The 71,274-nt window shown below is 47.1% G+C and overlaps 6 protein-coding genes across 7 annotated transcripts in view; all 6 read right to left on the reverse strand.

Moving 5' to 3' along the window:
- Nucleotides 1-4,544: 4,544 nt before the first annotated feature.
- On the reverse strand, nt 4,545-7,286 carry LOC311307207 (polyadenylate-binding protein 1-like 2; the record flags this gene model as incomplete). The annotated part of the gene is made up of 2 exons (XM_084436006.1): nt 4,545-4,675; nt 6,821-7,286. The coding sequence occupies 2 exons, from the start codon at nt 7,284-7,286 to the stop codon at nt 4,545-4,547; spliced, it is 597 nt and encodes a 198-aa protein (XP_084292132.1).
- A 2,447-nt stretch (nt 7,287-9,733) lies between these two features.
- Nucleotides 9,734-12,672, reverse strand: LOC311307208 (polyadenylate-binding protein 1-like 2; the record flags this gene model as incomplete). Its single annotated transcript, XM_084436007.1, has 3 exons — nt 9,734-9,739; nt 9,951-10,060; nt 12,207-12,672. The coding sequence occupies 3 exons, from the start codon at nt 12,670-12,672 to the stop codon at nt 9,734-9,736; spliced, it is 582 nt and encodes a 193-aa protein (XP_084292133.1).
- A 2,449-nt stretch (nt 12,673-15,121) lies between these two features.
- Nucleotides 15,122-18,483, reverse strand: LOC311307209 (polyadenylate-binding protein 1-like 2; the record flags this gene model as incomplete). The annotated part of the gene is made up of 3 exons (XM_084436008.1): nt 15,122-15,127; nt 15,339-15,448; nt 18,018-18,483. The coding sequence occupies 3 exons, from the start codon at nt 18,481-18,483 to the stop codon at nt 15,122-15,124; spliced, it is 582 nt and encodes a 193-aa protein (XP_084292134.1).
- Nucleotides 18,484-20,926: 2,443 nt separating this feature from the next.
- On the reverse strand, nt 20,927-24,248 carry LOC311307210 (polyadenylate-binding protein 1-like 2; the record flags this gene model as incomplete). The annotated part of the gene is made up of 4 exons (XM_084436009.1): nt 20,927-20,932; nt 21,104-21,213; nt 21,299-21,436; nt 23,783-24,248. The coding sequence occupies 4 exons, from the start codon at nt 24,246-24,248 to the stop codon at nt 20,927-20,929; spliced, it is 720 nt and encodes a 239-aa protein (XP_084292135.1).
- Nucleotides 24,249-39,764: 15,516 nt separating this feature from the next.
- LOC311307211 (polyadenylate-binding protein 1-like) lies at nt 39,765-48,609 on the reverse strand (the record flags this gene model as incomplete). Its single annotated transcript, XM_084436010.1, has 3 exons — nt 39,765-39,770; nt 41,932-42,426; nt 48,064-48,609. 3 exons carry the CDS (start codon nt 48,607-48,609, stop codon nt 39,765-39,767), a joined length of 1,047 nt encoding a protein of 348 aa, XP_084292136.1.
- An 11,967-nt stretch (nt 48,610-60,576) lies between these two features.
- The window catches only part of LOC311307143 (cyclin-dependent kinase 17-like), a 49,597-nt gene continuing 38,899 nt past the window's right edge, over nt 60,577-71,274 (reverse strand). The window contains exons 13-17 of one of the 2 annotated variants that reach the window (XM_084435932.1): nt 69,932-69,974; nt 69,272-69,362; nt 68,517-68,594; nt 66,626-66,729; nt 60,577-65,377 (exon numbers count right to left, since the gene is read on the reverse strand). In XM_084435932.1, coding sequence (XP_084292058.1) covers nt 66,644-66,729; nt 68,517-68,594; nt 69,272-69,362; nt 69,932-69,974 — 298 coding nt within the window. In that variant the 3' untranslated portion in view covers nt 60,577-65,377; nt 66,626-66,643. The remainder of the gene's footprint in view (nt 65,378-66,625; nt 66,730-68,516; nt 68,595-69,271; nt 69,363-69,931; nt 69,975-71,274) is intronic. The other variant, XM_084435933.1, reaches the window with a different exon arrangement.

Consider the following 71,274-nt stretch of genomic DNA (forward strand, 5'->3'; position numbering starts at 1 on the left):
TGAACATAGCACTAGATCTGAACATAGCACTAGATCCTGAACATAGCACTAGATCCTGAACATAGCTCTAGATCTGAACATAGCACTAGATCCTGAACATAGCTCTAGATCCTGAACATAGCTCTAGATCTGAACATAGCACTAGATCTGAACATAGCACTAGATCCTGAACATAGCTCTAGATCTGAACATAGCACTAGATCCTGAACATAGCTCTAGATCTGAACAGAGCACTAGATCCTGAACATAGCTCTAGATCCTGAACATAGCACTAGATCTGAACAGAGCACTAGATCTGAACATAGCTCTAGATCCTGAACATAGCACTAGATCCTGAACAGACCTCTAGATCCTGAACATAGCTCTAGATCTGAACATAGCTCTAGATCCTGAACATAGCACTAGATCTGAACATAGCACTAGATGCTGAACATAGCACTAGATCTGAACATAGCACTAGATCCTGAACATAGCTCTAGATCTGAACATAGCACTAGATCTGAACATAGCACTAGATCCTGAACATAGCTCTAGATCTGAACATAGCACTAGATCCTGAACATAGCTCTAGATCTGAACAGAGCACTAGATCCTGAACATAGCTCTAGATCCTGAACATAGCACTAGATCTGAACAGAGCACTAGATCTGAACATAGCTCTAGATCCTGAACATAGCACTAGATCCTGAACAGACCTCTAGATCCTGAACATAGCTCTAGATCTGAACATAGCTCTAGATCCTGAACATAGCACTAGATCTGAACATAGCACTAGATCCTGAACATAGCTCTAGATCTGAACATAGCTCTAGATCTGAACATAGCACTAGATCTGAACATAGCACTAGATCCTGAACATAGCTCTAGATCTGAACATAGCACTAGATCCTGAACATAGCTCTAGATCCTGAACATAGCTCTAGATCTGAACATAGCTCTAGATCTGAACATAGCACTAGATCTGAACATAGCACTAGATCCTGAACATAGCACTAGATCCTGAACATAGCTCTAGATCTGAACATAGCACTAGATCCTGAACATAGCTCTAGATCCTGAACATAGCTCTAGATCTGAACATAGCACTAGATCTGAACATAGCACTAGATCCTGAACATAGCTCTAGATCTGAACATAGCACTAGATCCTGAACATAGCTCTAGATCTGAACAGAGCACGAGATCCTGAACATAGCTCTAGATCCTGAACATAGCACTAGATCTGAACAGAGCACTAGATCTGAACATAGCTCTAGATCCTGAACATAGCACTAGATCCTGAACATAGCTCTAGATCTGAACATAGCTCTAGATCTGAACATAGCACTAGATCTGAACATAGCACTAGATCCTGAACATAGCTCTAGATCTGAACATAGCACTAGATCCTGAACATAGCTCTAGATCCTGAACATAGCTCTAGATCTGAACATAGCACTAGATCCTGAACATAGCACTAGATCCTGAACATAGCTCTAGATCCTGAACATAGCTCTAGATCCGGAACATAGCTCTAGATCTGAACAGAGCACTAGATCTGAACAGAGCACTAGATCCTGAACATAGCACTGAACATAGCATAGCGCCTTTGTATTTCCCCAGGATTCGAAATCTAAAGTGAAGGCCTATTGAACCGCGCCATCTTGGCTAGATTTGTAGTCATTTTGCTATTTCCGGTGACTATTGTACTGGCGCAGTTGTGCTTTTCTGTCCTACGCGCGTCCACGCACGTTCCCGGCTCTCCCCGCTTTGATTTAGCAATGAAAACCGGCTTGCATATTAACCTGTTTTTGTAAAATATATCCATTGGAGAAATTATTTTTTCATCCAGGCATCTTAGTTTTAACAGGTTAATTATAGCTGAAGATGTTTTGTTTGCTAGTAGATGGTATTCATTCCGTTCGCGATAACGTTATTGCAGCCAGGCTAAATTCCTCGATGGAGCCAGTGACAAGCGAGTTGAAAAGCTTCACTCCCCGCCAGCAGGAGCTTTGGCCGCTGCTACCGCATCTCGGATAACCCGCTGAGTTCGTGGCTGCTATTTCACATTCACCCTTGATCAATCCCAATACCGATCCATGGTAATAATGAATCAATCGTTCAGATCGGCAGTGCTGCATGCATGTTACAACATCATTGTTAGCTTTATTAACATAACCATAGACTACATTTATCTCTCTAACGTTAGGCTATCCATCTTACACCAGTCGGCCATTCGATAGCTAGAAGCGGTCAACGCCAACGTTGACCGTGGACGTGGACGCGCGTAGGACAGAAAAGCACAACTGCGCAAGTACAAAAGTCACCGGAAGGCCAGAAAAGCACAACTGCGCAAGTACAAAAGTCACCGGAAATGGTCAAAAGACTACAAATTTGCCAAGATGGCACGGTTCAATAGGGCTTCATTGTTAATAGCGGTCAGTGAATGGAGTGGCTGTATCCAGTTCTATTAATACATCCATGGAGAGACCACAAAATCTCAAATTTGACCAGGGCGTTGAAAAACGATGTTTTCACCTACCGTGTCTCCCCTTAAGCCCTGCAGACCACTACTCTACTTGTGCAGTGGAGATCAGTGAATTGGTTTTGGTGTTGTTCTTCCAGTCCCTAGTGTGGGTTGGGGTTAGAATAAGGGTTGGGGTTGGGACAGAATCTGACCTATAAGGCAAGGGGTAAAGGTTGGAGTGAAAGGATGAACATGTTTGGAGGGCATAGTCCCATAAAGTCATCCCCACCGGGGCTTGAACCCCAGTCTCCCAGGTGGGAGTCCAATACTCTCACCACTACTCTATTTGTGCAGTGGAGATTGGCGGGGGTTTTGGTGTCCTTCTTGATTTTGGTGTGCTGGGACTACTGCCTCTTGTGGTGCCAACAGAGAACTGCAGGCCAACATTGTCCAGAGTGACGGAGGGAGGGAGTGATAACCGGACAAATGCTAAACTATACTTACGCTGGCTTACAGCCACACACAAAAACACATAGACAAATGTAGGATATATTGTTGAAAATATTTATTTCAGTACAACAAATGCAGTATGTAGTAATGTAACGGAATGTATGAGAAAAGCCTAGCACATTTAGATCAAGGTCCAGGTCAAATTGCTTTAAAACCTGAGGTCATTCTTTTGCTAGTACGTTGTGCTAGCAAGTGTGCTTCATGTTCTGCTGGAGTGTTACCCAGGATGGTGGGATGTTTTCCAGAGCTCTAATCTCTCCAGCAGTAACAGTGACCCTCTACTGACCTCACTGGACATGCTGAGAAGATCAATTAAAACAGCGTTGACCTCTGAGAAACACGTCCACATTCCCCAGGTGTCCTGTTTCCTCTGTCAGACAGTGCAGACGTGTCCCAGCCTGTGAAAGGACTGGGAGACTCAGAAAACATTTGTTGAACAGCTCTGTACCAAAAGTTTGAGCCGATACCAGAGGCCGACGCCTACATCAGGAGCCGTATGCTGAATGAAGCCATAATAAAAAGACATACACCCGCGGTACATAGCTATTCACCAAATGTTTTACCACAATGAATGCCACCCAGTGTCTGAGCCACCCAGGCCTTTCACAGGCTGGGACACATCTACACTGTCTGACAGGACGCCTGGACAACGTGGACATGTTCCTCAGAGGTCAACACTGCTTTCTGTGGACTCTTCTACATGCCCAGTGGACAGTGGAGGGTCAATGTTACTGCTGGAGAGATTAGTGGTGCTGATGTACGACCCAACCAGAGAGTAGGACGGACGTGAACGATGCCAGGAGAACAGCTCTCCACACAGTAGTCTAGAACCCTGGAGAACCTACCTTCAAACAGGAACCAGAAGAAGAGCCCTTCACACAGAAGTCTAGAACCCTTGAGAACCTTCTTTCAACCAGGAAGCAGAAGGACAGCTCTCCACACAGAAGTCTGGAGCTCTGGAAAACATTCCACCAACTCGGGTAACATTCCAGCAGAACATGAAGCACACTTGGTAGCGCAGTGGACTAGCAAAATAATGACCTCAGGTTTTAAAGTAATTTGACTTGAACCTTGATCTAAATGTGCTATGTTAGAAATGTCTAGTGTCAAAGCTAACATGAGAATACAAATGTTTGTATGTGTGTGTGTGTGTGTGTGCATGTGTATGTTGTTGTTCTGTGTGTGTGTGTGTGTGTGTGTGTGTGTGTCTGTGTGGGGGGGGGGGGGCTGCAGTTGTTCTGTGTGTGTGTGTGTGTGTGTGTGTGTGTGTGTGTAGTTCTGTGTGTGTGTGCACTGTCCGCACAGGCAGGTGAACATCCGAAACTGGATCTGTCAAATCTGTCAAAACAGACAATAGTAAGATTTTCAGTGCATTATCCTCACTGACAGTGTAATTCAGCTCAGAACATTATATCAGATAGATAAATTGATAGATCGATAGAACGACAGACAGACAGACAGACAGACAGACAGACAGACAGACAGACAGACAGACAGACAGACAGACAGACAGACAGACAGATAGATAGATAGATAGATAGATAGATAGACTTTACCAGCTTTTTCTCGTCTGAAAACGCAACACCCAGCTAAATAGTGAGGCTCGAGCTCACTAATGTAGGGTTCAGATGGACGTTAATGTCCTTCAGACCTGAAATCACAATAGTGAAGCTCGAGCTCACTGATGCAGGGTTCAGCTGGACGTTAATGTCCGTCAGATCTGAAATCACAAAATTAATATTGTTTAACCTGCAAAATGGAGAGCATCAAAAAACAAATGGCTGTCCGGGCTGTTTTGACCTCACCCCATTCCTGTCTACGAGTAGGTCGTCCCGAGCCTTTCAGAGCACGGGTGGAGGAGCAGGAGTGTCGTGTCTGTCTCTCCGTCCTCAGAGGCTTGTCCTCCTCCTTCAGCGCCAGGCCCAACGGTGGAGTTGAGGCAGCTGGGGCGACACTCTCCCTGAGGTGAGGGAGGCTCAGCTTGGCCTCCAGCTGCAGCGCTAGGTCGTTGACCTCCTCCTCGATTGTTGGGGAGGCCATCAGAGGTGGAGTGGGTTTACCGGCACCAACGGTGTGAAGCGTTGTGCTGGCAGGTCCACTGGCAGGAGGAGGGTTAGCCCCAGCCTGCTCCCTAACCAGAGGGTTAGCCCCAGCTTGCTCCCTGACAAGAGGGCGGCTCAACACAAGCTTGGCCTCCAGCTGATGTGTCAAGTCGACTTCAGCCTCGAGTGTTGGAGAGGCCATCACAGGTGGAGCGGGCTTAAGGGCACTCACAGGAGCATGGATGTAGGAGCAGGAGTGCCCTGTCTGTCTGTCCTTCCTCAGAGGCCTGCCCTCTGCCTCTAGTGCCAGGCCAATTGTTGCAGTGGATGTAGGGGCAACACAAGGCCAAAAACCTGCCTTCCCACTCTCCCTGAGGCGAGGGGGGCTCAGCTTGGCCTCCAGCTGAAGTGCCAAGTCGTTGACCTCCTCCTCGAGTGTTGGAGAGGCCATCACAGGGGTAGCAGGCTTAAGGGCACTCACAGGAGCACGGATGTAGGAGCAGGAGTGCCCTGTCTCTCTGTCCTTCCTCAGAGGCCTGCCCTCTGCCTCTAGTGCCAGGCCAGTAGGTGGAGTTGGTGTAGGGGCAACACAAGGCCAAAATCCCATCTTCCCACTCTCCCTTGGGCGAGGGGGGCTCAGCTTGGCCTCCAGCTGCAGCGCTAGGTCGTTGACCTCATCCTCAATTGTTGTAGAGATCATCTGAGGTGGAGTTTTCTGTTTTAATGAAAGAAAGTCACTGAAGCTAATCCAATAATTTCTTTGCTCATTGCTCATGGTATGTAAGTAAATCCTGAGCTTGAGGTTCTCCCTCTTAAGCTCAGCTATAGAAATTGAGTATGGATATTGAGAAATGACAAGATCCTGAGAACCTTTATAGTGGCCTGGCATTAAACAGTTGTCTGGTCTCAATAGAGAGTGGGTCTAGGTCCAGGACTGTACAAAACCAGATAAAGTTGACTGACCATGCTTACATGGTATATGAAATATAAACCTTTAGGGGGGTTACTTACCTTTTGGTAACCCGACATGGTCCCGTGTGGGCTGGACCAAGGCTCCATGTTGTGTTCTTGAGGGGAAAATTGGACGGTTAATTTAAATTAACTGGGGGCACAGGCTTTACAAGGGTTTTAAGTGTGGGTCAGGCAATTGGCAGTGAACCAGACAATTAACAGTGAACAGTCAACCAGACCACTACACTCACCCAGCATCTGCTTCCGCTGCTGTGGTGGAGTGGCAGCCAGAATGGAGGTCGTCCGAGACCTCCATTCTCTCGCACGCTCCCGAATGCCCAGCGGGTAGACAGCAGGACGCGCAGGAGCTGTAGGAGCCGAGGTTGGACGAGGGCCCATGGTCTGGGCGGAGACACACTGGATGGACGTGTGAGGGATGGCAGCCATGGAGGATCCAGAGGGCTGTGCAGGCAGTTTGATCTCCATGCTGGGCATGGCACGCCTGACGGCCATTCGCTGCCTGTATCTGTTGGTTAGATACACCCGTGGCTGTTTCTTGGGCCGGGCCAGGGCCACATACAGGGGCTTGGTGGCCAGGATGCGTCCGTTCAGCGCTGCAATGGCCCGGGAGGCCTCCTCAGGGGAGGACAGACACACAAACCCAAAGCCCTTGCTGCGGCCGCGCTCCATCACGACTTTGGCACTAATGATGGTACCAAAGGGAGAGAACTCCTTCCTCAGTCGCATCTCATCAATCTCTTCCTTCAAGTTCTTTATGTAGAGACTGATGCCGGTACACTGTTGGATTTGGTCGCCCAGCTCGGCCTCTCGTACATTTCTGGATTTGAAAGGGCCAGCAAACACCTTTTTACCGTTGAGGAGCATGCCATTGATCCTCTTGATGGCCCTCTCAGCGTCCTCCGGAGCCTCAAAGTGCACAAAGCCGTAGCCCTTGGAGCCGTTCTCGTCACTCTCCACTTTACAGGAGAGGATGGTGCCGAAGGCGGAGAAGGTGTCATACAGGGCCTGGCTGTCGATGGACTTCTCCAAACCCTTCAGGAAGATGTTCCCAATTCCGTTGTCCCTCAGGGTGCGGTCGCGTTGAGACCACGTGATCCGGAGCTGTCGGCCCATGACTGTTTCATAGCTCAAGGTGTCAAGAGCGCGTTTGGCGTCAGCTGGCTGCTGGAAGTTGACATATGCGTATCTTGAGGAGCGCCTGGTGATCCTGTCTCTACAGACCCGGATAGAATGGAGTGTCCCCATGGGGCTAAATAAATCATACAGCATGGCCTCTGTCACGTCGGGGTGCAGATCCCCAATGTACAGGGAGGCCATGGAGAAGTTAGGAGCACTGGATTGCATTGCATACACCAACCACTTCAAAATGTCACTGACCACTGACAGAGAAAAATGTAACTATGAACTAGAATGTGGCTGTCATAGTATCATTGTGTTCAACTATGATGTCATATCATTGTGAGACAATCTGTTACAGTATGGCCAAACTTCTAATTCTAGAATTGCCATGACTGACTCAAGTCAAGGAAGAAGTATTAATTATTTATATAGTTAGGTTAATTAAGTTTCTTATTATGGCCTGTGCAAAAAAAATAATAAAAATAACAAAATTAATATGACTAAGGCAACAAACTCATTTTGTCCTGATTCCCCTCCTTGAATAGAGTGTGTAATTCCGATTATATCAAATGCTATACTATACTAACGCTGGCTTACAGCCACTCACAAAAACACATAGACAAATGTAGGCTATATTGTTGAAAATATTTATTTCAGTACAACAAATGCAGTGTGTAGTAATGTAAAGGAATGTATGAGAAAAGCCTAGCACATTTAGATCAAGGTCCAGGTCAAATTACTTTAAAACCTGAGGTCATTCTTTTGCTAGTACGTTGTGCCAGCAAGTGTGCTTCATGTTCTGCTAGAGTGTTACCCAGGATGGTGGGATGTTTTCCAGAGTTCAAGACCTCTGTGTGGAGAGCTGTCCTTCTGGTTCCTGGTTGAAGGAAGGTTCTCAAGGGTTCTAGACTTCTGTGTAAAGAGCTGATCTTCTGGATCCTGGTTGAAAGTAGATTATCCAGGGTTCTAGACTTCTGTGTGGAGAGCTGTTCTCCTGTCATCGTTCACATCCGTGCTACTCTCTGGTTGGGTCGTACATCAGCACCTCTAATCTCTCCAGCAGTAACATTGACCCTCTACTGACCTCACTGGACATGCTGAGGAGATCAATTAAAGGATAATGCTCGTTTTTGACAACCTGACAACCCTCTGTAATATGATCTTTAGAAACGTCTTTCGAAACGAAATAGCTTCCTCGCACAGCGCGCAATCGTTGCTCCAGCACGCTGTGCGCATGCGTGCTGGAGCAAGTGAGGAAGCTATTTCGTTTCGAAAGACGTTTCTAAAGATCAAATTACAGAGGCATGTGAAAAACCACCACATGATTATGCTCTATGTAAGCACAACTAGCGATTCATGAAGACAGATTGATGAAAACAACAGCTTTGCGGCAGGAAATAGATTTTTAGAAACTGCATTCTAAGTGCCCCAACCACCGACATTACATGGATATACTTGGCTCGCGCTGGATTTTAAATTTCTACTACATGCCTCCGAACTACACCAAAGTGATCTCGGTGAGTCAAACGTCTTATAATATGTCGTGAATAAGGTCCAGGTTGTCAAAAACGAGCATTGTCCTTTAAAGCAGCGTTGACCTCTGAGAAACACGTCCACATTCCCCAGGTGTCCTGTTTCCTCTGTCAGACAGTGCAGACGTTTCCCAGCCTGTGAAAGGACTGGGAGACTCAGAAAACATTTGTTGAACAGCTCTGTACCAAAGGTTTGAGCCGACACCAGAGGCCGACACTTACATCAGGAGCCGTATGCTGAATGAAGCCATAATAAAAAGACATACACCCGCGGTACATAACTGTTCACCAAATGTTTTACCACTATGAATGCCACCCAGTGTCTGAGCCACCCAGTCCTTTCACAGGCTGGGACACATCTACACTGTCTGACAGGACGCCTGGACAACGTGGATGTGTTCCTCAGAGGTCAACACTGCTTTCAGTGGACTCTTCTACATGCCCAGTGGACAGTGGAGGGTCAATGTTACTGCTGGAGAGATTAGTGGTGCTGATGTACGACCCAACCAGAGAGTAGGACGGACGTGAATGATGCCAGGAGAACAGCTCTCCACACAGTAGTTTAGAACCCTGGAGAACCTACCTTCAAACAGGAACCAGAAGAAGAGCCCTTCACACAGAAGTCTAGAACCCTTGAGAACCTACTTTCAACCAGGAACCAGAAGGACAGCTCTCCACACAGAAGTCTGGAGCTCTGGAAAACATTCCACCAACTCGGGTAACATTCCAGCAGAACATGAAGCACACTTGGTAGCGCAGTGTACTAGCAAAATAATGACCTCAGGTTTTAAAGTAATTTGACTTGAACCTTGATCTAAATGTGCTATGTTAGAAATGTCTGGTGTCAAAGCTAACATGAGAATACAAATGTTTGTATGTGTGTGTGTGTATGTGTGCACGTGTATGTTGTTGTTCTGTGTGTGTGTGTGTGTGTGTCTGTGGGGGGGGGGGGGGGGGGGTGCAGTTGTTCTGTGTGTGTGTGTGTGTGTGTGTGTGTGTAGTTCTGTGTGTGTGTGTGTGTGTGTGTGTGTAGTTCTGTGTGTGTGTGTGTGTGTTTGTGTGTGTTTGTGTGCACTGTCCGCACAGGCAGACGAACATCCAAAACTGGATCTGTCAAATCTGTCAAAACAGACAATAGTAAGATTTTCAGTGCATTATCCTCACTGACAGTGTAATTCAGCCCAGAACATATATATCAGATAGATAAATTGATAGATCGATAGACAGACAGACAGACAGACAGACAGACAGACAGACAGACAGACAGACAGACAGACAGACAGATAGATAGACAGATAGATAGATAGATATATAGATAGATAGACTTTACCAGCTTTTTCTCGTTAATAAGGACGTTGATGTCCTTCAGACCTGAAATCACAATAGTGAAGCTCGAGCTCACTGATGCAGGGTTCAGCTGGACGTTAATGTCCGTCAGATCTGAAATCACAAAATTAATATTGTTTAACCTGCAAAATGGAGAGCATCAAAAAACAAATGGCTGTCCAGGCTGTTTTGACCTCACCCCATTCCTGTCTACGAGTAGGTCGTCCCGAGCCTTTCAGAGCACGGGTGGAGGAGCAGGAGTGTCGTGTCTGTCTCTCCGACCTCAGAGGCTTGTCCTCCTCCTTCAGCGCCAGGCCCATCGGTGGAGTTGAGGCAGCTGGGGCGACACTCTCCCTGAGGTGACGGAGGCTCAGCTTGGCCTCCAGCTGCAGCGCTAGGTCGTTGACCTCCTCCTCGATTGTTAGGGAGGCCATCAGAGGTGGAGTGGGTTTACTGGCACCAACGGTGTGAAGCGTTGTGCTGGCAGGTCCACTGGCAGGAGGAGGGTTAGCCCCAGCCTGCTCCCTGACCAGAGGGTTAGCTCCAGCTTGCTCCCTGACAAGAGGGCGGCTCAACACAAGCTTGGTCTCCAGCTGAGGTGTCAAGTCGACTTCAGCCTCGAGTGTTGGAGAGGCCATCACAGGTGAAGCGGGCTTAAGGGCACTCACAGGAGCACGGATGTAGGAGCAGGAGTGCCCTGTCTGTCTGTCCTTCCTCAGAGGCCTGCCCTCTGCCTCTAGTGCCAGGCCAATTGTTGCAGTGGATGTAGGGGCAACACAAGGCCAAAAACCTGTCTTCCCACTCTCCCTGAGGCGAGGGGGGCTCAGCTTGGCCTCCAGCTGAAGTGCCAAGTCGTTGACCACCTCCTCGAGTGTTGGAGAGGCCATCACAGGGGGAGCAGGCTTAAAGGCACTCACAGGAGCACGGATGTAGGAGCAGGAGTGCCCTGTCTCTCTGTCCTTCCTCAGAGGCCTGCCCTCTGCCTCTAGTGCCAGGCCAGTAGGTGGAGTTGGTGCAGGGGCAACACAAGGCCAAAATCCCATCTTCCCACTCTCCCTTGGGCGAGGGGGGCTCAGCTTGGCCTCCAGCTGCAGCGCTAGGTCGTTGACCTCATCCTCAATTGTTGTAGAGATCATCTGAGGTGGAGTTTTCTGTTTCAATGAAAAGAAAGTCACTGAAGCTAATCCAATAATTTCTTTGCTCATTGCTCATGGTATGTAAGTAAATCCTGAGCTTGAGGTTCTCCCTCTTAAGCTCAGCTATAGAAATTGAGTATGGATATTGAGAAATGACAAGATCCTGAGAACCTTTATAGTGGCCTGGCATTAAACAGTTGTCTGGTCTCAATAGAGAGTGGGTCTAGGTCCAGGACTGTACAAAACCAGATAAAGTTGACTGACCATGCTTACATGGTATATGAAATATAAACCTTTAGGGGGGTTACTTACCTTTTGGTAACCCGACATGGTCCCGTGTGGGCTGGACCAAGGCTCCATGTTGTGTTCTTGAGGGGAAAATTGGACGGTTAATTTAAATTAACTGGGGGCACAGGCTTTACAAGGGTTTTAAGTGTGGGTCAGGCAATTGGCAGTGAACCAGACAATTAACAGTGAACAGTCAACCAGACCACTACACTCACCCAGCATCTGCTTCCGCTGCTGTGGTGGAGTGGCAGCCAGAATGGAGGTCGTCCGAGACCTCCATTCTCTCGCACGCTCCCGAATGCCCAGCGGGTAGACAGCAGGACGCGCAGGAGCTGTAGGAGCCGAGGTTGGACGAGGGCCCATGGTCTGGGCGGAGACACACTGGATGGACGTGTGAGGGATGGCAGCCATGGAGGATCCAGAGGGCTGTGCAGGCAGTTTGATCTCCATGCTGGGCATGGCACGCCTGACGGCCATTCGCTGCCTGTATCTGTTGGTTAGATACACCCGTGGCTGTTTCTTGGGCCGGGCCAGGGCCACATACAGGGGCTTGGTGGCCAGGATGCGTCCGTTCAGCGCTGCAATGGCCCGGGAGGCCTCCTCAGGGGAGGACAGACACACAAACCCAAAGCCCTTGCTGCGGCCGCGCTCCATCACGACTTTGGCACTAATGATGGTACCAAAGGGAGAGAACTCCTTCCTCAGTCGCATCTCATCAATCTCTTCCTTCAAGTTCTTTATGTAGAGACTGATGCCGGTACACTGTTGGATTTGGTCGCCCAGCTCGGCCTCTCGTACATTTCTGGATTTGAAAGGGCCAGCAAACACCTTTTTACCGTTGAGGAGCATGCCATTGATCCTCTTGATGGCCCTCTCAGCGTCCTCCGGAGCCTCAAAGTGCACAAAGCCGTAGCCCTTGGAGCCGTTCTCGTCACTCTCCACTTTACAGGAGAGGATGGTGCCGAAGGCGGAGAAGGTGTCATACAGGGCCTGGCTGTCGATGGACTTCTCCAAACCCTTCAGGAAGATGTTCCCAATTCCGTTGTCCCTCAGGGTGCGGTCGCGTTGAGACCACGTGATCCGGAGCTGTCGGCCCATGACTGTTTCATAGCTCAAGGTGTCAAGAGCGCGTTTGGCGTCAGCTGGCTGCTGGAAGTTGACATATGCGTATCTTGAGGAGCGCCTGGTGATCCTGTCTCTACAGACCCGGATAGAATGGAGTGTCCCCATGGGGCTAAATAAATCATACAGCATGGCCTCTGTCACGTCGGGGTGCAGATCCCCAATGTACAGGGAGGCCATGGAGAAGTTAGGAGCACTGGATTGCATTGCATACACCAACCACTTCAAAATGTCACTGACCACTGACAGAGAAAAATGTAACTATGAACTAGAATGTGGCTGTCATAGTATCATTGTGTTCAACTATGATGTCATATCATTGTGAGACAATCTGTTACAGTATGGCCAAACTTCTAATTCTAGAATTGCCATGACTGACTCAAGTCAAGGAAGAAGTATTAATTATTTATATAGTTAGGTTAATTAAGTTTCTTATTATGGCCTGTGCAAAAAAAATAATAAAAATAACAAAATTAATATGACTAAGGCAACAAACTCATTTTGTCCTGATTCCCCTCCTTGAATAGAGTGTGTAATTCCGATTATATCAAATGCTATACTATACTAACGCTGGCTTACAGCCACTCACAAAAACACATAGACAAATGTAGGCTATATTGTTGAAAATATTTATTTCAGTACAACAAATGCAGTGTGTAGTAATGTAAAGGAATGTATGAGAAAAGCCTAGCACATTTAGATCAAGGTCCAGGTCAAATTACTTTAAAACCTGAGGTCATTCTTTTGCTAGTACGTTGTGCCAGCAAGTGTGCTTCATGTTCTGCTAGAGTGTTACCCAGGATGGTGGGATGTTTTCCAGAGTTCAAGACCTCTGTGTGGAGAGCTGTCCTTCTGGTTCCTGGTTGAAGGAAGGTTCTCAAGGGTTCTAGACTTCTGTGTAAAGAGCTGATCTTCTGGATCCTGGTTGAAAGTAGATTATCCAGGGTTCTAGACTTCTGTGTGGAGAGCTGTTCTCCTGTCATCGTTCACATCCGTGCTACTCTCTGGTTGGGTCGTACATCAGCACCTCTAATCTCTCCAGCAGTAACATTGACCCTCTACTGACCTCACTGGACATGCTGAGGAGATCAATTAAAGGATAATGCTCGTTTTTGACAACCTGACAACCCTCTGTAATATGATCTTTAGAAACGTCTTTCGAAACGAAATAGCTTCCTCGCACAGCGCGCAATCGTTGCTCCAGCACGCTGTGCGCATGCGTGCTGGAGCAAGTGAGGAAGCTATTTCGTTTCGAAAGACGTTTCTAAAGATCAAATTACAGAGGCATGTGAAAAACCACCACATGATTATGCTCTATGTAAGCACAACTAGCGATTCATGAAGACAGATTGATGAAAACAACAGCTTTGCGGCAGGAAATAGATTTTTAGAAACTGCATTCTAAGTGCCCCGACCACCGACATTACATGGATATACTTGGCTCGCGCTGGATTTTAAATTTCTACTACATGCCTCCGAACTACACCAAAGTGATCTCGGTGAGTCAAACGTCTTATAATATGTCGTGAATAAGGTCCAGGTTGTCAAAAACGAGCATTGTCCTTTAAAGCAGCGTTGACCTCTGAGAAACACGTCCACATTCCCCAGGTGTCCTGTTTCCTCTGTCAGACAGTGCAGACGTTTCCCAGCCTGTGAAAGGACTGGGAGACTCAGAAAACATTTGTTGAACAGCTCTGTACCAAAGGTTTGAGCCGACACCAGAGGCCGACACTTACATCAGGAGCCGTATGCTGAATGAAGCCATAATAAAAAGACATACACCCGCGGTACATAACTGTTCACCAAATGTTTTACCACTATGAATGCCACCCAGTGTCTGAGCCACCCAGTCCTTTCACAGGCTGGGACACATCTACACTGTCTGACAGGACGCCTGGACAACGTGGATGTGTTCCTCAGAGGTCAACACTGCTTTCAGTGGACTCTTCTACATGCCCAGTGGACAGTGGAGGGTCAATGTTACTGCTGGAGAGATTAGTGGTGCTGATGTACGACCCAACCAGAGAGTAGGACGGACGTGAATGATGCCAGGAGAACAGCTCTCCACACAGTAGTTTAGAACCCTGGAGAACCTACCTTCAAACAGGAACCAGAAGAAGAGCCCTTCACACAGAAGTCTAGAACCCTTGAGAACCTACTTTCAACCAGGAACCAGAAGGACAGCTCTCCACACAGAAGTCTGGAGCTCTGGAAAACATTCCACCAACTCGGGTAACATTCCAGCAGAACATGAAGCACACTTGGTAGCGCAGTGTACTAGCAAAATAATGACCTCAGGTTTTAAAGTAATTTGACTTGAACCTTGATCTAAATGTGCTATGTTAGAAATGTCTGGTGTCAAAGCTAACATGAGAATACAAATGTTTGTATGTGTGTGTGTGTATGTGTGCACGTGTATGTTGTTGTTCTGTGTGTGTGTGTGTGTGTGTCTGTGGGGGGGGGGGGGGGGGTGCAGTTGTTCTGTGTGTGTGTGTGTGTGTGTGTGTGTGTGTGTAGTTCTGTGTGTGTGTGTGTGTGTGTGTGTGTAGTTCTGTGTGTGTGTGTGTGTGTTTGTGTGTGTTTGTGTGCACTGTCCGCACAGGCAGACGAACATCCAAAACTGGATCTGTCAAATCTGTCAAAACAGACAATAGTAAGATTTTCAGTGCATTATCCTCACTGACAGTGTAATTCAGCCCAGAACATATATATCAGATAGATAAATTGATAGATCGATAGACAGACAGACAGACAGACAGACAGACAGACAGACAGACAGACAGACAGACAGACAGATAGATAGACAGATAGATAGATAGATAGATATATAGATAGATAGACTTTACCAGCTTTTTCTCGTTAATAAGGACGTTGATGTCCTTCAGACCTGAAATCACAATAGTGAAGCTCGAGCTCACTGATGCAGGGTTCAGCTGGACGTTAATGTCCGTCAGATCTGAAATCACAAAATTAATATTGTTTAACCTGCAAAATGGAGAGCATCAAAAAACAAATGGCTGTCCAGGCTGTTTTGACCTCACCCCATTCCTGTCTACGAGTAGGTCGTCCCGAGCCTTTCAGAGCACGGGTGGAGGAGCAGGAGTGTCGTGTCTGTCTCTCCGACCTCAGAGGCTTGTCCTCCTCCTTCAGCGCCAGGCCCATCGGTGGAGTTGAGGCAGCTGGGGCGACACTCTCCCTGAGGTGACGGAGGCTCAGCTTGGCCTCCAGCTGCAGCGCTAGGTCGTTGACCTCCTCCTCGATTGTTAGGGAGGCCATCAGAGGTGGAGTGGGTTTACTGGCACCAACGGTGTGAAGCGTTGTGCTGGCAGGTCCACTGGCAGGAGGAGGGTTAGCCCCAGCCTGCTCCCTGACCAGAGGGTTAGCTCTAGCTTGCTCCCTGACAAGAGGGCGGCTCAACACAAGCTTGGTCTCCAGCTGAGGTGTCAAGTCGACTTCAGCCTCGAGTGTTGGAGAGGCCATCACAGGTGAAGCGGGCTTAAGGGCACTCACAGGAGCACGGATGTAGGAGCAGGAGTGCCCTGTCTGTCTGTCCTTCCTCAGAGGCCTGCCCTCTGCCTCTAGTGCCAGGCCAATTGTTGCAGTGGATGTAGGGGCAACACAAGGCCAAAAACCTGTCTTCCCACTCTCCCTGAGGCGAGGGGGGCTCAGCTTGGCCTCCAGCTGAAGTGCCAAGTCGTTGACCACCTCCTCGAGTGTTGGAGAGGCCATCACAGGGGGAGCAGGCTTAAAGGCACTCACAGGAGCACGGATGTAGGAGCAGGAGTGCCCTGTCTCTCTGTCCTTCCTCAGAGGCCTGCCCTCTGCCTCTAGTGCCAGGCCAGTAGGTGGAGTTGGTGCAGGGGCAACACAAGGCCAAAATCCCATCTTCCCACTCTCCCTTGGGCGAGGGGGGCTCAGCTTGGCCTCCAGCTGCAGCGCTAGGTCGTTGACCTCATCCTCAATTGTTGTAGAGATCATCTGAGGTGGAGTTTTCTGTTTCAATGAAAAGAAAGTCACTGAAGCTAATCCAATAATTTCTTTGCTCATTGCTCATGGTATGTAAGTAAATCCTGAGCTTGAGGTTCTCCCTCTTAAGCTCAGCTATAGAAATTGAGTATGGATATTGAGAAATGACAAGATCCTGAGAACCTTTATAGTGGCCTGGCATTAAACAGTTGTCTGGTCTCAATAGAGAGTGGGTCTAGGTCCAGGACTGTACAAAACCAGATAAAGTTGACTGACCATGCTTACATGGTATATGAAATATAAACCTTTAGGGGGGTTACTTACCTTTTGGTAACCCGACATGGTCCCGTGTGGGCTGGACCAAGGCTCCATGTTGTGTTCTTGAGGGGAAAATTGGACGGTTAATTTAAATTAACTGGGGGCACAGGCTTTACAAGGGCTTTAAGTGTGGGTCAGGCAATTGGCAGTGAACCAGACAATTAACAGTGAACAGTCAACCAGACCACTACACTGACCCAGCATCTGCTTCCGCTGCTGTGGTGGAGTGGCAGCCAGAATGGAGGTCGTCCGAGACCTCCATTCTCTCGCACGCTCCCGAAAGCCCAGCGGGTAGACAGCAGGACGAGCAGGAGCTGTAGGAGCCGAGGTTGGACGAGGGCCCATGGTCTGGGCGGAGACACACTGGATGGACGTGTGAGGGATGGCAGCCATGGAGGATCCAGAGGGCTGTGCAGGGGGGTTACTTACCTTTTGGTAACCCGACATGGTCCCGTGTGGGCTGGACCAAGGCTCCATGTTGTGTTCTTGAGGGGAAAATTGGACGGTTAATTTAAATTAACTGGGGGCACAGGCTTTACAAGGGCTTTAAGTGTGGGTCAGGCAATTGGCAGTGAACCAGACAATTAACAGTGAACAGTCAACCAGACCACTACACTGACCCAGCATCTGCTTCCGCTGCTGTGGTGGAGTGGCAGCCAGAATGGAGGTCGTCCGAGACCTCCATTCTCTCGCACGCTCCCGAATGCCCAGCGGGTAGACAGCAGGACGAGCAGGAGCTGTAGGAGCCGAGGTTGGACGAGGGCCCATGGTCTGGGCGGAGACACACTGGATGGACGTGTGAGGGATGGCAGCCATGGAGGATCCAGAGGGCTGTGCAGGCAGTTTGATCTCCATGCTGGGCATGGCACGCCTGACGGCCATTCGCTGCCTGTATCTGTTGGTTAGATACACCCGTGGCTGTTTCTTGGGCCGGGCCAGGGCCACATACAGGGGCTTGGTGGCCAGGATGCGTCCGTTCAGCGCTGCAATGGCCCGGGAGGCCTCCTCAGGGGAGGACAGACACACAAACCCAAAGCCCTTGCTGCGGCCGCGCTCCATCACGACTTTGGCACTAATGATGGTACCAAAGGGAGAGAACTCCTTCCTCAGTCGCATCTCATCAATCTCTTCCTTCAAGTTCTTTATGTAGAGACTGATGCCGGTACACTGTTGGATTTGGTCGCCCAGCTCGGCCTCTCGTACATTTCTGGATTTGAAAGGGCCAGCAAACACCTTTTTACCGTTGAGGAGCATGCCATTGATCCTCTTGATGGCCCTCTCAGCGTCCTCCGGAGCCTCAAAGTGCACAAAGCCGTAGCCCTTGGAGCCGTTCTCGTCACTCTCCACTTTACAGGAGAGGATGGTGCCGAAGGCGGAGAAGGTGTCATACAGGGCCTGGCTGTCGATGGACTTCTCCAAACCCTTCAGGAAGATGTTCCCAATTCCGTTGTCCCTCAGGGTGCGGTCGCGTTGAGACCACGTGATCCGGAGCTGTCGGCCCATGACTGTTTCATAGCTCAAGGTGTCAAGAGCGCGTTTGGCGTCAGCTGGCTGCTGGAAGTTGACATATGCGTATCTTGAGGAGCGCCTGGTGATCCTGTCTCTACAGACCCGGATAGAATGGAGTGTCCCCATGGGTCTAAATAAATCATACAGCATGGCCTCTGTCACGTCGGGGTGCAGATCCCCAATGTACAGGGAGGCCATGGAGAAGTTAGGAGCACTGGATTGCATTGCATACACCAACCACTTCAAAATGTCACTGACCACTGACAGAGAAAAATGTAACTATGAACTAGAATGTGGCTGTCATAGTATCATTGTGTTCAACTATGATGTCATATCATTGTGAGACAATCTGTTACAGTATGGCCAAACTTCTAATTCTAGAATTGCCATGACTGACTCAAGTCAAGGAAGAAGTATTAATTATTTATATAGTTAGGTTAATTAAGTTTCTTATTATGGCCTGTGCAAAAAAAATAATAAAAATAACAAAATTAATATGACTAAGGCAACAAACTCATTTTGTCCTGATTCCCCTCCTTGAATAGAGTGTGTAATTCCGATTATATCAAATGCTATACTATACTAACGCTGGCTTACAGCCACGCACAAAAACACATAGACAAATGTAGGCTATATTGTTGAAAATATTTATTTCAGTACAACAAATGCAGTGTGTAGTTATGTAAAGGAATGTATGAGAAAAGCCTAGCACATTAAGATCAAGGTCCAGGTCAAATTACTTTAAAACCTGAGGTCATTCTTTTGCTAGTACGTTGTGCCAGCAAGTGTGCTTCATGTTCTGCTAGAGTGTTACCCAGGATGGTGGGATGTTTTTCAGAGTTCAAGACCTCTGTGTGGAGAGCTGTCCTTCTGGTTCCTGGTTGAAGGAAGGTTCTCAAGGGTTCTAGACTTCTGTGTAAAGAGCTGATCTTCTGGATCCTGGTTGAAAGTAGATTCTCCAGGGTTCTAGACTTCTGTGTGAAGAGCTGTTCTCCTGTCATCGTTCACATCCGTGCTACTCTCTGGTTGGGTCGTACATCAGCACCTCTAATCTCTCCAGCAGTAACATTGACCCTCTACTGACCTCACTGGACATGCTGAGGAGATCAATTAAAGGATAATGCTCGTTTTTGACAACCTGACAACCCTCTGTAATATGATCTTTAGAAACGTCTTTCGAAACGAAATAGCTTCCTCGCACAGCGCGCAATCGTTGCTCCAGCACGCTGTGCGCATGCGTGCTGGAGCAAGTGAGGAAGCTATTTCGTTTCGAAAGACGTTTCTAAAGATCAAATTACAGAGGCATGTGAAAAACCACCACATGATTATGCTATATGTAAGCACAACTAGCGATTCATGAAGACAGATTGATGAAAACAACCGCTTCGCGGCAGGAAATAGATTTTTAGAAACTGCATTCTAAGTGCCCCGACCACCGACATTACATGGATATACTTGGCTCGCGCTGGATTTTAAATTTCTTCTACATGCCTCCGAACTACACCAAAGTGATCTCGGTGAGTCAAACGTCTTATAATATGTCGTAAATAAGGTCCAGGTTGTCAAAAACGAGCATTGTCCTTTAAAGCAGCGTTGACCTCTGAGAATCACGTCCACATTCCCCAGGTGCATGTCCTGTTTCCTCTGTCAGACAGTGCAGACGTTTCCCAGCCTGTGAAAGGACTGGGAGACTCAGAAAACATTTGTTGAACAGCTCTGTACCAAAAGTTTGAGCCGACACCAGAGGCCGACACCTACATCAGGAGCCGTATGCTGAATGAAGCCATAATAAAAAGACATAGACCCGCGGTACATAACTGTTCACCAAATGTTTTACCACTATGAATGCCACCCAGTGTCTGAGCCACCCAGACCTTTCACAGGCTGGGACACATCTACACTGTCTGACAGGACGCCTGGACAACGTGGACGTGTTCCTCAGAGGTCAACACTGCTTTCAGTGGACTCTTCTACATGCCCAGTGGACAGTGGAGGGTCAATGTTACTGCTGGAGAGATTAGTGGTGCTGATGTACGACCCAACCAGAGAGTAGGACGGACGTGAATGATGCCAGGAGAACAGCTCTCCACACAGTAGTTTAGAACCCTGGAGAACCTACCTTCAAACAGGAACCAGAAGAAGAGCCCTTCACACAGAAGTCTAGAACCCTTGAGAACCTACTTTCAACCAGGAACCAGAAGGACAGCTCTCCACACAGAAGTCTGGAGCTCTGGAAAACATTCCACCAACTCGGGTAACATTCCAGCAGAACATGAAGCACACTTGGTAGCGCAGTGTACTAGCAAAATAATGACCTCAGGTTTTAAAGTAATTTGACTTGAACCTTGATCTAAATGTGCTATGTTAGAAATGTCTAGTGTCAAAGCTAACATGAGAATACACATGTTTGTATGTGTGTGTGTGTATGTGTGCACGTGTATGTTGTTGTTCTGTGTGTGTGTGTGTGTGTGTGTGTGTGTCTGTGGGGGGGGGGGGGTGCAGTTGTTCTGTGTGTGTGTGTGTGTGTGTGTGTGTGTGTGTGTGTGTGTAGTTCTGTGTGTGTGTGTGTGTGTGTGTGTGTGTGTGTGTGTGTGTGTGTGCACTGTCCGCACAGGCAGGCGAATATCCAAAACTGGATCTGTCAAATCTGTCAAAACAGACAATAGTAAGATTTTCAGTGCATTATCCTCACTGACAGTGTAATTCAGCCCAGAACATATATATCAGATAGATAAATTGATAGATCGATAGACAGACAGACAGATAGATAGATAGATAGACAGATAGATAGATAGATATATAGATAGATAGACTTTACCAGCTTTTTCTCGTTAATAAGGACGTTGATGTCCTTCAGACCTGAAATCACAATAGTGAAGCTCGAGCTCACTGATGCAGGGTTCAGCTGGACGTTAATGTCCGTCAGATCTGAAATCACAAAATTAATATTGTTTAACCTGCAAAATGGAGAGCATGAAAAAACAAATGGCTGTCCAGGCTGTTTTGACCTCACCCCATTCCTGTCTACGAGTAGGTCGTCCCGAGCCTTTCAGAGCACGGGTGGAGGAGCAGGAGTGTCGTGTCTGTCTCTCCGACCTCAGAGGCTTGTCTTCCTCCTTCAGCGCCAGGCCCATCGGTGGAGTTGAGGCAGCTGGGGCGACACTCTCCCTGAGGTGAGAGAGGCTCAGCTTGGCCTCCAGCTGCAGCGCTAGGTCGTTGACCTCCTCCTCGATTGTTAGGGAGGCCATCAGAGGTGGAGTGGGTTTACTGGCACCAATGGTGTGAAGCGTTGTGCTGGCAGGTCCACTGGCAGGAGGAGGGTTAGCCCCAGCCTGCTCCCTGACCAGAGGGTTAGCTCCAGCTTGCTCCCTGACAAGAGGGCGGCTCAACACAAGCTTGGTCTCCAGCTGAGGTGTCAAGTCGACTTCAGCCTCGAGTGTTGGAGAGGCCATCACAGGTGAAGCGGGCTTAAGGGCACTCACAGGAGCACGGATGTAGGAGCAGGAGTGCCCTGTCTGTCTGTCCTTCCTCAGAGGCCTGCCCTCTGCCTCTAGTGCCAGGCCAATTGTTGCAGTGGATGTAGGGGCAACACAAGGCCAAAAACCTGTCTTCCCACTCTCCCTGAGGCGAGGGGGGCTCAGCTTGGCCTCCAGCTGAAGTGCCAAGTCGTTGACCACCTCCTCGAGTGTTGGAGAGGCCATCACAGGGGGAGCAAGCTTAAAGGCACTCACAGGAGCACGGATGTAGGAGCAGGAGTGCCCTGTCTCTCTGTCCTTCCTCAGAGGCCTGCCCTCTGCCTCTAGTGCCAGGCCAGTAGGTGGAGTTGGTGCAGGGGCAACACAAGGCCAAAATCCCATCTTCCCACTCTCCCTTGGGCGAGGGGGGCTCAGCTTGGCCTCCAGCTGCAGCGCTAGGTCGTTGACCTCATCCTCAATTGTTGTAGAGATCATCTGAGGTGGAGTTTTCTGTTTCAATGAAAAGAAAGTCACTGAAGCTAATCCAATAATTTATTTGCTCATTGCTCATGGTATGTAAGTAAATCATGAGCTTGAGGTTCTCCCTCTTAAGCTCAGCTATAGAAATTGAGTATGGATATTGAGAAATGACAAGATCCTGAGAACCTTTATAGTGGCCTGGCATTAAAGAGTTGTCTGGTCTCAATAGAGAGTGGGTCTAGGTCCAGGACTGTACAAAACCAGATAAAGTTGACTGACCATGCTTACATGGTATATGAAATATAAACCTTTAGGGGGGTTACTTACCTTTTGGTAACCCGACATGGTCCCGTGTGGGCTGGACCAAGGCTCCATGTTGTGTTCTTGAGGGGAAAATTGGACGGTTAATTTAAATTAACTGGGGGCACAGGCTTTACAAGGGCTTTAAGTGTGGGTCAGGCAATTGGCAGTGAACCAGACAATTAACAGTGAACAGTCAACCAGACCACTACACTGACCCAGCATCTGCTTCCGCTGCTGTGGTGGAGTGGCAGCCAGAATGGAGGTCGTCCGAGACCTCCATTCTCTCGCACGCTCCCGAATGCCCAGCGGGTAGACAGCAGGACGAGCAGGAGCTGTAGGAGCCGAGGTTGGACGAGGGCCCATGGTCTGGGCGGAGACACACTGGATGGACGTGTGAGGGATGGCAGCCATGGAGGATCCAGAGGGCTGTGCAGGGGGGTTACTTACCTTTTGGTAACCCGACATGGTCCCGTGTGGGCTGGACCAAGGCTCCATGTTGTGTTCTTGAGGGGAAAATTGGACGGTTAATTTAAATTAACTGGGGGCACAGGCTTTACAAGGGCTTTAAGTGTGGGTCAGGCAATTGGCAGTGAACCAGACAATTAACAGTGAACAGTCAACCAGACCACTACACTGACCCAGCATTTGCTTCCGCTGCTGTGGTGGAGTGGCAGCCAGAATGGAGGTCGTCCGAGACCTCCATTCTCTCGCACGCTCCCGAATGCCCAGCGGGTAGACAGCAGGACGAGCAGGAGCTGTAGGAGCCGAGGTTGGACGAGGGCCCATGGTCTGGGCGGAGACACACTGGATGGACGTGTGAGGGATGGCAGCCATGGAGGATCCAGAGGGCTGTGCAGGCAGTTTGATCTCCATGCTGGGCATGGCACGCCTGACGGCCATTCGCTGCCTGTATCTGTTGGTTAGATACACCCGTGGCTGTTTCTTGGGCCGGGCCAGGGCCACATACAGGGGCTTGGTGGCCAGGATGCGTCCGTTCAGCGCTGCAATGGCCCGGGAGGCCTCCTCAGGGGAGGACAGACACACAAACCCAAAGCCCTTGCTGCGGCCGCGCTCCATCACGACTTTGGCACTAATGATGGTACCAAAGGGAGAGAACTCCTTCCTCAGTCGCATCTCATCAATCTCTTCCTTCAAGTTCTTTATGTAGAGACTGATGCCGGTACACTGTTGGATTTGGTCGCCCAGCTCGGCCTCTCGTACATTTCTGGATTTGAAAGGGCCAGCAAACACCTTTTTACCGTTGAGGAGCATGCCATTGATCCTCTTGATGGCCCTCTCAGCGTCCTCCGGAGCCTCAAAGTGCACAAAGCCGTAGCCCTTGGAGCCGTTCTCGTCACTCTCCACTTTACAGGAGAGGATGGTGCCGAAGGCGGAGAAGGTGTCATACAGGGCCTGGCTGTCGATGGACTTCTCCAAACCCTTCAGGAAGATGTTCCCAATTCCGTTGTCCCTCAGGGTGCGGTCGCGTTGAGACCACGTGATCCGGAGCTGTCGGCCCATGACTGTTTCATAGCTCAAGGTGTCAAGAGCGCGTTTGGCGTCAGCTGGCTGCTGGAAGTTGACATATGCGTATCTTGAGGAGCGCCTGGTGATCCTGTCTCTACAGACCCGGATAGAATGGAGTGTCCCCATGGGGCTAAATAAATCATACAGCATGGCCTCTGTCACGTCGGGGTGCAGATCCCCAATGTACAGGGAGGCCATGGAGAAGTTAGGAGCACTGGATTGCATTGCATACACCAACCACTTCAAAATGTCACTGACCACTGACAGAGAAAAATGTAACTATGAACTAGAATGTGGCTGTCATAGTATCATTGTGTTCAACTATGATGTCATATCATTGTGAGACAATCTGTTACAGTATGGCCAAACTTCTAATTCTAGAATTGCCATGACTGACTCAAGTCAAGGAAGAAGTATTAATTATTTATATAGTTAGGTTAATTAAGTTTCTTATTATGGCCTGTGCAAAAAACAAAAAAAAAATAAAAAAAATAATATGACTAAGGCAACAAACTCATTTTGTCCTGATTCCCCTCCTTGAATAGAGTGTGTAATTCCGATTATATCAAATGCTATACTATACTAACGCTGGCTTACAGCCACGCACAAAAACACATAGACAAATGTAGGCTATATTGTTGAAAATATTTATTTCAGTACAACAAATGCAGTGTGTAGTTATGTAAAGGAATGTATGAGAAAAGCCTAGCACATTAAGATCAAGGTCCAGGTCAAATTACTTTAAAACCTGAGGTCATTCTTTTGCTAGTACGTTGTGCCAGCAAGTGTGCTTCATGTTCTGCTAGAGTGTTACCCAGGATGGTGGGATGTTTTCCAGAGTTCAAGACCTCTGTGTGGAGAGCTGTCCTTCTGGTTCCTGGTTGAAGGAAGGTTCTCAAGGGTTCTAGACTTCTGTGTAAAGAGCTGATCTTCTGGATCCTGGTTGAAAGTAGATTCTCCAGGGTTCTAGACTTCTGTGTGGAGAGCTGTTCTCCTGTCATCGTCGCATCCGTGCTACTCTCTGGTTGGGTCGTACATCAGCACCTCTAATCTCTCCAGCAGTAACATTGACCCTCTACTGACCTCACTGGACATGCTGAGGAGATCAATTAAAGGATAATGCTCGTTTTTGACAACCTGACAACCCTCTGTAATATGATCTTTAGAAACGTCTTTCGAAACGAAATAGCTTCCTCGCACAGCGCGCAATCGTTGCTCCAGCACGCTGTGCGCATGCGTGCTGGAGCAAGTGAGGAAGCTATTTCGTTTCGAAAGACGTTTCTAAAGATCAAATTACAGAGGCATGTGAAAAACCACCACATGATTATGCTATATGTAAGCACAACTAGCGATTCATGAAGACAGATTGATGAAAACAACCGCTTCGCGGCAGGAAATAGATTTTTAGAAACTGCATTCTAAGTGCCCCGACCACCGACATTACATGGATATACTTGGCTCGCGCTGGATTTTAAATTTCTTCTACATGCCTCCGAACTACACCAAAGTGATCTCGGTGAGTCAAACGTCTTATAATATGTCGTAAATAAGGTCCAGGTTGTCAAAAACGAGCATTGTCCTTTAAAGCAGCGTTGACCTCTGAGAATCACGTCCACATTCCCCAGGTGTCCTGTTTCCTCTGTCAGACAGTGCAGACGTTTCCCAGCCTGTGAAAGGACTGGGAGACTCAGAAAACATTTGTTGAACAGCTCTGTACCAAAAGTTTGAGCCGACACCAGAGGCCGACACCTACATCAGGAGCCGTATGCTGAATGAAGCCATAATAAAAAGACATAGACCCGCGGTACATAACTGTTCACCAAATGTTTTACCACTATGAATGCCACCCAGTGTCTGAGCCACCCAGACCTTTCACAGGCTGGGACACATCTACACTGTCTGACAGGACGCCTGGACAACGTGGACGTGTTCCTCAGAGGTCAACACTGCTTTCAGTGGACTCTTCTACATGCCCAGTGGACAGTGGAGGGTCAATGTTACTGCTGGAGAGATTAGTGGTGCTGATGTACGACCCAACCAGAGAGTAGGACGGACGTGAATGATGCCAGGAGAACAGCTCTCCACACAGTAGTTTAGAACCCTGGAGAACCTACCTTCAAACAGGAACCATAAGAAGAGCCCTTCACACAGAAGTCTAGAACCCTTGAGAACCTACTTTCAACCAGGAACCAGAAGGACAGCTCTCCACACAGAAGTCTGGAGCTCTGGAAAACATTCCACCAACTCGGGTAACATTCCAGCAGAACATGAAGCACACTTGGTAGCGCAGTGTACTAGCAAAATAATGACCTCAGGTTTTAAAGTAATTTGACTTGAACCTTGATCTAAATGTGCTATGTTAGAAATGTCTAGTGTCAAAGCTAACATGAGAATACAAATGTTTGTATGTGTGTGTGTGTATGAGTGCACGTGTATGTTGTTGTTCTGTGTGTGTGTGTGTGTCTGTGGGGGGGGGGGGGGGGGTGCAGCTGTTCTGTGTGTGTGTGTGTGTGTGTGTGTGTGTGTGTGTAGTTCTGTGTGTGTGTGTGTGTGTGTGTGTGTGTGCACTGTCCGCACAGGCAGGCGAATATCCAAAACTGGATCTGTCAAATCTGTCAAAACAGACAATAGTAAGATTTTCAGTGCATTATCCTCACTGACAGTGTAATTCAGCCCAGAACATATATATCAGATAGATAAATTGATAGATCGATAGACAGACAGACAGATAGATAGACAGATAGATAGATAGATAGATATATAGATAGATAGACTTTACCAGCTTTTTCTCGTTAATAAGGACGTTGATGTCCTTCAGACCTGAAATCACAATAGTGAAGCTCGAGCTCACTGATGCAGGGTTCAGCTGGACGTTAATGTCCGTCAGATCTGAAATCACAAAATTAATATTGTTTAACCTGCAAAATGGAGAGCATGAAAAAACAAATGGCTGTCCAGGCTGTTTTGACCTCACCCCATTCCTGTCTACGAGTAGGTCGTCCCGAGCCTTTCAGAGCACGGGTGGAGGAGCAGGAGTGTCGTGTCTGTCTCTCCGACCTCAGAGGCTTGTCCTCCTCCTTCAGCGCCAGGCCCATCGGTGGAGTTGAGGCAGCTGGGGCGACACTCTCCCTGAGGTGAGAGAGGCTCAGCTTGGCCTCCAGCTGCAGCGCTAGGTCGTTGACCTCCTCCTCGATTGTTAGGGAGGCCATCAGAGGTGGAGTGGGTTTACTGGCACCAATGGTGTGAAGCGTTGTGCTGGCAGGTCCACTGGCAGGAGGAGGGTTAGCCCCAGCCTGCTCCCTGACCAGAGGGTTAGCTCCAGCTTGCTCCCTGACAAGAGGGCGGCTCAACACAAGCTTGGTCTCCAGCTGAGGTGTCAAGTCGACTTCAGCCTCGAGTGTTGGAGAGGCCATCACAGGTGAAGCGGGCTTAAGGGCACTCACAGGAGCACGGATGTAGGAGCAGGAGTGCCCTGTCTGTCTGTCCTTGCTCAGAGGCCTGCCCTCTGCCTCTAGTGCCAGGCCAATTGTTGCAGTGGATGTAGGGGCAACACAAGGCCAAAAACCTGTCTTCCCACTCTCCCTGAGGCGAGGGGGGCTCAGCTTGGCCTCCAGCTGAAGTGCCAAGTCGTTGACCACCTCCTCGAGTGTTGGAGAGGCCATCACAGGGGGAGCAAGCTTAAAGGCACTCACAGGAGCACGGATGTAGGAGCAGGAGTGCCCTGTCTCTCTGTCCTTCCTCAGAGGCCTGCCCTCTGCCTCTAGTGCCAGGCCAGTAGGTGGAGTTGGTGCAGGGGCAACACAAGGCCAAAATCCCATCTTCCCACTCTCCCTTGGGCGAGGGGGGCTCAGCTTGGCCTCCAGCTGCAGCGCTAGGTCGTTGACCTCATCCTCAATTGTTGTAGAGATCATCTGAGGTGGAGTTTTCTGTTTCAATGAAAAGAAAGTCACTGAAGCTAATCCAATAATTTATTTGCTCATTGCTCATGGTATGTAAGTAAATCATGAGCTTGAGGTTCTCCCTCTTAAGCTCAGCTATAGAAATTGAGTATGGATATTGAGAAATGACAAGATCCTGAGAACCTTTATAGTGGCCTGGCATTAAAGAGTTGTCTGGTCTCAATAGAGAGTGGGTCTAGGTCCAGGACTGTACAAAACCAGATAAAGTTGACTGACCATGCTTACATGGTATATGAAATATAAACCTTTAGGGGGGTTACTTACCTTTTGGTAACCCGACATGGTCCCGTGTGGGCTGGACCAAGGCTCCATGTTGTGTTCTTGAGGGGAAAATTGGACGGTTAATTTAAATTAACTGGGGGCACAGGCTTTACAAGGGCTTTAAGTGTGGGTCAGGCAATTGGCAGTGAACCAGACAATTAACAGTGAACAGTCAACCAGACCACTACACTGACCCAGCATCTGCTTCCGCTGCTGTGGTGGAGTGGCAGCCAGAATGGAGGTCGTCCGAGACCTCCATTCTCTCGCACGCTCCCGAATGCCCAGCGGGTAGACAGCAGGACGAGCAGGAGCTGTAGGAGCCGAGGTTGGACGAGGGCCCATGGTCTGGGCGGAGACACACTGGATGGACGTGTGAGGGATGGCAGCCATGGAGGATCCAGAGGGCTGTGCAGGGGGGTTACTTACCTTTTGGTAACCCGACATGGTCCCGTGTGGGCTGGACCAAGGCTCCATGTTGTGTTCTTGAGGGGAAAATTGGACGGTTAATTTAAATTAACTGGGGGCACAGGCTTTACAAGGGCTTTAAGTGTGGGTCAGGCAATTGGCAGTGAACCAGACAATTAACAGTGAACAGTCAACCAGACCACTACACTGACCCAGCATTTGCTTCCGCTGCTGTGGTGGAGTGGCAGCCAGAATGGAGGTCGTCCGAGACCTCCATTCTCTCGCACGCTCCCGAATGCCCAGCGGGTAGACAGCAGGACGAGCAGGAGCTGTAGGAGCCGAGGTTGGACGAGGGCCCATGGTCTGGGCGGAGACACACTGGATGGACGTGTGAGGGATGGCAGCCATGGAGGATCCAGAGGGCTGTGCAGGCAGTTTGATCTCCATGCTGGGCATGGCACGCCTGACGGCCATTCGCTGCCTGTATCTGTTGGTTAGATACACCCGTGGCTGTTTCTTGGGCCGGGCCAGGGCCACATACAGGGGCTTGGTGGCCAGGATGCGTCCGTTCAGCGCTGCAATGGCCCGGGAGGCCTCCTCAGGGGAGGACAGACACACAAACCCAAAGCCCTTGCTGCGGCCGCGCTCCATCACGACTTTGGCACTAATGATGGTACCAAAGGGAGAGAACTCCTTCCTCAGTCGCATCTCATCAATCTCTTCCTTCAAGTTCTTTATGTAGAGACTGATGCCGGTACACTGTTGGATTTGGTCGCCCAGCTCGGCCTCTCGTACATTTCTGGATTTGAAAGGGCCAGCAAACACCTTTTTACCGTTGAGGAGCATGCCATTGATCCTCTTGATGGCCCTCTCAGCGTCCTCCGGAGCCTCAAAGTGCACAAAGCCGTAGCCCTTGGAGCCGTTCTCGTCACTCTCCACTTTACAGGAGAGGATGGTGCTGTCCAGGAATTTACATCCAAACACCTTAAATCTTTGTCCTCAAGTCCCTTGCAAACCCTAGTTTCAATCTCCCCCTTTGTAAATGTAAAACACCTCAACTCTCCCCCTTTGTAATTGTAAACTCCTCTGCCTCGCTCTTTTGTCCAAGTCAGAAAGGCCACACCTTGTCCTTCCTGCCCTGACTCAGACCTTTGTCTATATTCAAAGCCATATTCAAAGTGAGTTTCATCCCACATTCCTTTCTTTCACTGTGTGATATCCGTCCCCTCACGATGACGCATAGACAACTCAGCCAATCAATATCCTAGAAAGACTTACCTGTGTTTTGACTGAATATAAGCCAGGGCAGAAGTGACTGACTTCACTTCTCTGACAAACCACCTTTGTTTGCGTTGTTCAGGAAGTCCTTGCGCTCGTAATGTTTTCCACAATAAACCAGACTCAACCTTTTGAACGTATCTTGGTAAATCTTTGGACTAGACCAGTCTAAAATACTATCACAGTTTGGCGACGGGGATGGGATCACTGCCTGCGTGTTGCCGGGATTCCAGTGGATGAACTGATCGACAGACGTGTCGGTCCATAGTGGGCGTTGGAAAATCAATTTTCTCTCTTGCGCTAGAGCGCACGGAGAGATTATTTCCTCAGTTCTTCCACTGGATTCTTGAAGCTCACAGGTACGTTTAAACGAACCCTCTTATGGGTTGAGTTGTATTTGCCTTGATTTGGTTCAGCTTGTTGGTCTGGATTGTTTGAAAACAGGAACCCCAGCGTGGGTATTTAGTCCTACCGAGGGTAGGAAGAGCATGGTTGATGTTTCGTTTCAAGAACGATACCAACTAGCTTAAGCCTCATTGTTGATGTTTCGTTTCAAGAACGATACCAACTAGCTTAAGCCCCGTTGTTGATGTTCGTGTTAGCACGATTGCCAACTAGCTTCGAAGTGATTGTTGATGTTCGTTGAAGAACGATTACCAACGAGATGGTAGCTACGGGAGCGATTGGTGTTTCCAATCCGCGTTTCTTGGAGAAACGTTGTCCCTTTGTTCCCGGGTGACTTGGTAAACATAACGAGGAGTTGGCTTTGACCAGGTTGGTAGACCTAACGAAAGTTGGCTTTGACCAGGTTGGTAGACCTAACGAGCGTTACCTTTGACCAAGTGGCTGTACAGTATTTTTGGTAGGATCTAGACGTCCAGTTTAGCCTGGACCGAGATTGCTAGTGCAGCCGAGCATGCTTGTTGTAAACGTGGGCCTTTGTTTCATGTTTGTGTGTTAAGTCGTATATTAGTCGTTTTTGGTCGTCGTTTGGTCGTCCTTTGTTTGCGTTCCCGTGTGTCTGCTACGTTCTCTCTTGCATGTGCACGGGGGGTTGGTCGTCTTATGTGTTCACTGTTTGAGCCTCGGCTCTTGATTATTGTTTGTTATGCGCGCCATGGATCCAGGTAAAGTATTGTTTTGTACACTTTTTAGACTGTTAAAATTCTGCTAGATTCCAGTAGGCTAGCTGGTTGCCTAGGAGACGCAGGAAAACACTGTCCCGGTGATCCGCCATTGAGCCAGAGGAGTGAGCCAGAGGAGAACAAAGAACTTCGCTGACTGGGTGAGTACTAAGCGAATTTTAATGTGTCTTTGTTTCTTTCGAAATTGTATTCTTTCCCGCCGTGAGTTAACCATAAGGTTTCCTTTCTTAGGCTGCGTCGTGATTATTAGGGAGTTGTTTCTTTAAATTTCCCCGCGCACAACCATAGACCACATCCGGGTCATACATGCAACATTTTGGGATCACCACTAGGTGTCCCTGTAACACTAGCTATTAAAATGGCTAGAGGATGTAACCGAATTCTACTGCTAAACGTCTAGCCTGATGAGATTGTTGTGCTAAAGCATTTTCGATTTCTTACATCCACATCTGACATTTTAGTGTTAAATTCTAAAATTCTAAGCAGCTAGAGGTGGTTGAGATGATTAGGTTAAGGGAAAAGCCTGTTAATTCTATAGCACCCAACCAGGCTGTTGCTGCTCCCGCATTTAGCCACGCCCCTTCTCTCTCCCCTCTACAATACGAGTTAAGCGCGCCCCTTTCTACGAGGTATTCGGCCGAGCAAAAGCAGGACAGGAAGAAAGAATTGGCTAGAGCCATCTCTGAGGCTAAGTTAAATTTGGAACAACTACAAATAGCTAGTAATAGTCTGGAGGAACCGCAACTCCTAGCCCCAATGGTACGATGCCCGAACCCTAATCCCCGACCGTCTCAAACAGATGATGCCTGGACCCCTGAAATCAGGGTGTACAGACCGTGGCGTTCAGACGAACTCCGTGATGTTGCTAAAACCTTGCCCGATCCAACCAAAGACATGAACGAGTTCGAGAATCTTTTTAACAGTTTAGTTCGAATGTATGAGCCTCACGCCGAGGAAATCGCCATGATCATGCGACAAGTACTTGGGTTAAAATGGATCGAAGTAAAAGACCCGTTTGATATTACGTTGCCTTTTTCTCATGTCGATTTTACTGCACAAAACGCTGCGCTGTTGAACAGAATCAAAACTCGATTCCCTAAAAAGATGGATTGGGACCGTATCACGTATTGTAAACAAAATTCCGATGAGCAGTTCGAGAAATTTTGGGAAAGACTGGAATCCGTCTTCGCGTCACACAGTGGCATGGACAAAGCGAACGCCGATTATAAAAAGATTTTGAAACAACAGTTAATGAATAACTCTCTCTCCTCTTTGTCTGACCAAGTGAGGATGATATGCCACACCTGGGAATCAACTTCTCTCGGGGAAGTTGTTGATCATTTCCGGTATTCCGAACGCCTCCGACATTACATTGAACAACGGAATTTGAAAAAAGTCAAGGATGGTGCCGCTAGATTTCAGGCTGCTCAATTGAGACAATTAGACATTCAAAATAAAGGTGCAGGTCTGAAACAAAAACGGGGACGGCGACAAAGGGAGAATAGGCAACGTAGCAGTAGGTCTAAGCATGTTCACAGGTACAGACAGAGTGAGAAATATGAGGCATGTTTTCATTGTGGTCAATATGGTCACTGGATTGAACAGTGTCACAGTTACCGCAAGCTGAATGAAAGGGAAGAGCCTCCGTTTTGGGGTCGAGCGCCACCTGCTGGAGTTCCCTTGAACAACCCATAAGGGAGATTTAAACTAGCCAAGATAGAGAGATTTTTTTTTTTGACAGGGTTTTGAATAGGTGTTTGATTCAGGAGTTTGTTTCAATAGTCAATGAATGGCCATAAGCTGTTCGTTTTATGCATTCTACTGTATGAATTTCATTCATATAATGATGTGTTTTTTGAGGAGTTGGCATTAGGCCTTCCCCTCTGCTATTGAACCCAGTCTGTGTTTGAGTTTTATTTTTCAGGTGCTATGGACCCTGGGGGGCAGGTCTTTGAGGAGCCTGGATCATGCCTTCCTGGGGACATTGGAACCTGCTGTTTGTCTGTTTAACTGTTTGTTTTGTCTCTCTTTCTAATATGTAGCTTAAGACATAAGGTTTGTGCATAATAGTGGGGGGAATAGATAAGAATTGCCAGTGTCTTAATCTGAATGCAGCATCTCATAACCCAATTATATTTTTTAAAATGGTTATGTTAAATATCTCATGTTTATAGTTTGAGGCACATTCATCGGGCCTGAGTGTTTTTTCTGAGTGGTTTTTTTACAGACAACTGTCGTTCCGGGAATGATGGGTGAATGCCGAACCAGGAGACGGGCACAGACCGGAGGTGGAGATGGAGGTTAGGGAGGGGGATTGGGCACCCCTGGACCTAGCCTCCAACAGACGGGGGCGGGACCGCAAGGTCCCAAAAGGGCACGTTAAAATCTTCATATAGTGCTGGGGAGACGACTGAAGGCCCCCGTGTCTGAGGAAGTATGAATTAACATACTGCTCTGGTACCGTCTAGTCAGCACTGTGTCGCCGTTAAGGGGTTGGCACTGTGTGGTACGTGGACGACAGTCCACACCTAAGCAGAGGGGCGTTAGAGACGACCTCTGTGAATAGGCAAGGCTGGTGAAAACGGTCAAAGTTCTAATATTCATAGCACAAGTGGAATTAGGATCCGACCGTCGGTTCTGAGCTGGGTGACTAACAATCACTACGGTGTCCGGGATCGCTATCGACTGGGTCACCGGCCGGTCGGGTCGCATATGGCAGTAAGACCTGAGATGGCCGCCGCGCTCGGCTCAATGTACAGTCAGGCCACTACAAGCCAAAAGCGAATGCGTTAGTAGGCGAGTAGTGCTTCTGTGATCGGTGGGCTTTGAAAAGAAGACACCGGGAAGCAGAAGGCTGAGCTCTCATTCCAGGGGAGCCTGGCTTGAGGCCTCGGACGGAACGGGGTCTAGCCCGGGATTGCGCCCTGAATGGGAGGTCCGAAAGACTTAAGCGTACTGGCCTGTTTCCCTACAGATAAGCGATCTGGGGTTCGTGAGATGCAACGCCAACGCCATGTCACCAACTCACTGTGAGCGACAGATAAGTATGAAACGGAGAAGAGACCATTTTGTCCGAAGCAGTGCCCAAATACTCTGTCCTCAAATGCAGAAGAGGGAGGGTTTAGATATACAAATTTTAGCTATACAAATGAAGCTTTGATGGAGTTTTTGAATTGTAAATGAAGCCAGTTCATTTTAGTGTCATTTTCTTTGACCCATCTCTATTTTTATCCTGACTTCAGGAAATTTTTGCTTTCACCCTTAGGGGGTGTTGTTTTGTTGAGACGAGAATATGGTTATTTTATTTTCATAAAATCGCAAGAGAACTTCTAGAGCCAAATCCAATTGCCTTGATCATGACTGAGGACTGGGCGTGTTGAAGTCATTCTAACACTGCCCTTGATGTCACTATAGGCTACTGCAGACTGGCTCTAAATGACACTTGAACAGTCACCCTGTTTAAGTTTTCCTGACAGAATAACAACATGTTTTCCCCAAAGCAGGAGCTTGCGCTTAACCATATTTCTGAGTATCTCCTACAGACTGCTGATAACCGTTCCTGACCAAAGAAGGGAACAGGGAGACCAGACCAGAGGACTCTCTTTTTTGCTCTTCTGTTTTGTCTCTGTTTGTCTCTCTCATCTGTGGATCCACAGATGGAGCACTTCATCAGCCTGTACTGGGGGAGCGGGAGCGCCGAGGTGAGCCCTCCGGCAGCACGACCCGGGCCGGGCCTACGTGGAGCAGTACAGGGATGGACCGGGTTCAGTTCAAGAGCCTGTACGTGCTGCTGGCGCCCTGGCTGTGTGGTGTCCCACCGCACCTTCACCCTGCTGAACCAGGACAGGAACTCCCTCCTCACCCTCCGAGAGCTCGCTGCAAAAGCTGCGGCTGTCTCTGCTTCCTCCCCTGTGCTTTCTATACTCTCTGTACCATCCACAGACCCTGACAAGATTCCTCCACTGTCCCTGGCAGACATTTCTGACCTACAAGCATCTGCTCCACCTGCGGAGAAAAAGAAATGAAGAGTGAGGACCGCCATTTCCTGAGGCTAAGGAGGGGTTCCTGCATCACATCTCTCCTGGGGGTTGGGTCCTGATCCGCGACCTGGGGCCGTCCCCACGAGAGAACTTCGACGCCGTTGCATCCCAAACCAAGGAGCAGATGAGCAGCCTGAGAACAGGCCAGAAAACATGGAAGAGAAGAGATGTAGCGGGGTGAACCTACCCGTCAGAGAGATGTAGCGGGGTGAACCTACCCGTCAAAGATGGAACAATCAGGACCATGGCATTCTGGCCTGTGTGGAATAGCTGTCAAAAGTAGCTGAGAGGACGGTCCATGCAGCCAAACCAGAGATCTCAAGGGCAAAGCGGTCACCGCCACACTGTCCTCTCCTCTGATGAGCAATCGGAGAGTGACCTTGACGGTCACCGCCACACTGTCCTCTCCTCTGATGAGCAATCGGAGACTGACCTTGCCGGTCACCTCCTTCTTGTGGTTGTGAAACAACATGGACAATCTCAACAGAAATGACTGCACCTCTGATCGCACACACTGGAACCTACATTAAACATTCAGAGACGCACACATGGAATCTATGTTCCATAGGACATCACATGCGATTATTCACAAGAGTGAATGAACTTTGAAATAATCTGGAAAATATCATATTTGTTTACAAGAGTTGCAATGGTTGAAACATGAGTTGATAAATAAGTTTGGGTTTTTCCTCTAAATTGACCAAGAGGTTTTTTGCCCCTTTTACACTGGTAACCATTTTATCTTTTTTTTGCCTTGTTAAATCAAGTTTTTTTGGTGAATGGTTGTCCACTCTTAGACTATAAATAGTATATAATCATGTCATCTTTTTTATCTTGTTTCCTGTCAAATTTCTGAAACAAGGGGTTTTGGTGCGTGATTTTGCACGTGGAAAGAAAATAATAAAAAAAAGAGAATTTTTTTTTCCACCTAGTGGAGATATTATTTCCTTTCCACATGTATAGCATAGCTGACTGTTTACACTGTGTTTGGATTTTATATTTTATTTTTGTGTACCTGTTTCAGGCACAAATGGGGGATTGTCCAGGAATTTACATCCAAACACCTTAAACCTTTGTCCTCAAGTCCCTTGCAAACCCTAGTTTCAATCTACCCCTTTGTAAATGTAAAACACCTCAACTCTCCCCCTTTGTAATTGTAAACTCCTCTGCCTCGCTCTTTTGTCCAAGTCAGAAAGGCCACACCTTGTCCTTCCTGCCCTGACTCAGACCTTTGTCTATATTCAAAGCCATATTCAAAGTGAGTTTCATCCCACATTCCTTTCTTTCACTGTGTGATATCCGTCCCCTCACGATGACGCATAGACAACTCAGCCAATCAATATCCTAGAAAGACTTACCTGTGTTTTGACTGAATATAAGCCAGGGCAGAAGTGACTGACTTCACTTCTCTGACAAACCACCTTTGTTTGCGTTGTTCAGGAAGTCCTTGCGCTCGTAATGTTTTCCACAATAAACCAGACTCAACCTTTTGAACGTATCTTGGTAAATCTTTGGACTAGACCAGTCTAAAATACTATCACAGTGCCGAAGGCGGAGAAGGTGTCATACAGGGCCTGGCTGTCGATGGACTTCTCCAAACCCTTCAGGAAGATGTTCCCAATTCCGTTGTCCCTCAGGGTGCGGTCGCGTTGAGACCACGTGATCCGGAGCTGTCGGCCCATGACTGTTTCATAGCTCAAGGTGTCAAGAGCGCGTTTGGCGTCAGCTGGCTGCTGGAAGTTGACATATGCGTATCTTGAGGAGCGCCTGGTGATCCTGTCTCTACAGACCCGGATAGAATGGAGTGTCCCCATGGGGCTAAATAAATCATACAGCATGGCCTCTGTCACGTCGGGGTGCAGATCCCCAATGTACAGGGAGGCCATGGAGAAGTTAGGAGCACTGGATTGCATTGCATACACCAACCACTTCAAAATGTCACTGACCACTGACAGAGAAAAATGTTACTATGAACTAGAATGTGGCTGTCATAGTATCATTGTGTTCAACTATGATGTCATATCATTGTGAGACAATCTGTTACAGTATGGCCAAACTTCTAATTCTAGAATTGCCATGACTGACTCAAGTCAAGGAAGAAGTATTAATTATTTATATAGTTAGGTTAATTAAGTTTCTTATTATGGCCTGTGCAAAAATAATAATAAAAATAACAAAACTAATATGACTAAGGCAACAAACTCATTTTGTCCTGATTCCCCTCCTTGAATAGAGTGTGTAATTCCGATTATATCAAATGCTATACTATACTAACGCTGGCTTACAGCCACGCACAAAAACACATAGACAAATGTAGGCTATATTGTTGAAAATATTTATTTCAGTACAACAAATGCAGTGTGTAGTTATGTAAAGGAATGTATGAGAAAAGCCTAGCACATTAAGATCAAGGTCCAGGTCAAATTACTTTAAAACCTGAGGTCATTCTTTTGCTAGTACGTTGTGCCAGCAAGTGTGCTTCATGTTCTGCTAGAGTGTTACCCAGGATGGTGGGATGTTTTCCAGAGTTCAAGACCTCTGTGTGGAGAGCTGTCCTTCTGGTTCCTGGTTGAAGGAAGGTTCTCAAGGGTTCTAGACTTCTGTGTAAAGAGCTGATCTTCTGGATCCTGGTTGAAAGTAGATTCTCCAGGGTTCTAGACTTCTGTGTGGAGAGCTGTTCTCCTGTCATCGTTCACATCCGTGCTACTCTCTGGTTGGGTCGTACATCAGCACCTCTAATCTCTCCAGCAGTAACATTGACCCTCTACTGACCTCACTGGACATGCTGAGGAGATCAATTAAAGGATAATGCTCGTTTTTGACAACCTGACAACCCTCTATAATATGATCTTTAGAAACGTCTTTCGAAACGAAATAGCTTCCTCGCACAGCGCGCAATCGTTGCTCCAGCACGCTGTGCGCATGCGTGCTGGAGCAAGTGAGGAAGCTATTTCGTTTCGAAAGACGTTTCTAAAGATCAAATTACAGAGGCATGTGAAAAACCACCACATGATTATGCTATATGTAAGCACAACTAGCGATTCATGAAGACAGATTGATGAAAACAACCGCTTCGCGGCAGGAAATAGATTTTTAGAAACTGCATTCTAAGTGCCCCGACCACCGACATTACATGGATATACTTGGCTCGCGCTGGATTTTAAATTTCTTCTACATGCCTCCGAACTACACCAAAGTGATCTCGGTGAGTCAAACGTCTTATAATATGTCGTAAATAAGGTCCAGGTTGTCAAAAACGAGCATTGTCCTTTAAAGCAGCGTTGACCTCTGAGAATCACTTCCACATTCCCCAGGTGTCCTGTTTCCTCTGTCAGACAGTGCAGACGTTTCCCAGCCTGTGAAAGGACTGGGAGACTCAGAAAACATTTGTTGAACAGCTCTGTACCAAAAGTTTGAGCCGACACCAGAGGCCGACACCTACATCAGGAGCCGTATGCTGAATGAAGCCATAATAAAAAGACATAGACCCGCGGTACATAACTGTTCACCAAATGTTTTACCACTATGAATGCCACCCAGTGTCTGAGCCACCCAGACCTTTCACAGGCTGGGACACATCTACACTGTCTGACAGGACGCCTGGACAACGTGGACGTGTTCCTCAGAGGTCAACACTGCTTTCAGTGGACTCTTCTACATGCCCAGTGGACAGTGGAGGGTCAATGTTACTGCTGGAGAGATTAGTGGTGCTGATGTACGACCCAACCAGAGAGTAGGACGGACGTGAATGATGCCAGGAGAACAGCTCTCCACACAGTAGTTTAGAACCCTGGAGAACCTACCTTCAAACAGGAACCAGAAGAAGAGCCCTTCACACAGAAGTCTAGAACCCTTGAGAACCTACTTTCAACCAGGAACCAGAAGGACAGCTCTCCACACAGAAGTCTGGAGCTCTGGAAAACATTCCACCAACTCGGGTAACATTCCAGCAGAACATGAAGCACACTTGGTAGCGCAGTGTACTAGCAAAATAATGACCTCAGGTTTTAAAGTAATTTGACTTGAACCTTGATCTAAATGTGCTATGTTAGAAATGTCTAGTGTCAAAGCTAACATGAGAATACAAATGTTTGTATGTGTGTGTGTGTGTATGTGTGCACGTGTATGTTGTTGTTCTGTGTGTGTGTGTGTGTGTGTGTGTGTGTCTGTGGGGAGGGGGGGGTGCTGTTGTTCTGTGTGTGTGTGTGTGTGTGTGTGTGTGTGTGTGTGTGTGTGTGTGTGTGTGTGTGTAGTTCTGTGTGTGTGTGTGTGTGTGTGTGTGTGTGTGTGTGTGTGTGTGTGTGTGTGCACTGTCCGCACAGGCAGGCGAATATCCAAAACTGGATCTGTCAAATCTGTCAAAACAGACAATAGTAAGATTTTCAGTGCATTATCCTCACTGACAGTGTAATTCAGCCCAGAACATATATATCAGATAGATAAATTGATAGATCGATAGACAGACAGACGGATAGATAGACAGATAGATAGATAGATAGATATATAGATAGATAGACTTTACCAGCTTTTTCTCGTTAATAAGGACGTTGATGTCCTTCAGACCTGAAATCACAATAGTGAAGCTCGAGCTCACTGATGCAGGGTTCAGCTGGACGTTAATGTCCGTCAGATCTGAAATCACAAAATTAATATTGTTTAACCTGCAAAATGGAGAGCATGAAAAAACAAATGGCTGTCCAGGCTGTTTTGACCTCACCCCATTCCTGTCTACGAGTAGTTCGTCCCGAGCCTTTCAGAGCACGGGTGGAGGAGCAGGAGTGTCGTGTCTGTCTCTCCGACCTCAGAGGCTTGTCCTCCTCCTTCAGCGCCAGGCCCATCGGTGGAGTTGAGGCAGCTGGGGCGACACTCTCCCTGAGGTGAGAGAGGCTCAGCTTGGCCTCCAGCTGCAGCGCTAGGTCGTTGACCTCCTCCTCGATTGTTAGGGAGGCCATCAGAGGTGGAGTGGGTTTACTGGCACCAATGGTGTGAAGCGTTGTGCTGGCAGGTCCACTGGCAGGAGGAGGGTTAGCCCCAGCCTGCTCCCTGACCAGAGGGTTAGCTCCAGCTTGCTCCCTGACAAGAGGGCGGCTCAACACAAGCTTGGTCTCCAGCTGAGGTGTCAAGTCGACTTCAGCCTCGAGTGTTGGAGAGGCCATCACAGGTGAAGCGGGCTTAAGGGCACTCACAGGAGCACGGATGTAGGAGCAGGAGTACCCTGTCTGTCCTTCCTCAGAGGCCTGCCCTCTGCCTCTAGTGCCAGGCCAATTGTTGCAGTGGATGTAGGGGCAACACAAGGCCAAAAACCTGTCTTCCCACTCTCCCTGAGGCGAGGGGGGCTCAGCTTGGCCTCCAGCTGAAGTGCCAAGTCGTTGACCACCTCCTCGAGTGTTGGAGAGGCCATCACAGGGGGAGCAAGCTTAAAGGCACTCACAGGAGCACGGATGTAGGAGCAGGAGTGCCCTGTCTCTCTGTCCTTCCTCAGAGGCCTGCCCTCTGCCTCTAGTGCCAGGCCAGTAGGTGGAGTTGGTGCAGGGGCAACACAAGGCCAAAATCCCATCTTCCCACTCTCCCTTGGGCGAGGGGGGCTCAGCTTGGCCTCCAGCTGCAGCGCTAGGTCGTTGACCTCATCCTCAATTGTTGTAGAGATCATCTGAGGTGGAGTTTTCTGTTTCAATGAAAAGAAAGTCACTGAAGCTAATCCAATAATTTATTTGCTCATTGCTCATGGTATGTAAGTAAATCATGAGCTTGAGGTTCTCCCTCTTAAGCTCAGCTATAGAAATTGAGTATGGATATTGAGAAATGACAAGATCCTGAGAACCTTTATAGTGGCCTGGCATTAAAGAGTTGTCTGGTCTCAATAGAGAGTGGGTCTAGGTCCAGGACTGTACAAAACCAGATAAAGTTGACTGACCATGCTTACATGGTATATGAAATATAAACCTTTAGGGGGGTTACTTACCTTTTGGTAACCCGACATGGTCCCGTGTGGGCTGGACCAAGGCTCCATGTTGTGTTCTTGAGGGGAAAATTGGACGGTTAATTTAAATTAACTGGGGGCACAGGCTTTACAAGGGCTTTAAGTGTGGGTCAGGCAATTGGCAGTGAACCAGACAATTAACAGTGAACAGTCAACCAGACCACTACACTGACCCAGCATCTGCTTCCGCTGCTGTGGTGGAGTGGCAGCCAGAATGGAGGTCGTCCGAGACCTCCATTCTCTCGCACGCTCCCGAATGCCCAGCGGGTAGACAGCAGGACGAGCAGGAGCTGTAGGAGCCGAGGTTGGACGAGGGCCCATGGTCTGGGCGGAGACACACTGGATGGACGTGTGAGGGATGGCAGCCATGGAGGATCCAGAGGGCTGTGCAGGGGGGTTACTTACCTTTTGGTAACCCGACATGGTCCCGTGTGGGCTGGACCAAGGCTCCATGTTGTGTTCTTGAGGGGAAAATTGGACGGTTAATTTAAATTAACTGGGGGCACAGGCTTTACAAGGGCTTTAAGTGTGGGTCAGGCAATTGGCAGTGAACCAGACAATTAACAGTGAACAGTCAACCAGACCACTACACTGACCCAGCATCTGCTTCCGCTGCTGTGGTGGAGTGGCAGCCAGAATGGAGGTCGTCCGAGACCTCCATTCTCTCGCACGCTCCCGAATGCCCAGCGGGTAGACAGCAGGACGAGCAGGAGCTGTAGGAGCCGAGGTTGGACGAGGGCCCATGGTCTGGGCGGAGACACACTGGATGGACGTGTGAGGGATGGCAGCCATGGAGGATCCAGAGGGCTGTGCAGGCAGTTTGATCTCCATGCTGGGCATGGCACGCCTGACGGCCATTCGCTGCCTGTATCTGTTGGTTAGATACACCCGTGGCTGTTTCTTGGGCCGGGCCAGGGCCACATACAGGGGCTTGGTGGCCAGGATGCGTCCGTTCAGCGCTGCAATGGCCCGGGAGGCCTCCTCAGGGGAGGACAGACACACAAACCCAAAGCCCTTGCTGCGGCCGCGCTCCATCACGACTTTGGCACTAATGATGGTACCAAAGGGAGAGAACTCCTTCCTCAGTCGCATCTCATCAATCTCTTCCTTCAAGTTCTTTATGTAGAGACTGATGCCGGTACACTGTTGGATTTGGTCGCCCAGCTCGGCCTCTCGTACATTTCTGGATTTGAAAGGGCCAGCAAACACCTTTTTACCGTTGAGGAGCATGCCATTGATCCTCTTGATGGCCCTCTCAGCGTCCTCCGGAGCCTCAAAGTGCACAAAGCCGTAGCCCTTGGAGCCGTTCTCGTCACTCTCCACTTTACAGGAGAGGATGGTGCCGAAGGCGGAGAAGGTGTCATACAGGGCCTGGCTGTCGATGGACTTCTCCAAACCCTTCAGGAAGATGTTCCCAATTCCGTTGTCCCTCAGGGTGCGGTCGCGTTGAGACCACGTGATCCGGAGCTGTCGGCCCATGACTGTTTCATAGCTCAAGGTGTCAAGAGCGCGTTTGGCGTCAGCTGGCTGCTGGAAGTTGACATATGCGTATCTTGAGGAGCGCCTGGTGATCCTGTCTCTACAGACCCGGATAGAATGGAGTGTCCCCATGGGGCTAAATAAATCATACAGCATGGCCTCTGTCACGTCGGGGTGCAGATCCCCAATGTACAGGGAGGCCATGGAGAAGTTAGGAGCACTGGATTGCATTGCATACACCAACCACTTCAAAATGTCACTGACCACTGACAGAGAAAAATGTAACTATGAACTAGAATGTGGCTGTCATAGTATCATTGTGTTCAACTATGATGTCATATCATTGTGAGACAATCTGTTACAGTATGGCCAAACTTCTAATTCTAGAATTGCCATGACTGACTCAAGTCAAGGAAGAAGTATTAATTATTTATATAGTTAGGTTAATTAAGTTTCTTATTATGGCCTGTGCAAAAAAAATAATAAAAATAACAAAATGAATATGACTAAGGCAACAAACTAATTTTGTCCTGATTCCCCTCCTTGAATAGAGTGTGTAATTCCGATTATATCAAATGCTATACTATACTAACGCTGGCTTACAGCCACGCACAAAAACACATAGACAAATGTAGGCTATATTGTTGAAAATATTTATTTCAGTACAACAAATGCAGTGTGTAGTTATGTAAAGGAATGTATGAGAAAAGCCTAGCACATTAAGATCAAGGTCCAGGTCAAATTACTTTAAAACCTGAGGTCATTCTTTTGCTAGTACGTTGTGCCAGCAAGTGTGCTTCATGTTCTGCTAGAGTGTTACCCAGGATGGTGGGATGTTTTCCAGAGTTCAAGACCTCTGTGTGGAGAGCTGTCCTTCTGGTTCCTGGTTGAAGGAAGGTTCTCAAGGGTTCTAGACTTCTGTGTAAAGAGCTGATCTTCTGGATCCTGGTTGAAAGTAGATTCTCCAGGGTTCTAGACTTCTGTGTGGAGAGCTGTTCTCCTGTCATCGTTCACATCCGTGCTACTCTCTGGTTGGGTCGTACATCAGCACCTCTAATCTCTCCAGCAGTAACATTGACCCTCTACTGACCTCACTGGACATGCTGAGGAGATCAATTAAAGGATAATGCTCGTTTTTGACAACCTGACAACCCTCTGTAATATGATCTTTAGAAACGTCTTTCGAAACGAAATAGCTTCCTCGCACAGCGCGCAATCGTTGCTCCAGCACGCTGTGCGCATGCGTGCTGGAGCAAGTGAGGAAGCTATTTCGTTTCGAAAGACGTTTCTAAAGATCAAATTACAGAGGCATGTGAAAAACCACCACATGATTATGCTATATGTAAGCACAACTAGCGATTCATGAAGACAGATTGATGAAAACAACCGCTTCGCGGCAGGAAATAGATTTTTAGAAACTGCATTCTAAGTGCCCCGACCACCGACATTACATGGATATACTTGGCTCGCGCTGGATTTTAAATTTCTTCTACATGCCTCCGAACTACACCAAAGTGATCTCGGTGAGTCAAACGTCTTATAATATGTCGTAAATAAGGTCCAGGTTGTCAAAAACGAGCATTGTCCTTTAAAGCAGCGTTGACCTCTGAGAATCACGTCCACATTCCCCAGGTGTCCTATTTCCTCTGTCAGACAGTGCAGACGTTTCCCAGCCTGTGAAAGGACTGGGAGACTCAGAAAACATTTGTTGAACAGCTCTGTACCAAAAGTTTGAGCCGACACCAGAGGCCGACACCTACATCAGGAGCCGTATGCTGAATGAAGCCATAATAAAAAGACATAGACCCGCGGTACATAACTGTTCACCAAATGTTTTACCACTATGAATGCCACCCAGTGTCTGAGCCACCCAGACCTTTCACAGGCTGGGACACATCTACACTGTCTGACAGGACGCCTGGACAACATGGACGTGTTCCTCAGAGGTCAACACTGCTTTCAGTGGACTCTTCTACATGCCCAGTGAACAGTGGAGGGTCAATGTTACTGCTGGAGAGATTAGTGGTGCTGATGTACGACCCAACCAGAGAGTAGGACGGACGTGAATGATGCCAGGAGAACAGCTCTCCACACAGTAGTTTAGAACCCTGGAGAACCTACCTTCAAACAGGAACCAGAAGAAGAGCCCTTCACACAGAAGTCTAGAACCCTTGAGAACCTACTTTCAACCAGGAACCAGAAGGAAAGCTCTCCACACAGAAGTCTGGAGCTCTGGAAAACATTCCACCAACTCGGGTAACATTCCAGCAGAACATGAAGCACACTTGGTAGCGCAGTGTACTAGCAAAATAATGACCTCAGGTTTTAAAGTAATTTGACTTGAACCTTGATCTAAATGTGCTATGTTAGAAATGTCTAGTGTCAAAGCTAACATGAGAATACAAATGTTTCTATGTGTGTGTGTGTATGTGTGCACGTGTATGTTGTTGTTCTGTGTGTGTGTGTGTGTGTGTGTGTGTGTGTGTGTGTCTGTGGGGGGGGGGGTGCAGTTGTTCTGTGTGTGTGTGTGTGTGTGTGTGTGTGTGTGTGTGTGTGTGTGTGTGTGTGTAGTTCTGTGTGTGTGTGTGTGTGTGTGTGTGTGTGTGTGTGTGTGTGTGTGTGTGTGCACTGTCCGCACAGGCAGGCGAATATCCAAAACTGGATCTGTCAAATCTGTCAAAACAGACAATAGTAAGATTTTCAGTGCATTATCCTCACTGACAGTGTAATTCAGCCCAGAACATATATATCAGATAGATAAATTGATAGATCGATAGACAGACAGACAGACAGATAGATAGACAGATAGATAGATAGATATATAGATAGATAGACTTTACCAGCTTTTTCTCGTTAATAAGGACGTTGATGTCCTTCAGACCTGAAATCACAATAGTGAAGCTCGAGCTCACTGATGCAGGGTTCAGCTGGACGTTAATGTCCGTCAGATCTGAAATCACAAAATTAATATTGTTTAACCTGCAAAATGGAGAGCATGAAAAAACAAATGGCTGTCCAGGCTGTTTTGACCTCACCCCATTCCTGTCTACGAGTAGGTCGTCCCGAGCCTTTCAGAGCACGGGTGGAGGAGCAGGAGTGTCGTGTCTGTTTCTCCGACCTCAGAGGCTTGTCCTCCTCCTTCAGCGCCAGGCCCATCGGTGGAGTGTAGGCAGCTGGGGCGACACTCTCCCTGAGGTGAGAGAGGCTCAGCTTGGCCTCCAGCTGCAGCGCTAGGTCGTTGACCTCCTCCTCGATTGTTAGGGAGGCCATCAGAGGTGGAGTGGGTTTACTGGCACCAATGGTGTGAAGCGTTGTGCTGGCAGGTCCACTGGCAGGAGGAGGGTTAGCCCCAGCCTGCTCCCTGACCAGAGGGTTAGCTCCAGCTTGCTCCCTGACAAGAGGGCGGCTCAACACAAGCTTGGTCTCCAGCTGAGGTGTCAAGTCGACTTCAGCCTCGAGTGTTGGAGAGGCCATCACAGGTGAAGCGGGCTTAAGGGCACTCACAGGAGCACGGATGTAGGAGCAGGAGTACCCTGTCTGTCTGTCCTTCCTCAGAGGCCTGCCCTCTGCCTCTAGTGCCAGGCCAATTGTTGCAGTGGATGTAGGGGCAACACAAGGCCAAAAACCTGTCTTCCCACTCTCCCTGAGGCGAGGGGGGCTCAGCTTGGCCTCCAGCTGAAGTGTCAAGTCGTTGACCACCTCCTCGAGTGTTGGAGAGGCCATCACAGGGGGAGCAAGCTTAAAGGCACTCACAGGAGAACGGATGTAAGAGCAGGAGTGCCCTGTCTCTCTGTCCTTCCTCAGAGGCCTGCCCTCTGCCTCTAGTGCCAGGCCAGTAGGTGGAGTTGGTGCAGGGGCAACACAAGGCCAAAATCCCATCTTCCCACTCTCCCTTGGGCGAGGGGGGCTCAGCTTGGCCTCCAGCTGCAGCGCTAGGTCGTTGACCTCATCCTCAATTGTTGTAGAGATCATCTGAGGTGGAGTTTTCTGTTTCAATGAAAAGAAAGTCACTGAAGCTAATCCAATAATTTATTTGCTCATTGCTCATGGTATGTAAGTAAATCATGAGCTTGAGGTTCTCCCTCTTAAGCTCAGCTATAGAAATTGAGTATGGATATTGAGAAATGACAAGATCCTGAGAACCTTTATAGTGGCCTGGCATTAAAGAGTTGTCTGGTCTCAATAGAGAGTGGGTCTAGGTCCAGGACTGTACAAAACCAGATAAAGTTGACTGACCATGCTTACATGGTATATGAAATATAAACCTTTAGGGGGGTTACTTACCTTTTGGTAACCCGACATGGTCCCGTGTGGGCTGGACCAAGGCTCCATGTTTTGTTCTTGAGGGGAAAATTGGACGGTTAATTTAAATTAACTGGGGGCACAGGCTTTACAAGGGCTTTAAGTGTGGGTCAGGCAATTGGCAGTGAACCAGACAATTAACAGTGAACAGTCAACCAGACCACTACACTGACCCAGCATCTGCTTCCGCTGCTGTGGTGGAGTGGCAGCCAGAATGGAGGTCGTCCGAGACCTCCATTCTCTCGCACGCTCCCGAATGCCCAGCGGGTAGACAGCAGGACGAGCAGGAGCTGTAGGAGCCGAGGTTGGACGAGGGCCCATGGTCTGGGCGGAGACACACTGGATGGACGTGTGAGGGATGGCAGCCATGGAGGATCCAGAGGGCTGTGCAGGGGGGTTACTTACCTTTTGGTAACCCGACATGGTCCCGTGTGGGCTGGACCAAGGCTCCATGTTGTGTTCTTGAGGGGAAAATTGGACGGTTAATTTAAATTAACTGGGGGCACAGGCTTTACAAGGGCTTTAAGTGTGGGTCAGGCAATTGGCAGTGAACCAGACAATTAACAGTGAACAGTCAACCAGACCACTACACTGACCCAGCATCTGCTTCCGCTGCTGTGGTGGAGTGGCAGCCAGAATGGAGGTCGTCCGAGACCTCCATTCTCTCGCACGCTCCCGAATGCCCAGCGGGTAGACAGCAGGACGAGCAGGAGCTGTAGGAGCCGAGGTTGGACGAGGGCCCATGGTCTGGGCGGAGACACACTGGATGGACGTGTGAGGGATGGCAGCCATGGAGGATCCAGAGGGCTGTGCAGGCAGTTTGATCTCCATGCTGGGCATGGCACGCCTGACGGCCATTCGCTGCCTGTATCTGTTGGTTAGATACACCCGTGGCTGTTTCTTGGGCCGGGCCAGGGCCACATACAGGGGCTTGGTGGCCAGGATGCGTCCGTTCAGCGCTGCAATGGCCCGGGAGGCCTCCTCAGGGGAGGACAGACACACAAACCCAAAGCCCTTGCTGCGGCCGCGCTCCATCACGACTTTGGCACTAATGATGGTACCAAAGGGAGAGAACTCCTTCCTCAGTCGCATCTCATCAATCTCTTCCTTCAAGTTCTTTATGTAGAGACTGATGCCGGTACACTGTTGGATTTGGTCGCCCAGCTCGGCCTCTCGTACATTTCTGGATTTGAAAGGGCCAGCAAACACCTTTTTACCGTTGAGGAGCATGCCATTGATCCTCTTGATGGCCCTCTCAGCGTCCTCCGGAGCCTCAAAGTGCACAAAGCCGTAGCCCTTGGAGCCGTTCTCGTCACTCTCCACTTTACAGGAGAGGATGGTGCCGAAGGCGGAGAAGGTGTCATACAGGGCCTGGCTGTCGATGGACTTCTCCAAACCCTTCAGGAAGATGTTCCCAATTCCGTTGTCCCTCAGGGTGCGGTCGCGTTGAGACCACGTGATCCGGAGCTGTCGGCCCATGACTGTTTCATAGCTCAAGGTGTCAAGAGCGCGTTTGGCGTCAGCTGGCTGCTGGAAGTTGACATATGCGTATCTTGAGGAGCGCCTGGTGATCCTGTCTCTACAGACCCGGATAGAATGGAGTGTCCCCATGGGGCTAAATAAATCATACAGCATGGCCTCTGTCACGTCGGGGTGCAGATCCCCAATGTACAGGGAGGCCATGGAGAAGTTAGGAGCACTGGATTGCATTGCATACACCAACCACTTCAAAATGTCACTGACCACTGACAGAGAAAAATGTTACTATGAACTAGAATGTGGCTGTCATAGTATCATTGTGTTCAACTATGATGTCATATCATTGTGAGACAATCTGTTACAGTATGGCCAAACTTCTAATTCTAGAATTGCCATGACTGACTCAAGTCAAGGAAGAAGTATTAATTATTTATATAGTTAGGTTAATTAAGTTTCTTATTATGGCCTGTGCAAAAAAAAATAAAAAAAATAACAAAATTAATATGACTAAGGCAACAAACTAATTTTGTCCTGATTCCCCTCCTTGAATAGAGTGTGTAATTCCGATTATATCAAATGCTATACTATACTAACGCTGGCTTACAGCCACGCACAAAAACACATAGACAAATGTAGGCTATATTGTTGAAAATATTTATTTCAGTACAACAAATGCAGTGTGTAGTTATGTAAAGGAATGTATGAGAAAAGCCTAGCACATTAAGATCAAGGTCCAGGTCAAATTACTTTAAAACCTGAGGTCATTCTTTTGCTAGTACGTTGTGCCAGCAAGTGTGCTTCATGTTCTGCTAGAGTGTTACCCAGGATGGTGGGATGTTTTCCAGAGTTCAAGACCTCTGTGTGGAGAGCTGTCCTTCTGGTTCCTGGTTGAAGGAAGGTTCTCAAGGGTTCTAGACTTCTGTGTAAAGAGCTGATCTTCTGGATCCTGGTTGAAAGTAGATTCTCCAGGGTTCTAGACTTCTGTGTGGAGAGCTGTTCTCCTGTCATCGTTCACATCCGTGCTACTCTCTGGTTGGGTCGTACATCAGCACCTCTAATCTCTCCAGCAGTAACATTGACCCTCTACTGACCTCACTGGACATGCTGAGGAGATCAATTAAAGGATAATGCTCGTTTTTGACAACCTGACAACCCTCTGTAATATGATCTTTAGAAACGTCTTTCGAAACGAAATAGCTTCCTCGCACAGCGCGCAATCGTTGCTCCAGCACGCTGTGCGCATGCGTGCTGGAGCAAGTGAGGAAGCTATTTCGTTTCGAAAGACGTTTCTAAAGATCAAATTACAGAGGCATGTGAAAAACCACCACATGATTATGCTATATGTAAGCACAACTAGCGATTCATGAAGACAGATTGATGAAAACAACCGCTTCGCGGCAGGAAATAGATTTTTAGAAACTGCATTCTAAGTGCCCCGACCACCGACATTACATGGATATACTTGGCTCGCGCTGGATTTTAAATTTCTTCTACATGCCTCCGAACTACACCAAAGTGATCTCGGTGAGTCAAACGTCTTATAATATGTCGTAAATAAGGTCCAGGTTGTCAAAAACGAGCATTGTCCTTTAAAGCAGCGTTGACCTTTGAGAATCACGTCCACATTCCCCAGGTGTCCTGTTTCCTCTGTCAGACAGTGCAGACGTTTCCCAGCCTGTGAAAGGACTGGGAGACTCAGAAAACATTTGTTGAACAGCTCTGTACCAAAAGTTTGAGCCGACACCAGAGGCCGACACCTACATCAGGAGCCGTATGCTGAATGAAGCCATAATAAAAAGACATAGACCCGCGGTACATAACTGTTCACCAAATGTTTTACCACTATGAATGCCACCCAGTGTCTGAGCCACCCAGACCTTTCACAGGCTGGGACACATCTACACTGTCTGACAGGACGCCTGGACAACGTGGACGTGTTCCTCAGAGGTCAACACTGCTTTCAGTGGACTCTTCTACATGCCCAGTGGACAGTGGAGGGTCAATGTTACTGCTGGAGAGATTAGTGGTGCTGATGTACGACCCAACCAGAGAGTAGGACGGACGTGAATGATGCCAGGAGAACAGCTCTCCACACAGTAGTTTAGAACCCTGGAGAACCTACCTTCAAACAGGAACCAGAAGAAGAGCCCTTCACACAGAAGTCTAGAACCCTTGAGAACCTACTTTCAACCAGGAACCAGAAGGACAGCTCTCCACACAGAAGTCTGGAGCTCTGGAAAACATTCCACCAACTCGGGTAACATTCCAGCAGAACATGAAGCACACTTGGTAGCGCAGTGTACTAGCAAAATAATGACCTCAGGTTTTAAAGTAATTTGACTTGAACCTTGATCTAAATGTGCTATGTTAGAAATGTCTAGTGTCAAAGCTAACATGAGAATACAAATGTTTGTATGTGTGTGTGTGTATGTGTGCACGTGTATGTTGTTGTTCTGTGTGTGTGTGTGTGTGTGTGTGTGTGTGTCTGTGGGGGGGGGGGGGTGCAGTTGTTCTGTGTGTGTGTGTGTGTGTGTATGTGTGTGTGTGTGTGTGTGTGTGTGTGTGTAGTTCTGTGTGTGTGTGTGTGTGTGTGTGTGTGTGTGTGTGTGTGTGTGTGTGTGTGTGTGTGCACTGTCCGCACAGGCAGGCGAATATCCAAAACTGGATCTGTCAAATCTGTCAAAACAGACAATAGTAAGATTTTCAGTGCATTATCCTCACTGACAGTGTAATTCAGCCCAGAACATATATATCAGATAGATAAATTGATAGATCGATAGACAGACAGACAGATAGATAGACAGATAGATAGATATATAGATAGATAGACTTTACCAGCTTTTTCTCGTTAATAAGGACGTTGATGTCCTTCAGACCTGAAATCACAATAGTGAAGCTCGAGCTCACTGATGCAGGGTTCAGCTGGACGTTAATGTCCGTCAGATCTGAAATCACAAAATTAATATTGTTTAACCTGCAAAATGGAGAGCATCAAAAAACAAATGGCTGTCCAGGCTGTTTTGACCTCACCCCATTCCTGTCTACGAGTAGGTCGTCCCGAGCCTTTCAGAGCACGGGTGGAGGAGCAGGAGTGTCGTGTCTGTCTCTCCGACCTCAGAGGCTTGTCCTCCTCCTTCAGCGCCAGGCCCATCGGTGGAGTTGAGGCAGCTGGGGCGACACTCTCCCTGAGGTGAGAGAGGCTCAGCTTGGCCTCCAGCTGCAGCGCTAGGTCGTTGACCTCCTCCTCGATTGTTAGGGAGGCCATCAGAGGTGGAGTGGGTTTACTGGCACCAATGGTGTGAAGCGTTGTGCTGGCAGGTCCACTGGCAGGAGGAGGGTTAGCCCCAGCCTGCTCCCTGACCAGAGGGTTAGCTCCAGCTTGCTCCCTGACAAGAGGGCGGCTCAACACAAGCTTGGTCTCCAGCTGAGGTGTCAAGTCGACTTCAGCCTCGAGTGTTGGAGAGGCCATCACAGGTGAAGCGGGCTTAAGGGCACTCACAGGAGCACTGATGTAGGAGCAGGAGTGCCCTGTCTGTCTGTCCTTCCTCAGAGGCCTGCCCTCTGCCTCTAGTGCCAGGCCAATTGTTGCAGTGGATGTAGGGGCAACACAAGGCCAAAAACCTGTCTTCCCACTCTCCCTGAGGCGAGGGGGGCTCAGCTTGGCCTCCAGCTGAAGTGCCAAGTCGTTGACCACCTCCTCGAGTGTTGGAGAGGCCATCACAGGGGGAGCAAGCTTAAAGGCACTCACAGGAGCACGGATGTAGGAGCAGGAGTGCCCTGTCTCTCTGTCCTTCCTCAGAGGCCTGCCCTCTGCCTCTAGTGCCAGGCCAGTAGGTGGAGTTGGTGCAGGGGCAACACAAGGCCAAAATCCCATCTTCCCACTCTCCCTTGGGCGAGGGGGGCTCAGCTTGGCCTCCAGCTGCAGCGCTAGGTCGTTGACCTCATCCTCAATTGTTGTAGAGATCATCTGAGGTGGAGTTGTCTGTTTCAATGAAAAGAAAGTCACTGAAGCTAATCCAATAATTTATTTGCTCATTGCTCATGGTATGTAAGTAAATCATGAGCTTGAGGTTCTCCCTCTTAAGCTCAGCTATAGAAATTGAGTATGGATATTGAGAAATGACAAGATCCTGAGAACCTTTATAGTGGCCTGGCATTAAAGAGTTGTCTGGTCTCAATAGAGAGTGGGTCTAGGTCCAGGACTGTACAAAACCAGATAAAGTTGACTGACCATGCTTACATGGTATATGAAATATAAACCTTTAGGGGGGTTACTTACCTTTTGGTAACCCGACATGGTCCCGTGTGGGCTGGACCAAGGCTCCATGTTGTGTTCTTGAGGGGAAAATTGGACGGTTAATTTAAATTAACTGGGGGCACAGGCTTTACAAGGGCTTTAAGTGTGGGTCAGGCAATTGGCAGTGAACCAGACAATTAACAGTGAACAGTCAACCAGACCACTACACTGACCCAGCATCTGCTTCCGCTGCTGTGGTGGAGTGGCAGCCAGAATGGAGGTCGTCCGAGACCTCCATTCTCTCGCACGCTCCCGAATGCCCAGCGGGTAGACAGCAGGACGAGCAGGAGCTGTAGGAGCCGAGGTTGGACGAGGGCCCATGGTCTGGGCGGAGACACACTGGATGGACGTGTGAGGGATGGCAGCCATGGAGGATCCAGAGGGCTGTGCAGGGGGGTTACTTACCTTTTGGTAACCCGACATGGTCCCGTGTGGGCTGGACCAAGGCTCCATGTTGTGTTCTTGAGGGGAAAATTGGACGGTTAATTTAAATTAACTGGGGGCACAGTCTTTACAAGGGCTTTAAGTGTGGGTCAGGCAATTGGCAGTGAACCAGACAATTAACAGTGAACAGTCAACCAGACCACTACACTCACCCAGCATCTGCTTCCGCTGCTGTGGTGGAGTGGCAGCCAGAATGGAGGTCGTCCGAGACCTCCATTCTCTCGCACGCTCCCGAATGCCCAGCGGGTAGACAGCAGGACGCGCAGGAGCTGTAGGAGCCGAGGTTGGACGAGGGCCCATGGTCTGGGCGGAGACACACTGGATGGACGTGTGAGGGATGGCAGCCATGGAGGATCCAGAGGGCTGTGCAGGCAGTTTGATCTCCATGCTGGGCATGGCACGCCTGACGGCCATTCGCTGCCTGTATCTGTTGGTTAGATACACCCGTGGCTGTTTCTTGGGCCGGGCCAGGGCCACATACAGGGGCTTGGTGGCCAGGATGCGTCCGTTCAGCGCTGCAATGGCCCGGGAGGCCTCCTCAGGGGAGGACAGACACACAAACCCAAAGCCCTTGCTGCGGCCGCGCTCCATCACGACTTTGGCACTAATGATGGTACCAAAGGGAGAGAACTCCTTCCTCAGTCGCATCTCATCAATCTCTTCCTTCAAGTTCTTTATGTAGAGACTGATGCCGGTACACTGTTTGATTTGGTCGCCCAGCTCGGCCTCTCGTACATTTCTGGATTTGAAAGGGCCAGCAAACACCTTTTTACCGTTGAGGAGCATGCCATTGATCCTCTTGATGGCCCTCTCAGCGTCCTCCGGAGCCTCAAAGTGCACAAAGCCGTAGCCCTTGGAGCCGTTCTCGTCACTCTCCACTTTACAGGAGAGGATGGTGCCGAAGGCGGAGAAGGTGTCATACAGGGCCTGGCTGTCGATGGACTTCTCCAAACCCTTCAGGAAGATGTTCCCAATTCCGTTGTCCCTCAGGGTGCGGTCGCGTTGAGACCACGTGATCCGGAGCTGTCGGCCCATGACTGTTTCATAGCTCAAGGTGTCAAGAGCGCGTTTGGCGTCAGCTGGCTGCTGGAAGTTGACATATGCGTATCTTGAGGAGCGCCTGGTGATCCTGTCTCTACAGACCCGGATAGAATGGAGTGTCCCCATGGGGCTAAATAAATCATACAGCATGGCCTCTGTCATGTCGGGGTGCAGATCCCCAATGTGCAGGGAGGCCATGGAGAAGTTAGGAGCACTGGATTGCATTGCATACACCAACCACTTCAAAATGTCACTGACACTGACAGAGAAAAATGTAACTATGAACTAGAATGTGGCTGTCATAGTATCATTGTGTTCAACTATGATGTCATATCATTGTGAGACAATCTGTTACAGTATGGCCAAACTTCTAATTCTAGAATTGCCATGACTGACTCAAGTCAAGGAAGAAGTATTAATTATTTATATAGTTAGGTTAAATAAGTTTATTATTATGGCCTGTGCAAACATTTAATAAAAATAACAAAATTAATATGACTAAGGCAACAAACTCATTTTGTCCTGATTCCCCTCCTTGAATAGAGTGTGTAATTCCGATTATATCCACTGGGTGGCAATGCTGTAAAATGGGCATGGGGAGTAGACTGTCAAAATAACGCTCGTTTGGAATTCCCTTCAACATCATTTTCAGGGCTGTCGCATGTCAACAGCTTGTCACAAACTATGGCTAACCATAACCATTGTTAATGAATGAATCCTATATTAACTGAAGCTAAGCTTTAGGAGAGGGAAAGTGATGTGTCCTGATCTCAGACGGTGTGGCAGGCCGGTTGTTTTGGAGTTTTGGTTTTACACGTGCATGTTTCGTTTGCAGTGAGAGTGCAGTTATATTCTTTTGCAGTGCAGTTTACATTATTTTGCAGTGAGAGTGCAGTGTTATAATTTAAGCCTGGAGCGTCTGGGGGGTGTGGCAGCTATAGGGGGTTTGGGGATGCTGATGTGTGCATTTGAAATGAAATGATTAATAAAGCCATGTCCTTTTTCTAACGCCTGTGTGGTGTGTGTGTGTTCTGACCCCTGACCCCACCGGTTAAAAAAAGGTGGTGGCAGCGCAATTCGCTATTGAACCAGTAACCAGCTCCTCCCTCTGTTGGGTGGTTCTGGTTCTTTTCAGTAGGCTACGCCAGATGCAGCATGCTACATCCAAATTGTGCCTGCTACATCTGGTGTAGGCTACTATACAGTATACACTACATATTCCCAAAATTACCCAAACCAGGTCCAGCCTGGTTTATGTGCGTGGCTGGCTTGTTTCTGTTCAGGACTGGTAGGATGGAAGCTAGCCATGTCACTGAAATAGCTGTGAATTGAAATGACATGAAATAATGTCTGATACATTAAGATAGGTCTTGTCGCCTGGACACATCAGTTCCAATGCTTCCAATGCTAATCCAGCACAATAAGAGCGGGATAGTTAGCTCATGAGCTCACAACAACTAGCAGAAGCTTCCATAACATTAATGGTAGCGGTCAGTGGCTAAAGCAGTTACACTGATGATAACATAAAGTCATCCCCACCGGGTCTTGAACCCCGGTCTCCCAGGTGGGAGTCCAATGCTCTGACCACCAAGGCTCCAAACCGGTTCAAGGAACGGAAACGAAAACCGAAAACGAACGGTATTTTACGAGGAACAGAAACAGGAACCAAAACGAAATGGTCTTTAATTGTTCCAGAACAGAAACGTTAATTTGAAATCTTTATTTCAAATATATATATTTTTTTTTTCGGTCTTTGTAGTAGGCCTATATAACTTAAAAATAATTTTAAAAAAGAAGAAAGCTGAGCCTTTTATGGCCGAATAGGCTAAATTAAATTTATAAAATGTGTAGCCTACATCTTGTCCTGTTTTTGTTATGTAGACTAGGCCCCTAAATCTGTTATTTCACAGTCAGGATCTTAAATGCTTGCTTAGCGAAATGAAGAGATTTAGATATTACAACAACACACCATAGCCTAATTCAGACTAGGGATGTGCGCAGCGACTATTTTCACTGACGACTAGACGGTGGTTTTGTAACCGATTACATGACTAGTCTAAAAACAGGATTCCCAGGTTTCTACAACAAGTGCTATTTAGAAAAATTGAGGATGTTTCTCAAACTCTGCAAGCTAAGATGCATGACTATTCTTGATGTTTCCCAACCACTCAGCGGCAGCCAATTTGCACGCGTTGCGCAGGGCTGTCACACTCCTTTGTTTGCCTGTGCAAAACAGTAGTTCAGCCTGTCCTTACAGCTTATTACTTAGCAAATATATCAATGTGATTTATTTTGTTTAATTGAAGAAGAGTAGGCTAGCCTATAGCCTGTAATGTTTCAGTAGGCTAAAACTAGATTTCACATAAAGACCGCGGATGTCAGAGTGGGCAATAACGTTCGAAGGCAAATTTATTCCAACATTGGTCCACAAAGAATGATGCAAATAATAAAGTGAAAGAAATAATAGCCTACTGTGCAAATATAATGTTTTATATGGACCTGCGTGTCTGCAATAAAGTTCCTCTATCTTAATAACCAACATTCATTGGAAGCCAATTTTCACTCGTTGCGCATCTCGCTCCAAGTATGGTTTGGCTATTTAAAACACGGAGTAGGCCTACTTTGTGACAGTTGCTTGGATGTATACTAGTAGGCCTATGCATAAACCTATGTTTTGCGAATCTAATGGTCTGCCTCCTTGAGTTCAACTCGGCAATTAGGCTGTGAAAGCGAGCGCGCCTCTTGGAATCTAGTCATAGCCTATTGTTGCACAGATTTCCGTCACGTCTTGACTTTCACAAACCAAATGATTAGGCTACATTTATTAATATGAGCACACTTTAGTGACAATGTGCCGTGCAACCCTGATCATTGAATAGCATAAGTTAAATGACTATAATATTAAAGACCGCGGATGCCAGACGATAGAGCAGGTTGAGGCCAGAGAGAGATGAAGAGGCCCAACAAGTAACACCAGAAAGAGATGAAGAGGCCCAACAAGTAACACCAGAGAGAGATGAAGAGGCCCAACAAGTAACACCAGAAAGAGATGAAGAGGCCCAACAAGTAACACCAGAGAGAGATGAAGAGGCCCAACAAGCAACACCAGAGAGAGATGAAGAGGCCCAACAAGTAACACCAGAAAGAGATGAAGAGGCCCAACAAGTAACACCAGAGAGAGATGAAGAGGCCCAACAAGCAACACCAGAGAGAGATGAAGAGGCCCAACAAACAACACCAGAGCGTTCCGAGGTAGTCTTCTTCTGTGGTGGTGGCGGTCTCTTTTAAGCTTGATGTCCCTCAGCGCTGCAGTCGTTAATTGTCCACGTTTTCGATAGAGATGGATAGGCATTATCGGCGATAATAAGGGTAATCGCTCTCTATGAATCATTCATATTCAAGGGCGTTTTGTTATTTTGAAGACTACTCGTAGGCCAGTAGGATTTGAAAGGAGCCCACGATAGAGGCGCGCTGCACTCCTGACCCCCGAGTGCACAGCCCATGATCCGATGAGAGAGCGGTGTCGTGTGGCCGATTAAAGCCCCCCGGGTCCTGTTATTCTATTCATAAAGTAGCCTACTTTGAGACACAACCTCAGCACAAGTGCTGACGAAACAGTTTGGCTACTTGTCTTGTTCCGTTAACATTAGGCCTACCTCAGTCCCTGAACAGCCGCGAACCCAACCAAAACAGGTTTGATGAAGACCGTTTGGAGACCAGTGCTATGGATGTAGGAGCACCCTACTGTATACTATTGAAAATTACCCATTTCTCATTCATGTGATCATCGTTGAAAATGTATGAATTCATTGTTCAGTCATGACAGCCAACCGCTGCAGGAGCAGCCTAGTCTGACCATATCATTCATCATAGCACAGATGGGCGCACTTATAACAGAATTACTACATTTATTCAACATCACAAAGTTGCATTTGAATCAAACTTAGTTTATTTCTCTCTCTCTCTCTCTCTCTCTCTCCCCACCCATATCCCCCCCCAGTAGTACGAGTAGTAGTATGTTTACTACACAACACACACTGTATATAACACACAACTATACCTATACCACACACAACACACACTGTATATAACACACAACTATACCTATATCACACATAACACATACTGTATATAACACATAACTATACCTATATCACACACAACACATACTGTATATAAAACACAACTATACCTATACCACACACAACACATACTGTATATAACACATAATTATACCTCTGAAATTCTGTGAATCTGTAATTCAATGTAATTGTTTGCTCTATAAATGTTCTTAGCCGTTAGACAAATATATTCCAGGAGCTTGCTCCAGGTTGCCTGTTTTAATATCTGTATTGCTTTTATGGCTCTGTGTGCTACTAACCCTGTTTTGCCTTCCCTCTCCCTAGTGCAGGGGTGGCCAACCAGTCAGAGACTAAGAGCCACAAAAATTACTGTGGTACCACCCAGAGCCACACCATATATACCAGCGTTTCTCAACCTTTTTTTCAGTCACCGCACCCTTCATAAGTATTTAAAATCCCAAGGCACCCAGTCTAAAATAAGAAGAAAAACATTATTGTCCATTAAATATACATTTAAAGTTAATTTATTTAAAATTAATACATACAACAAGATATTTTCTGACATAATATATTTTGGACTGTGCTGGGTTAGGCTGGACTTGGCTGGGTTAGGCTGGGCTGGACTGGGTTAGGCTGGACTGGGCTGGGTTAGGCTGAACTGGGCTGGGTTAGGCTGGGCTGGACTGGGTTAGGCTGGACTGGACTGGACTGGGCTCGAGATTTGAGGCTTTGAAATGTCCCAATGATGTCTGGCATATCAGACAGAATGACTTACCATTACGTTCAAGCACCGCCACCACCACAGAAGAAGACTACCTCGGAAAAATAAATTCACTCGAACAGAACGCGTCTAAATAAGTTATTTAATGGTAGCGCCGAGGCTTCAAAACCCAGCATTTGTTTAAATAGACCCTTTTGCTTAGGTAAGTGAAGTTTCATGTTTATCTGACACTTATAAATATGAGCGCCTCTCCTAAATAGGCCGACACCTATTTATTTTGACGGCTAAGTGAATGGAGCGGGAAAGGACTGTTGTCTGGCATGAGCGAGCATACGACAACAGGACTGAGAAGGGCTAGGTGACATGGCTACTTTTCTACTAGACCGGTAAGCTAGCTAACTAGCTATCGTTATCTTTCTTGGAATCTGCATAGCCAGACCTAACGTTATCTCCACACTACAGCATCTAACGTAACTTATTACATGGCACTCTGAAATACCTGATTGTGATTACTGATTAGTGTAGGCTTGACCCACCGGCCTTGTAGGAGCACGTACATCCCCAGTCTATAAAGTATCCGACTCCCATGTGGGAGATCAGGTGTTCGATCCTCGTTTGAGAACGTAGCCTACCTGTTTGATTCCTAACTTTAGCCACAACCTTTCTTCCTCTCCTCTCTGCCCCCTTTTTTCAGACGGACGGGAGAGATCCCATGGGCACAAATTTTTTATTTTATTTTTAAGGACATGTAGTCTGTTTTGCAGATGAATTAACTGTGTCAAACTGATTGCAGAAACTGGGTGACCAATTAAGTCCCATTGATATACTAGAGTTGTGCTTACTGTTATGTTTCTCTCTGTATGCAACTCTGTTTTGTTTTCTGCTCCTCCTGTTCTCGGTCCCACTCCCAGATTCCTGAGAGGATCCAGATATAATTAATATAATTCAAAGCATTTTAATAAATATGAGCATTGTCATTTGTGTTTGTCACTGGAAGTTATAGAAGTTATGTAAAAGTGTGGTTACCTGTGTCAGTTATTGAATTTATGTGCAGTAGTTTGAAATAGGCTACTCCTGTTTTGAAATTATACCTACAATATAGGTGTCTCGGTAATAACCCATTATATATTAGGCTATACTTTGTATAAGACAGAAACAAGCCAATTACTGAGACACCTATACTCGATTGTGCCACTGCCTCTTGTGGTGGCACAATCAGTTTGACACAGTTAATTCATCTGCAAAACAGACTGTACATTTCCTTAAAGATAAAAAAAAACAAAAAAACATTTTGTTCCCATGGGATCTCTCCCGTCTGTCTGAAAAAACAACAACATTTACCTGGTAAATACATGCCAAGTATAGACGAATATATAATGGGTAATTACTGAGACACCTATACTGTAGGTATAATTTCAAAACAGGAGTATTTCTAGGTGTGAGTGTTGTCAGCTATGTTAACTTGTCAAAATCAGCTTATGTTCAAATGGATGACAAATTCATTTGACAAATGATTTCAAGGACTTCATGAGAGAAATATTGAAGTGAGGATTTTTATTGAGTCTACTTTACAGCCTTTTTATTCTAAAGGTGTAAAGAGTTATTATGCAAACATACATGTAGTACTGCTTCGTAAGAAAACACCTGTCAGGCAGAAACAAGTCATATGTCTTGTTCTATGAACTATATGGCTTTCATTAGTAATAGTTACAATAATCAATGTCCATCCCCGAACTCAATTTGAACACTAGAGAAAACACTGATCTCTCACAGTGTGATCATTCAGTCATTCTTCTCATTCTCTGTGAAAACATATGCATCCTATAGCCTTGGCTTGGTTATCAATACAGAAATATTACTAGTTTTAATAATAGGGAAAAGAAGACACAAGACTAAGAGTTGCTGTATCAAACCTGTACACTTCTTTATACACAGAGTGAGGGATCATCTTTATACATGCTACATATTCTCTCACACTTGGGTCAGTAGGCCTTAGGCACCATCCTCTTCATCCATTGGAGGCAAAAAGGTAAAACTGAAAGTGGATCCATTACTTTACAGGCAACTCCATACTACTTCTGCTCTGTCACATGTGTACATGCTTCTGTACTCTGGGTAGTCATGTGGCCCCCTGGGTCCTGGTTCTTACACTGTTTTGGCTCAGTCAGTCTGTGGGAGAATATTAGCTCAAACAGTGGGCTCCAAAAAATACTCGCAACAATGACAGGCAATGCACAAACAATACTGCAAAAAATATAAACAATACAATTATAGAGAAATTGAATATACCAATGTGTGAAATACTGCACTTTATTGATGTTTAAATGGAAACAACCAAAATCATGAGTCTGAGGAGGAGCCGTCAGGGCTCGAAACGTTACACAGTTTTTACTCAATAAAATACATTTTTGGAAGCTTTACCAGAGATGTTGACTCCCTGTTTAAGTGCTGACGTCTCTCTGTCCTGCACCTGGATTGTATCATTGATGTGCGTGCCTAAACCCTTTTTTCAACAACCCAAATCATAATTATTTAATACAAAATACATTTAAAGAAAATCAAGGTTTTAGAATGATGCACCCCTTATTTAGCACTTAGTGAAACCACCTCTGGCAAGGATAACATCATGGAGTATTTTATTGTAATGTTTGACAAGGTCAAGGAACACATTGGGGGGGATTTTAGATCATTCCTCTATCCTTTCAAGATCCTTCACATTCTTGGGTTTGCTGCCCTCAACAACTCAACCCACAGGTTTTCGATTGGATTGAGGTCTGGTGACAGAGATGGCCATTGCGGAACATTCATTTTGTTGTCACAAAACCATTTATGTGTGGATCTTGAGTTACTGTATGCTTTGCGTCATTATCTTGTTGGAAACCTACGGCCAAGTCCCAGCCTTCTGGCAGAGGCAACCAGATTGTCAGCCAAAATTGCCTGATAATTGGTGGAATTCATTATGCCACTGGTCTTAACCAATGCCCCCGGACCTCTGGAATTAGAACAGCCCCAAAACATCACTGACCCACCACCATATTTCACCATGGGTAGCAGGTTCCTCTCATTGTATGCATCTCTATTTCGACGCCAAACATGCCGATGCTGTATCTGACCAAAACATTAAATTTTGGTCTCATCTGACCAAAACACCTTCCAGTGTTAATTTAAATGACGTTTGGCAACTTCAAGTGCTTGTGGTCAGAAAAGGCTCTTTTGGCAACCCAAAGAGCCTGTGGTTGATGGCGATGGATGGAGATGGCATCTGATTGCTTCTTGAAACCTGACGACTCCAAGATGCCACCAAGGCCTGCAATTCCTTCACAGTGATTCTTGGGAATTTGTGGGTTAGGGTTAGGGATTGTTGCTCCTCTCACCATCCTTCTCAATATCCTGGGGGGGCAAAAAATGTAGTTGCATCCTCTACCCATGAGGTTTTCAACAGTTCTATATCTTTTTAATTTTTAAATAATTGCACTGACAGTGCTCAGTGATTCAATCGTTTGTGAATCTTCTTGTAGACCAGTTTTATGAAGGTCTACGACCATCTGTCTCTTTTGAACCTCCAGTTCTTTTGTTTTGTTGGTGTTGGATGACAAAGGAATACTGCATGCCTGATTCTTATACCTTAGTGAAACAGGCAATTATGCAATGGCTCAATATAGTTTCTTAAGACCTAGATAAACCTAAATGGGTGGAAATTAACACCTGGTTTAATTTTGCTAGATGTTATTTACAATAATCTTTAAGGGTGCCGTCATGCCAAATTGTGTCCGGGTTGATGTAATGGTCTGTTGTTATACCAAAGTGACATGTTCGGATTCTTGACATTCCTGAAGAGTTTGCACAATTGTTTACCTTAGAATTGCCATTGGTTACTGGGCTAAATGCATGTAAAATGTATGTTTATAGTAGCTAAATCTGTCCATGGAAAGAAAAATACAGTAATAAAATATCTTAGTTAGCCTACAACATGATTGAGCTAGCACAGCAGTTTTATGTTGATATAGGCCTAGTATTTATTCAGTTTGTGAATCCCACAATGTGAAGGTGAATAAAGTGAATTGTAATGCTGCGGATTAATTTGTGAAAACTTTGATGAGGCTCTAGCCGTGCATCTGTTGAGAAATAATGCACAATTCAGCCATTCAGAATCGAGTATTCACCCAGGCCATGGTAAACTGCTGATAAAAATATTTTCTCCACGGGCAGATGTAGCTACTACGAACATGAATTTCACATGCATTTTTATAGCTAGTAGGCTAACCCAGCAAAGCAAACGTGTGAATACTACTCAGGAATGTCAGGAATGCGCGCACGTTATGTTGACCATTACATCACCCCAGACACTATTTGGCAACAAGACACATTTTGGCATAACAGTGCCATTAATTATGAAACCTTGATTTGGAGGAAATTGATTTTCAATTAAATCAGTAAATGGTTTTGGTTTGTTCTATTGGAACATTAATATACAGTAGTACAGTATTTCTCACATGTTGGTATTTGGAGTTTTTCTATAATTATATTGTTTAGAATAAATAAATAAAAAAATGTTTGTGCATTACCTGTCAGGGGTCCCAGTAATTTTGGACACCATTGTGGGTCTAAATCCCCAGCACATAATTTGTTTATAACCTCAATTAAAAAAATAAATCTTAACAGATAAGTAACTCTAACAAACCTATTAAACAGGAAGAGATATATGGATTCATGGTTGGAATATCTGTAATCTGGACTTTACTCTTCAAACAACTTGGTCTCACAGAGTGAGTGGCATGATATAATGATATTGATATTGATTCAGTTGATTAGGGTTGAATGGGAGCCTCATAACCCTAATGATGCTCTTTCGCAATGAATGTCACTTTAAGACCTCCCGCACCTTACATCCATAACACTACACTCACTACCTACAGTATGTCCTTACAACACCCATAACACTACATTACCCATAAGTCCTGAGCTTAAGGAATGTGCAACATGCTCTCAGCCAGTCACCCGCAGCAGCATGGTGCCAGGGCAGCGTGCCGCTGAGAACAGCATCCTGGGATATCATTGCTTCTGACATAGTTACTTAAAAACAGTATATACACATATAGGGGAAAAGTAAAAAATATATGTGTGTAGGGTGGTGTGGTTGCTGAGTGTACTATTGAGTACTTAAAGAGGTAAAATCAGGTGCAAAGAGAACAGCTCAATGTTAACACATAAGTGCTACAGTAGTACTAACTACTAACCCTACAACATATCAACAGAACTTCAAAGCATAAGCGTAAGGGGCAGCTAGTCACTGATGGAGCAGGAAGGTCTCTGCACTTCCTGCACCTCACCCAGCCCTGTCCTCTCAGACAGCCTTCTGTGGTGTGCTGAGCATGGTGTTCAATGATGAGGTAAGTACATGACAGCCAACCTCACCTCTACACGGCAATAAGGTGCTAAAGTTTATCTCTGTAAACCTCAAATATAGCAAGTCGACGCCCTCTAATGTTCAAGTCTATGTGTGCGTGTGTTTGTATGTGAGAGAGAGGTAGAGGTGTGAGGAGACATGCAATGATTATTTACTAGGACTCTCCACTTCAATCAACCAGATATGGCATTTCCATGGTGATAAAGGCAGGCATGGTTGGGAATGTAAAATGACATGGAAAACAGGGTGGTCTGGAACTATTAACCCTAACCCAACCAGCAATTTATGGATTATTACACTACCTCACCTACCTCATGCCCATACATGTTACTGGTGGAGTGTGTGTGTGTGTGTGGGGGGGGGGGGGGCGAGTAAAGAGTTAGGGAGCCAGAATCAGGTTCAGGCTAGTGTGTGATATGAAAAGCATGATTCTACAACTCAACTCTTATTTACAACCCTAACCCTGGTCCAGTGAGAGAATAGAGAGAGAATCCATCTACATCTCTAACCCTAACCCCCCCCCCCCCACCCCACCACACACACACACACACACACACACACACACACACACACACACACACACACATACACACATACACACACACCACCTTCCTCCTGTTCTCAGTTGCAAATCCAGCAAGTTCTTTTCAAACCTCATCAACTCAGCTCAGCCTCAACCCAGGCTAAACAGTACCCTCTTGTGGGCAGCAGCAGTAGCAGCAGCTTGGAGGACCACCTCTCTTCTCTTCCTACATCATGTTCATGATCTCTGGTTTTATCTTCTTGTCTGGATTGTGTATTGTAATTTTTCGGTCAAGTGTTCCTCAGTCTTGATTTTGGGTTGTTTCTAATCGTAATGTACTGTCTCTCCTTCTGTTGGTGTGTTTGACAGGGTGTGTGTGTCCCTCCTCCAGTGTGTGTGCGGCAGCTCTGTGCCTCACTGTCCTCACCCCAACACCCCGACAGACACTAAAACAGCACACTCTGCCTCCGACTCTTCCCCTGGGCTAAGAGAGAAACAGAGAGAGGGAGAGAGAAATAACATGAATTAAAAGGAAATCAATTGACAGTCACACCTTGCCTGGGGCCTATTTGCTTTGCAGCTGTGGTTTCCAGTCTGAGCGGATAGTGATCCCCCCTGTCCAAAAACATAAACCTGCAATGCGATGCGGCAAGAACTTCTTTTGGAATAGGCTACCTCGTTTGGTATGTCCATGTTTTATTCTAATTCGTAGCCAGTGGCAAGACTAGGCTGCTCGATTCGGCATTTGTGTGACAGGATACCAGCGGGCTCTAGACCGGAAACCAAGCGAATGGAAACCAGGCTCTTCCCCAAGGAGGCTAGTCACACCTCTCTTTCATACACTCACATCACTCATAAGTCCTTACCCCCTACACACAGCAGATCAAAAAGGACATGCAAATGTATGCAAATTCATACTAAAAGGCATGATCCATTTGGTTTGACAATATCTGCTTATTTATCACGTGAGTTAGGGTTAGGGTCCAAGCAGTGGGATCCTCTCAAATAAAATAAAAAAAGAAATTGCACATCCATGCAAAAACATGTAAAGCGTGCTCACACGCGCGCGCACACACACGCACACACACACACACACACTGCACCATTCCTCACACACTTACAGACACAACACAGGCTACAACTCCCTCTGCAGGAACCTGAACAGAACTGGGAAGAAATAAAACATAGGGTCCAAAGTCAACTTCCTCTTGAATAATCAAATAATCAGAGTTCTCCACTGTGACTCCTGTCATACATACGTCCCAGAATGCCTATTGTCTGATCTTTTACCTCACCAGTGAAACAATCACCTGGGAGCGGCTTCACTCACTAACCCTCATCCTAACCCTCATCCTAACCCTCAGAACGAAGGGAAGAATGCAAAAGGGAACAAGCCAGAAAGGAAGGGAGAGGAAGATGGAACTGAGGAGGATGACAAAGATAGATAATGGAGGAAGATGAAAGAGGATTGTATTTGCTGGTGAGAAAGGAGAAGAACAGCACTTGTGTCACAGCACAACTAGGGAATAAGAGACAAGTGTGTGAGCGAGCTTTTGAGAAGAAACAAAACAGAATTCAAATGAAGGTCAAGATGGGAAGACTATCGTAAGTAATTGTGGAAACGAGGCACACATGGGCACACACAGACACGCATAACATGAAAACAAGACAGCGAGAAAGATCTGAGAAAATAGAGTTGAAGGAGCGACTGAAAGAAAGAGAGAGTATTTACCAGAATGGTAGGGGCCAATCAGCCTGTAGAAGGGGAGGAGAGGGCGTAGCTTTGAGCCCTGGGATTGGGTCCTTCTCTCTGGAAATACTGCGAGGGGGCGGAACCTAGCTTATGGGCCAGTGTTTGGGAGGGTGAGTTTTTTTAGTGGGGTACAGGTTGGGGTTGAGGTATTTTGGGGGAAACACAAATTCAAAAAGGAGAGAGGCAGGAAGAAAGGAGAGATGAGAGGGAATGTTGGGGTTAGGGCACAAGACAGACATACAGAGAGAGAGTGAGAGAGAGAGAGAGAGAGAGAGGCAAACCACTGACTAGACCCCACAGAGGCATAGAGACTATAGATATAATGTAACAGAATGACATAAGGCACAACGTAGCAGGGTTCACACAGAATCAGAAGCCTTGTATAGGGGCTCTGTCCCCATAGTCTAAAGAGGCTCCTGTCCTCCTTGCTCCTCCCCATGATCAAAGTTGTCAACCCAGGGGTGCGTGATGCAGGGAATGTTCATCAAATAACAGAAAAGAGACCTTAGACTAGGGCCCCGATCATAGTGCTGCTCTAATAGAAACAGCATAGGCCAAGGCTACTGGCAAGCGCTACAGGGTTAGGGATAAGCGCTATAGGCACCATAGGCGATTTTACCCTCTGAGAGTAGGGGGGGCAACATTTTGACGTGAGAAAAAAAAAAAAACAGTTCTGCCATCCCGTCCCATCTATTTACAAAGAATGCCAGTTGTGAACAGTATGCTAATAAGAAATCCGTATGACAATTCAATATGCACAACGCATCAAACTTCATCTAGACACCACGAGCATGTCAATATGACTTTATGACCGAGCACTAGACTATACCCAACATCACAACATTAAACTGCAACTGCCTGCTGGTGCTAGGTGATGTTGCTAGTGCTAGCTTCGATAGCCTCTGGAGCACTTCTGCATTCGATTGCACCTGCTGCGGTGTCATTTCGAGTGGTAGCTTCTTCATTAGCATTGCCAGTTTTTTTGTTTTTTTTTAATGAAGAAGTGGTCAATTGTTTTTATTGCTCTTTTCGCCATTGTGAGCAGGTTGGCTAGTTGTAGCTTGTTGAGCATTGAGCAGTACAGTCAGATCTCTTTTTTTGCGGTAACAGATCAAACCGGAAATAGTTGAGGTCGACGAGTTGTGTCATTGGTGGATTATTAATATATATTTTTTTTTAAAGGTAGCCTTTAAGTTTAAGTAATAAATACACTTTTTAAATGAATGATGACCTAACACAAACTGGTACAAACCACAATTATGTATTTAATAATTGTGTTAATTAGTAAAAAAAAAAAAAAAAAAAAAAACATTTTTAAAGAATTTGAGCAGTTGAGCTGGCCAATCAGGGGGGGGCACCAGCCCCCCCTGCCCCCCCTATAAAATCGCCCATGGTAGGCACCATCGCAAATGAGACCTTGGTCTGAATGGGGTTTCCACTGGATAAATAAAGGCACAATTAAAATTGATCCCCAGGGTGATGTTTTTGAGAGAGAAAAAAGTGTGGCACGAAAATTCCAAAATGCCTATTGCACTCGCCTTTGTCTACAGTACAACGGCAGCGCTATGGCGCCACCATGTGCTGGGAGGACGTATGAGGTTTGATCACACAATGATATACAGAGAGAAAGAGAGATGCACTGATATATAAATATATAGTGAGACACACATATACATTTATAGGGAGAGAGAGACAAGAGAGAGACCAGGCCGTAATGCAGAAGTAGAGACAATGAGTGAAAGCGAGGAAAAAGAGAGATAGGACAGTGCTCTTCTTCTTTTCTTCTCTTTCTTTCCTTCTCAATCACCAAGGAAACCTTGTGTATTCATCTCTCCCCCTAGCCCCACTTCCTGACTCCAGGAGTGCTCACCTGTCTCCGGGTAGGCTGAGGACCTCTTCCCTGGGTCTCTCTGGAGCTGGATGTCCTTCACCGAGAAGATGGATGCAGCTGCAAGGGAAGAATGAGTAGCATCCATGTCATCCACTAGCACACTCTAGCCCTAACCCTATCATCCACTAGCACACTCTAACCCTAACTCTATCATCCACTAGCACACTCTAACCCTAACCCTATCATCCACTAGCACACTCTAACCCTAACCTTATCATCCACTAACACACTCCTGCACGGAGGCCTCAGAATGCTAGGACACATAGGTTCAAAGAGAAATGCTTTCCATGTCCTACCATTTTTAATCATGCTAACAAGATTCTGCTGTAGGTTTCTAGGTTACTCTCCTTTTAATGGTGCTGGGCTGGTAGTCTCAATGACAGACACATGAGAGTTCTTTGGCTGATACACTACGTAAGCTACGCTAACTACGTTACTGCATGCTGCAGATCTCTCTATGGGTCTGGGACACTTTTTACAGGAATCCCTGCGACACCAAACAGTAACCCATAGATATGCCCCACCCATCTAACCTGGGCTAGCTTCTCTCATTTTCTGCTACGACCTGTCACTCTTTCAATTTTGAACCGTCGATACGCCCTTAGAATACCAGCTTGTGCGGCGAAGTGGTACAGACTCCAATATGTAGTACGCGGAGCGCAGCGATTCAGCGTCATGTTTGAGTCTGGAGAGAGACTACTGAACTGGTGGTGGATGAGGGGCGGCGAACTCACTGTCAGCCAGCGTCTGAACTTGCTCCCCCAGACTCCTGAAGTATGGCTGTCTGAGAGCCTCCTCCGCACCCACACGCTGCTTAGCCTCAAACTGGTCAGAGGCAAGGAGATACAGAGGAGGGCAGGCATTAGGAGAGCATATACCAGCGGAGATATAGATGGTTTAGTGTTAGGGACCATATATCAGATATAGATGGTTTAGTGTTAGGGACCATATATCAGATATAGATGGTTTAGTGTTAGGGACCATATATCAGATATAGATGGTTTAATGGTTTTGAGAGAGGAAAAAGAACGCTTCTTAGGCTGTGGTTTAAAAAGTAAAAAAGAGAGGTGCTCAGTCCCAGGGGTCCATATTCATACAAAATAGTAGGCTATGAAAGCCTAAAGATGGAAGCAGCACTCACGTCTCTTTTAAAGTAAAAAAGCCTTTATTTGGGCATGGTGGCTTTGCTCAGCCCTGCGCGGTCGGCTTTTGGCCTTCTCGAGAAGGCCAAAAGCCGACCGCGCAGGGCTGAGCAAAGCCACCATGCCCAAATAAAGGCTTTTTTACTTTAAAAGAGACGTGAGTGCTGCTTCCATCTTTAGGCTTTCATAGCCTACTATTTTGTATAGATGGTTTAATGTTCGGGACCATATAAGATTCAGTAAGTTCTTTACCTGTAGTAGCAGAGCGAGCAGGTCATGGCCATCACTGTCTATCCTGTGAGAGAATACGAGAGTATGTACATGTGTGTGTATATGCGTTTTTGTGTGTATGTGTTTTTTGTGCATGTGTGTATATGTACATAAGTAAGTGTGTGTGTGTGTGTGTGTGTGTGTGTGTGTGTGTGTGTGTAAGAGAGAGAGAGAGAGAGAGAGAGAGAGAGAGAGAGAGTGGGGTACAATGAGTCAAGACATGCTGATGTAGCAGATTATGGACATGACAAATATTATACAGATCATACTGTGAGGCCCATACTGTGAGGCCATCTCACTGACACAGGAATGTTGGTGACCACACTCCACACCTGATCAAGATCTGCAGGCCATGGGACATCCTGCTCTCCTCTACCCACTGACTAATCAACGGGAGGTCACAAGCAGGGAGAAACATGTTTTGTTGGCTAGACTTATTTCCTGTCAAACTCACAGTAAACCTGACAAGCCAAGGACTGGTCCTTTGAAATGGGATTTTGCAAACCATTAACTCTTTCTCTCCTCACCATGGTCCTCCTCTCTTCTCCCCCACTGTGGTAATAAACCCGGGGCATGACATTCCAATGAAGATCTCTCCCAGCAGACTCACACAGTGAAACAAAGGAATATCTTTGTCTTGTTTCTTTAATAAAGTGCAATTACTTTCTCCCAACTATGTGAGGCAACCACCATGAGAACAATCCCTATGAATAAAGTATGGTCATTGATGCATTGTATTTGTAACCAAGTGTTACTGTGTGTGTTGTAAATAACTGGTTATTTGCTGCTGATGTAAACCTAGCAATGTTTTGGATAAATCTGAAGCTAAAATCATGAATCAGTTGATTATGCATGTTGGGGAAATGTAATATCATGCTGAAACCATAATAGGGATATTTGATAATTCCAGACTCTTTAGAGAATCTTGCTCCCCTTTTATGATCCCAAGTGAGTGGGGGTCAAAGCAACCCACAGACCCCTCACTCTGTGTGGGTGACCAATTGGTGCTGGTGCAAACAGGACACACCTCAGTCTCCTGCCCTTTTTAAGTGGGGGACAGGACAGATTCTCTCTCTCTCAAGTTCCGCTCTCAAGTTTCTCAGGTTCTGTGTTCTCCAAGTAAGACGTAACCCCAGGATCCAAGCTTGTGCATGATTGATGAAAATCAATCTGTATCCATGGAATTGCTCAACCGCTACCTGCTAGCTAAGATCTTTGTTTAGTCGACGCCAGGGTCTTAGGAATTTCCACAAACTCTTCAAACGATCCACCTCTGGTGAGAGCAGAGGTTTTGAACAAAACATTTGCAACTTTTAAACTCTGAA

The sequence above is a fragment of the Borostomias antarcticus genome (genome assembly GCF_949987555.1).
Source record: "Borostomias antarcticus genome assembly, chromosome: 3".
Classification (NCBI taxonomy): Eukaryota; Metazoa; Chordata; class Actinopteri; order Stomiiformes; family Stomiidae; genus Borostomias; species Borostomias antarcticus.